Raw genomic sequence first — 72,089 nt, forward strand, 5'->3', positions numbered from 1 at the left:
TGAGTTTTATTATAATTTTTTTTTCTACCGTATCATTTCCCGTTTCTCAAACAATATTCAAGATGTCCTAGTTAGTAAAAGAATGTTAAAAATTTGTACATATATATTTTGCTATATACTAACTTAAGTCTCAACTTACGGTACTCCTTCAGTCCCACAGTAAATGTCACACTTTCCTTTTCAATTTGTCCAATAAAAAATATCATTTTTTTTTTTGAAAAAAGTTCTCTCTCACGTTAATACTTCCTCCGTCCCCCATAATTTGTCACCATTTGACCGAATACGGATTTTAAGAAATGTAATAGAAAGTGGGTTGAAAAAGTTAGTGTCATATTAGTCCTATTTTTATATAATAGTTTTATAATAAAATGTGAGTGGAAATGAGTTAGTGGAATATGAGGTCCACAACAAAAAATGATAAAAGTGAAAGGTGACAAATTTTTAGGTACGGACGAAAAAGGAAATAAGTGACAAATTTTCAGGGACGGAGGGAGTATAAAAATACTACTTTCTCTCACCACTCAACACACAAAACAACATCTCCTAAAATCTTGTGCCGTTTTCCAAGTATGCCATCTATTATGAGACGGAGGGAGTATGTTTTTTTTAAATATTAATACTAAGATGTGTTCATATCTATAGTAATAGTACTAATTATTTTTAGTAAAGTACTACCTCCATCCCCCAAATTTTGACACACTTTGATCCAGCACGGATTTGAAGAAATGTAATGGAAAGGAGTTGAAAAAGTTGGTGGGATGTGGGTCCTACTTTTAAAGTATTAGTTTTATAATAAAATGTGAGTAGGAATGAGTTAGTGGAATATGAGGTCCACTGCCAAAAATGGTAAAAGTAAAGTAGGTCAAATTTTCAGGGATGGACCGAAATGGTAAACTGTATCAAAATTTGGGGGATGGAGGTAGTACATTTTTTATCTAAATTTTGAAATAGTATCAAACAGGGTATTTAAATTTTAAAAATAGCCCTATCCATCTCTAAACTTTGACGTAATATTGCTGGAGGGAGTTTTGATAGTATAGGAACGTATGATGATGTTTTTAAATTTTAAGTTTCGCGTCTGATATAATATTAAGTTTAGACGTAATATTGCTGGAGGGAGTTTTGATAGTATAGGAACGTATGATGATGTTTTTAAATTTTAAGTTTCGCGTCTGATATAATATTAAGTTATCAAAAGTATAGTTCACTCTTATTTTTAAGGATAGTTGTCGTTTAAATCGTACTAATTTTTGTTGATTTTTAATCAATCTCATAGTTTTTAAAACCATGATATAAAATTTTTTTTAAGTAAAAGCTGAAATCATAGTACTACTAAAACAATAAAATAAATTAAATATAATATAATAATATAATCAAGTTGTTTTGGACATATTAATATATTGTAATTAACACTCAAACTATAATGACGTCATTTTACTGTCTTGATTTTATTATATTAATTTCAGTTTTTATAGAGTGGGATACTTGAAAAAAAAAAATATTATGATTTAAAGAATTACATAATTAATTTAAACAATTTTTCTTATTTTTTCACTTCACCCGTCCACCAACTTTATATGTTTATTGTATATAGCATCCATTCCACATGCATTTGCATGTATTCATTTTTAACAATAGTGTATAACATAATTACACTTTACTTTCATTATTCTATTTTCTGCTTAATTTTCTCTCCACTTAATCTTTTTCTCACTGAGACAGGATGAAGGAAGTAATTCAAACATTTCACAGTTTGTAAGTTCATTAAAATCAAAATACAAATTGAATTCAAATGTATTATATATTAATAAACATTAAAATATTCTATTTTATTCTAGCATTTTATTATTTTTATGTGTCTACGTTAATTGTAATCTATTTTGGACTATCCTACTTTACTCGAGTTAAAACAAATCATCCATAGACTTAATTTGTAGTTTACTCTATAGTAAAAAACAACATAATTATGTTATTATTATTTTTAATTACTCTATTTTATATTAGTACTTTTTATGTTGCATAGTAGTAAAGTCATTTACTTTTTTTAGTAAAAAGTATATTTTCTCACTTTTTCTTTTTCTTCTTTCTTACTTTATTCTTTCTACTTTTTTCTTTTTCCTACTTTATTATCTTCTTGTTTAATCTATTATACACCTTTTTTCTTAATCTTCATGCCGGGTGGAACGTGGGGATTGTATGTCACACCCCAACCCTTATGACGTAACTACTTATAGTAAATAAATTCAAAATTTAAAATAAATAATCCACATGTCTAAGTAAATAAACACACATATTGTATAATTTAAAAAAAAAAACAACATTTATCAATTTCATATTTCAAACCATTCTAAACTGCAGTGGGACCCTCTCACCATTCTATATACTGTACATTTATCTATATGCAAAAATGATGAGGAGGAGAAGGTTGCCAAAATGCGTCAGCCGCCGACCCTTATAATAACTGTAACTCACATCAACCCACACATCATTGATATCTTATTCCTGAAAAATATTAGTGGTTTATATTACTTTTCAGCTAAGTAATATAACAAAGAAATCCAATGTATAGGTAAGAAATGTGCTAACTTGGTCAGTTTTTCTACAATCGTCCAAATAATATCATACGGCCCAATATAACGAGGACTCATCGTACTTTTTTCTCGAATCGCATGACTCCTTTTAGAGGTGAAACTCAAAAAAAGACTTTATAAGACTGAGATAGTAAATCGCGGATTTCTGTCAATATATAAGATACTAGAATACCATGTAAGCGTTCTTGCAGATAATGATGTCAAATCTTCAAAGCAAAATAATGTCGCTAATAACAGATTTTGAACAGAATGAGAAACTTCAAGTACTTGCGATTGTTATGACGCATAAGCAATAAACCTTCCATTAAGTCAAAAGATAATCAAATCCATGTTTCTGCGCATCACTATAAATAATATAATATCTTGTTCCTGCGGAGATAACCAAAATATGTGATATATTCAGTGGATGCTTCCACTCATTAAAACTCTTTTGATATGCTTCACTCCATATAAAAGAAGAATTCTGTCGTACTAACTTCATTATCAATTGAATAATAATCGAGAAACATTTTCGGCTGAAAAACAGTTCAATCTTTTGTAGATCCACTTATATTCCATGACCTTACACCACGTGTCCCAACAATACCACATTTACTCAACCTTGCAATAATCTGTTTATCTCACAGAACTTGTAATACTGACTGCAAGTGATTAACATGCCCATCTGTACTTCGTGAATATAATAGTAAGTCAATAGAAATAATCACTAACTGATCCAGGAATAGTTGAGAGTTCATCAATGCCATAAATAATTGTAGGTGCAATAGTTAATTCGAAAGGCATAATCAAAACTCATAATGGTCGTACTGAGTTCAAAATGGCGTCTCTGCAATATTCTCTTTAGCTATCTTCAACTGATGATATCTTGATAAAAAATCAGTACTCGAAAACAGTTGCATACCTTGAAATTGATCAAATAAGTCTTTTATTCTCGGTAATAGATATTTATTCTTCATTGTCACTCGATTCGACTTCCAATAGTGTATATAATGTCGCAATGTATCATCTTTCTTCTTCAAAATAATATTGGTGCTATCCAAAGTAAAATATTGAGTCATACATATCTCTTGTCTGACAACTCTTGTAACTGTTTCTTAAACTCTTGAAACTCTAATGAAGATGGTTGATAAGTATAAATAAAAATAAATGTAGTGCTCAATAGAGAAATATGTTTCCTGATAAGGTGAAAACCCAAATAAATCTGCACTTCCAATAAACCAAAAAGCCGTTCTAGATAATATAAGAAAACCTGGAACAATATATTGATTACCTTAAAATATCACCCGATCCCGTCTCGATGATTATATTACTATTTCTTTTACTTGACAAGCTACCTTGGTTGAATGAAGTGAAAACCAATCTATACCCATAGTAATATCAAAACTTGTGTATGAACAAGAGAATCAATATCTGTTGGCAGCTCAATTGAATTAACTCGTACCACGCAGTCTAGATAAACCGTGTATACTGAAATAATGGCATCTCATAATCAACAAACATAGTTCCTTGATTAAAGACAAAACCTTCTCTGCTTCTTATCACAATACACTTCTTTGCATATATTTAGCATTGAGTTCTCTGGAAAAATAGTCTGAACTGAATACCAGAATGACAGAGGTTGTATCATAGCTTGTGGGACTGTTTCCCACCAAGAGTAAGTATTGCTTCAAAGAAGAGATACCCTATAATCAAAACGTTCTTCTAACATACAACACATCTGATTGAACACCGGTTCTATCACTTTTAACTATATCTCAGCCTCAGTCAGATTAGTCCCACAAAATCAACAACTTCTACTTTTCCGAGCTCTTTAAATTTTCTACCTCTTTACCTCATCATTGGTCCATGTACATTTTGTTCCAAAAAACCTAGGTATTTACTGGAATTCCTCATATGATGCAGCATGTATTGTTTCTACAATTAATTGATGATGCGGGCGGCTGACCCTTCTCTCCTCGGTGACACATGTTCATGATAATACAAGTGCAAATGAAACTTAAAACCAAAATGTATCCTACTATATGCTTGAATGCTATGTCCCAGCGGGATTCTATCCTCGCTCTGATACCACCTAAACTGTCACACCCCAACCCTTATGACGTAACTACTTATAGTAAATAATTCAAAATTTAAAATAAATAATCCACATGTCTAAGTAAATAAACACACATATTGTATAATTTAAAAAAAACAACATTTATCAATTTCATATTTCAAACCATTCTAAACTGCAGTGGGACCCTCTCACCACTCTATATACTGTACATTTATCTATATGCAAAAATGATGAGGAGGAGAAGGTTGCCAAAATGCGTCAGCCGCCGACCCTTATAATAACTGTAACTCACATCAACCCACACATCATTGATATCTTATTCCTGAAAAATATTAGTGGTTTATATGAGCCACAACTCAGTGTATATAAACCTTACCTTTAATTTCACATCCCAGATATCAATATATTCTTTAACCAATATATATACCAATAACCAACAAATATTAAAAACAATATCATGTACATATGCATATGCCATTCTATTCAATTTATTATTCTGTAACTGGTCAAGCCTGGTATCTACCCGGGATTTCCATTGTATACGACCCGAAGGTCCATTTTTTTTATCATTTGACCTTTCCACGAAGGTCCCTCTTTGATTTGACCTTTCCACGAAGGCCCCTCTTTGCATATTGACCTTTCCACGAAGGCCCCTCTTTGCATATTTTCTTTGACCCGTAGGTCCATTATCATGGTATATGACCCGTAAGTCTATTTCCATTATCATTGATACCAGAACTAGGGCAAGACTGTCACATATCCTCTTTAATCCAATGATTCAAGATATTCTAATGCCATATATGTAACATCCCACTTTTTTCGAACCCTAATTTTTGAGACGTGAAAATTTTTGCATTAAATGCTTTTAATGCTATGATATATGTGGATTAAATGATGAGTGATTTATTGCAATATTCTTTATGACCTAATTGCGATATGGAGTTGAGTTTGAGTTGAATAGTAAAACTTGTTGAATATATGACGTGACTATTGAATAGTCAATATTGTGGAAAATATGACGTGCCCGTAGAATGGTCAAAGTCGTTGGAAAATGTGAAGTGGAGGTGAAATTTGAATGGTGGATATGTGAATATTTTGATACGGGGCGAAATAATATTGTGGTGAATTATTTACCTAAGGGATGAGTGAGAATTAAATAGGGGCATTATTTAATCAAGTGGAATTTTCGACCCCTCCTATTTATTGGAAAGAAATCCTATTTTTCTTGGATTTAATTATTGCTTGGGATAATTATCCAAATTAAATCCAAAGTCCGATTATTCCTTATATAATTGATGAAATTTTCGGCCCTTATGTTGTTTCTAAAGGAGATTTTCGAAATCTCCTATATTATGGGAGAAGGGATTATTTTATTCTATTATTTGATCCCTTATTTATTCTCTTCCTTAAATAAATTCAAATATTCTAGCATATCTTGCCATATCCTATTTAAAATAAGATTTTAATTAAATTCCGTGTGGGAGGAATGAAAATCACGCCTATTTCCTTTTAATTGGGGAGAATTATTATTTTATTTTGCTCTGTGATATTTTATTCTACTCCGTGAAATATTCAAATTAAATCATATGCTAATTTAATAGCCTAAAATTCGAAATCCCCTATTCTCTCAACCAAATTTAACGCCACTTCTCCACCAAATCTCCTCCAAATCTTGATTTATTTAATTATTGGATTATATCTTGCACTCTATAAATAAGAGTGAGAAACCTAACCCTAGCATCACAAAATCACGCCCCCCACTCCCAAATTTCGATCTCTCTCTCTCCCCACTCTCTCAAATTTTTCTTCTACTTTTCTTCATTAATTCTTCATCTTTTGGAGAAGAATTGAAGTTGCAATTCAAGAAATCTTGAAGAACCAAGGCTACTACTTGTTTCCTACCGAGTGGAGCAAATTTATGTTGGGCTTTATTCTTAAACTCTCTATTATGTTGCAAATTTATGAAAGTGGAGCAATAAGGGTGGATTGAACTGTTATGCCATGCCTATGATTATTTTGGATATTGTGTGTGCCTGATGCCTAGTTTGCGAGTGCGCTCCATTAGGCTATAGGGCTATATAAACGAATTCGGGTCTGAGTAGGGCCGTATTTATTATACCCTAGAAATGCCGGGCTGTTATAGTTGAAGAAGACCACGTGTATAATGACAATCGAAAATGACTATGTGACATGGCAAGAAGAAGACTTTGAAGATGCGACCATAAAAAATAGTTATTAATTTTGATGATACGATGAATCTCAACTTGGAATCCACGGTATCATAGAACGATGTTGCCATGTTTAGGCTCGGGAAAAATGTGCGAGGGAGTGCGACCTTCGTAGCTGGAATGAATGATTCTTTTTAGTCAACAGTACTTACTTGGATCCTTAGAAAATTTTTCGGAACCTCTCGATTAACAGTGAGCCCTTGTTTATCTAAGACCTTGTTGGACTCACAATTTGCATATAATACCCATTATTTCTTTTCTTATATCGAGTCATGAGTCACTTGTCTCGAAAATGGTGTTTGCCTTGGTAACTTTGGATATCTTGATTGAGTAGTCTCCTTTGATTCATCATAAGGACGATATTTTGATTTTATGAGCTTCCGTCATTGAACGTTAATCCTAAAGTTGTTTGCAGTTATGACCTTCAGTATGATCACGTCTCCAGACCTGTTTTCTTCAAATGATGGAATATTCTTCTTGGAATTTTTGTTCACCTCTTCATTTCGCCAGTTCTTCCTTGCAGAAGTGAAATTCTTTTTAGCACAATGATTTTCTTTCGGAAACACCAAGTTGAGGCTATGATGTTCTCCTCTTCGTTAACGGGTTTGATCATGTTAATTTTCTGAAAAGTTTCAATCACTTTGAGTTGCCCTCAACAAACCCGTGAATCCATTGATGTGATTTCATTTTTCAATAACATGATGTCGTTGAACCATTTTTAGTGCTACTTCATAACATTTGTCTATGTTTCTAAATTCTGCCACGACTGATTGTTTTAGGCTTTGACATGTTTGAACGATATCATTCAACGCTGTCCGGAATTTTTGCACATTCTGATCGGGCAGTCTGCTATGAAATTTGAGATTTATTGCAGTTTCATCCTGTTTTCATGACCCATCCCATGTTCTTTCGAGCTCTCATCAGAAGTAAATTCTCAAGCTCTATGGGTTTTATTTGATACCTCTAAACCATTTAATTATCAGAATGGATAGGTTAAGTTCAATGGAACTTAGTCCTTGCTTTGTTTCAAACCAATTGTCAATGATGAGATTTGAAAGTGTCGAGCTAGAAGTGTTCTTCTTGTTTCCTTGATTAAGTTTGGAGCCTTTCCGATGAAAGACATTTTTGTTGTGCATCTTCAAGTTGAAATCAGTTTCTATCCAAGTAAGACTGTTTGATCAATTTTTGAATTATTGATACTAGACTCAAGGAAATGTTAGAGTTGTGCTTTTCGGATACACACGAGGAATAAGTTCCTATGGCCAATCACGCATGGAAATGATACACCAACAAGAGGTGTAGACATGACCAATAGAACGAGACGAGAAATATTTCGCATTTACGAAGTGCTTATAATGAGCTGCTAAGAAATTGAATGTCGTGTTATGTACATAGATAATAGAAATCTCTCGAACATGCTCGAACGTAGAAATTGTTATGGGAGAACTTAAGTTAGTCGCTCACGATATGCAAGTTATGACGATAGAGGATATCGATATAATCTTAGGGATGGAATGGTTGACTACAAATTTTGCGACGATTTGTTGTAAGGAGAGAGAAATATCTCTATAAGCTCCAGGAAAGGAACCCACCGTATACCATTGAATCTCGATGAACCGACGAACCGCTATAATCTTTGCTCTGCAAGCTACCGCAATGATGAAGAAAGAAAGTCCCGCATATCTCGTCTATCTCCACGAAGAGGACAAGGAGGAAAGGAGAGTGAAAGATGTCGCTGTCGTGCGAGAATTTCCAGACATTTTTTTCCGAAGTGTTACCTGGATCGCCGCCAAATCGACAATTGGAGTTCACCATCGATCTCGAACCGGGAGCCGCACCCGTATCCAAAGCACCATATCGAATGGCGCCCAAGGAGTTGGAGGAACTCAAGATACAACTTCAGGAGCTCATGGACCTAGGTTTTGTTAGGCCTAGTGTCTCGCCATGGGGCGCACTAGTACTTTTCGTGAAGAAGAAGGATGGGTCGATGAGAATGTGCATCGACTATAGGGAATTGAACAAATTGACCCTTAAGAACAAGTATCCACTGCCGAGGATCGATGACCTGTTCGATCAACTTCGAGGAGCCGGAGTGTTTTCAAAGATGGACTTGAGGTCCGGATATCACCAGCTAAGAGTTCGAAGGGAGGACATACCGAAGACCGCGTTTCGTACAAGATATGGACACTACGAGTTTGTTGTGATGCCGTTCGGATTAACGAATACCCCAGCGGTATTCATGGATTTGATGAATCGAATTTTCCACCCATACTTGGATAAATTCGTCCTAGTATTCATCGATGACGTTCTAGTCTACTCGAGGAACGAGAAGGAGCACGAGGAGCATCTACGAATCGCTTTGGAGACCGAGAAGCTATACGCCAAATTCATCAAGTGTAAATTTTGGCTGAACGAAGTAAACTTTCTTGGACACATTGTATTGGCGGAAATAATCAGAGTGGACCCTGCCAAAGTTGAAGCCGTGCAACAATGGAAGTCACCATCAACCCCAAACGAGATTCGGAGTTTCCTAGGCTTGGCAGGATACTACCGAAGGTTTAGAGAATGATTCTCCAAGATAGCGAGACCAATGACGCAACAACTTAAGAAGGGAGTCAAGGTGAATTGGACCCCAAAGTGTGAAGCAAGCTTTCACCTCTTGAAGGAGAAGTTAACCACCGCACTAGTTTTAGCTGTGACAGAGTCTGGAGTGAACTACGTAGTCTACACCGACGCTTCGAAGGTTGGACTAGGATGCGTGTTGATGCAAAACAACAAGGTGATCGCCTACGCCTCACGACAGTTGAGACCACACGAGTTGAACTATCCAACACACGATTTGGAGTTAGCAGCAGTGGTACACGCCCTAAAGATTTGGAGGCATCATCTCTACGGAGTTCGATGTGAAATCTTTACGGACCACAAGAGCTTGAAATACTTCTTCGAGCAGAAGGACTTAAACATGAGACAACGAAGATGGCTTGAACTAGTGAAGGACTACGAGGTATCAATTACCACCCCGACAAAGCAAATGTGGTGGTAGATGATTTGAGCCGAAAGGACCATTCGCAACTAGCTTTCCTGACGGAAGAGGAAAGTTTGATACGAGAGCTTAGTAAATTGAGATTGGAAGTGCTAAGGGAACCTGAAACGGTGGAAGGACGAATCACCACCTTAGTGGTGGAGCCAGATTTGAAAACAAGAATCGTTGCAGCGCAACGAATGGATGCGAAACTTGAAGAGATTCGAGTGGAAGTGAGAACTGGCAAGTCGGGAAATTTTAGTGAGGAATCCGATAATGCTCTCATCTTTGAAGGAAGACTATGCGTGCCCGACAACGAGGAACTCAAGAACGAGATAATGAGTGAAGCTCATGAGACTCCATACACTGCTCACCCTGGAAGTACAAAGATGTACCAAGATTTGAAGAAGTCATTTTGGTGGAATGGCCTGAAGAAGGATATCGCGACATATGTGGAGCGTTGCTTAGCCTGCCAATAGGTGAAGGCTTTACATCAATGACTGTATGGAAAGTTACAACCGTTGGAAATACCCGAGTGGAAATGAGAGCACATCACCATGGATTTTGTGACGGCTTTGCCAAAGACCCTCAAAGGAAACACCGCCATTTGGATGATTGTAGACCGACTCACCAAATGTGCGCATTTCATACCGATTCCTATAACTCATGGATCGGGCAGACTAGCTCGTATCTACAAAAAAGAAATCGTGCGATTGCATGGAGTCCCAGTGATGATTACGTCTGATCGAGACCCGAAGTTCACTTCAAAATTTTGGATTAGTCTACAGCGCGAGCTAGGAACACGATTGAACTTTAGCACGGAGTTTCACCCGCAGTCCGATGGGCAATCCGAGAGGACGATACAAACTCTCAAGGATATGCTAAGAGCCGTGGTGCTCGACCGAGGCGTAAGTTGGGATACCGCACTACCGCTGATTGAATTTTCTTACAACAACAGCTTTCAAGCAACGATCAGCATGGCGCCGTATGAAGCATTATATGGGTGAAAGTGTAGAGGAGATGATTGAAATTGTTCGACAAATCCGTGTGAGAATGAAGGAAGCCCAAGATAGACAAAAGTCTTACGCTAATGTCCGACGGACCGACTTGCAATTTCAAGCCGGCGACAAGGTTTTTCTCAAGGTATCCCCGTCGAAAGGGATAACGCGTTTTGGTGTTAAAGGAAAGTTGAAATCGCGTTTTATCGGTCCTTATGAAATTCTCGAAGAAGTAGGACCCGTAGCCTATCGATTAGCGCTACCGATTTAAAATAGGATTTTAATTAAATTCCTTGTGGGAGGAATGAAAATCACGCCTATTTCCTTATAATTGGGGAGAATTATTATTTTATTTAGCTCCGTGATATTTTATTCTACTCCGTGAAATATTCAAATTAAATCATATGCTAATTTAATAGCCTAAAATTCGAAATCCCCTATTCTCTCAACCAAATTTAATGCCACTTCTCCACCAAATCTCCTCCAAATCTTGATTTATTTAATTATTGGATTATATCTTGCACTCTATAAATAAGAGTGAGAAACCTAACCCTAGCATCACAAATCAAGCCCCCCACTCCCAAATTTCGATCTCTCTCTCCCCACTCTCTCAAATTTTTCTTCTACTTTTCTCCATTAATTCTTCATCTTTTGGAGAAGAATTGAAGTTGCAATTCAAGAAATCTTGAAGAACCAAGGCTACTACTTGTTTCCTACCGATTGTTCTATTGAAAAGGTATTTTTATTTTGATCTTTTCTTCCTCTACCGATTAAATCGTGTTCTTGAGTCCACATGCATTTAGAATGAGTGAAGGGGAAATTAATTGATGAATGGGATACACATGTGTGTGTGTGTGAAACCGTGTGGGGATGTGTGTTGGTCCGTGTGTTTGTGTGTGTGAGTGGGTGTGTTTTGAAACACTCATGCGTGACACGATTTGATGATAAATCTGGAGTTGTTGTGCGAATAAAAGCGTTATGATAATCATACTTTGATTTTGAATGATGATATTAAAAATAATCGATGGGAAGAAGGGAAATGCGAGAACATGCATGATTTTGATTCATGATTGAGACTTACTTGTAATACATAAATTAAAGGTGAGAACTCGCGTTCACGGAGTGATAACAAGAAGAAGAACATACTTGTGGCCTAGGAATCGAGGTGGGCTTTATTCTTAAACTCTCTATTATGTTGCAAATTTATGAAAGTGGAGCAATAAGGGTGGATTGAACTGGTATGCCATGCCTATGATTATTTTGGATATTGTGTGTGCCTGATGCCTAGTTTACGAGTGCGCTCCATTAGGCTATAGGGCTATATAAACGAATTCGGGTCTGAGTAGGGCCGCAAACCCTATCACGCTAGTGTACACGGGAGATCAGGAGCCGTCCTTGCTAGTCGGCCGGTCTCGTGGGCGAAAGTGTGGCCACACTTCGTCGCACCATGATATTGTTGATTGATGAGAAAATGGGAGGTATTGTTTGACGGGCGGTCGGTGGTGTTGAGACGGTTGAATCGAATAAAATGGATGATTGGAACTTTAAGTGTAGTCGTGTCTTCATACATGGCTCCGCTTTCTCTTGGATTGCTTCCGCTGAATTTTTGAAACTATTTATCTTTGGTTGGTTTGAACTTATTTCTTCTGATTGGAATATTGTGAAATATTGCGTTTTGTTGGAGTTACAATAAACCCTTGACTTTGGAGCTTAGCCTATGTTATCTATTAAATCTTGATTTTTCGTATTTAAGCCGTTGACTTATTGCCTTGATACTTCATTAAACACTTGGTCAAATCTCTTTAAATGATTAAGCCGTTCTTGTTGCCTTAAGTTCGCCTAAGTAGCAGTCGCCGTATTTATTATACCCTAGAAATCCGGGCTGTTACAGTTGGTATCAAATAAACCCTAGTCTACATTCTTGTTGCCTTAAGTTCGCCTAGGTAACAGTCGCCGTATTTATTATACCCTAGAAATCCGGGCTGTTACAGTTGGTATCAGAGCAATAATTGCCATTCTAGGGTATAATAAATACGGCGACTGCTACTTAGGCGAACTTAAAGGCAACAAGAACGTCTTAATCATTTAAAGAGATTTGACCAAGTGTTTAACGAACTATCAAAGCAATAAGTCAACGGCTTAATCACGAAAATCAAGATTTTATAGATAACATAGGCTAAGCTCAAAAGTCAAGGGTTTATTGTAAATCCAACAAAACGCAATATTTCAGAATATTCCAATTCAAGGAAATGAATTCAAATCAACCAAAGATAATAAGTTCTCAAATATTCAGCGGAAGCAATCCAAGAGAAAGCGAAGCCATGTATGAAGACACGACTACACTTAAAGTTCCAAACATCCATTTTATTCGATTCAACTGTCTCAACACCACCGACCGCCCGTCGCCGCTCAACCTGCACATAGGGAAAACACATGCAGGGCTGAGTATTTTAAACATACTCAGTGGACTCATGCCAAAAAGTTTTAATAGTTATGCCACCCTTACCATAGCGAACTCGAGGTTTAGCATTTAATTTAAAAGATAGCATCGAGTATCACAAAATATTTTATGGACTGGCCACTCAAACAATACCTCCCATATTCTCATCAATCAACAATATCATGGTGCGACGAAGTGTGGCCACACTTTCGCCCATGAGACCGGCTGACTAGCAAGGACGGCTCCCGATCTCCCGTGTACACTAGCCTGGTAGGGTTTGCGGCCTACTCGGACCCGAATTCGTTTATACATATCCATAGCCCTATAGCCCAATGGAGCGAACTCACAAACTAGGCATCAGGCGCACAACATCATCAAAACAATCACAGGCATGGCATAACAGTTTAAACCACCCTTATCTCTCCACATTCATAAATTTCCAACATAAAAGAGTTTAAGAATAAAGCCCACCTCGATTTTCTTTGATTTCAAGTACGTACTTCTTCTTGTTATCACACCGAGAACGCGAGCTATCACCTTTAGTTCATGTATTTCAAATAAGTCTCAATCATGGATCAAAATCATGCATGTTCTCACGTTTCCCTTTCCCATCGATTATTTTCAATATTCTCATTCAAAATCAAAGTACGATTATCATATCGTTTTTATTCATACAACAACTCCAGATTTATATTCAAAGCGTGTCACGCATGAGTGTTTCCCGCACACAACACACGCACACACACAACACACGTGTGCACGCATACCGAGGCGTGCACACCCACACACACGGTCACACACACACACGGTCACACCCACACACACACCTATGCATCCCAAATTCATCAATTAATTTCCCCTTCACTCATTATAAATGCATGTGGACTCAAGGACACCGATTGATCGGCAGAAGAAGAGAAGATCAAAATAAAATTACCTTTTCAATAGAACAATCGGTAGGAAACAAGTAGGATCTTGATTCTTCAACGAATTCTTGAATTGCAACTTCAATTCTTCTCCAAAAGATGATGAATAAATGGAGAAAAGTAGAAGAAAAATTTGAGAGAGTGGGGAGAGGGAGAGAGCGACGTGAAGAGAGGGGGGGGGGGGGAGGGGGCAATTTCTGTTGTGCTAGGGTTTAGGTCTTCTCTCTTATTTATAGAGTGCAAGATATAATATCTTTAATTAGATAAATTAAAGATTTGGAAGAGATATGGCAGAGTAGTTGGCGTTAATTTGGTTGAGAGAATAGAGGATTTTGAATTTTAGGCCTTTTAATTTAGCCTATGATTTAATTTGAGTATTTCACGGAGGAGGATAAAATATCACGTAGCAGAATAAAAATAATAATTCCTCCCTAAATAATATGAAAGTGGCGATTTTTGCCTTAGGATTTAAAGTCAAATCCTAAGTTATATAGGATATGCAAGATCTTCTTAGATTTGGCAAGATATGCTAGGATATTTGAATTTATTTATGGAAGAGAATAAATAAGGGATCAAATAATAAAATAAAATAATCCCTTCTCCCATAATATAGGAAATTTTCAAAAAATTTCCTTAGAGAAATCACAGGGGCCGAAAATTCACCAATTAAATAAGGAATATTGGACTTTAGATTTAATTCGGATAATTATCCCAAGCAATAATTAAAACCAAGAAAAATAGGATTTTTTTTTCCAATAAATAGGAGGGGTCAAAAATTCCACATAATTAAATAATGCTCCTATTAAATTCTCACTCATCCCTTAGGAAAATAATTCACCACAATTATTTCACCCCGCATCAAAATATTCACATATTCGAATTTCACCTCCACTTCACATTTTCCAACGACTTTGACCATTCCACGGCCACGTCATATTTTTCACAATATTGACTATTCAATAGCCACGTCATATATTCAACAAGTTTGACTATTCAACTCAAACTCAACTCCATATCGCAATTAGGTCACAAAGAATATTGCAATAAATCACTCGTCATTTAATCCATATCTATCATAGCATTAAAAGCATTTAATGCAAAATTTTTCACGTCTCAAAAATTAGGGTTCGAAAAAGTGGGATGTTACATCCTACCACTCTTAAAAGAAATTTCGTCCCGAAATTTAGCACTTCATTGGAAGAGTTACGAGTACAGTTCCATCATCTTATCCTCGAGCTCCCACGTGGCTTCCCCATACTCATGGTTTCTCCAAAGTACTTTCACGCTGTCAATAGATTTGTTCCTTATGATTTGAACTTTACGGTCCAAGATCATCTGAGGTCGCTCCTCGTAAGTCAAATCCGGATTCAAAGCAACTTCTTCGTAGTGAATCACGTGTTTCGGGTCGAACACGTACTTCCGCAACTGTGACACATGAAAGACATTGTGTACGTTCCCAAGGTTTGGCGGTAGCGCTAATCGATAGGCTACGGGTCCTACTCCTTCGAGAATTTCATAAGGTCCGATAAAACGCGGTTTCAACGTTCCTTTGACACCAAAACGCGCTATCCCTTTTGACGGGGATACCTTGAGAAATACTTTATCACCGACTTGAAATTGTAAGTCGGTCCGTCGGACGTCAGCGTATGACTTTTTTCTGTCCTGGGCTTCCTTCATTCTCACACGGATTTGTCGAACAATTTCAATCATCTCCTCGACTGCATCGGGTCCGAGTACCCTTCGTTCGCCAACTACATCCCAGTAGAGCGGTGATCTACACTTTCTTCCATACAAGGCTTCATACGGTGACATGTTAATCGTTGCTTGGAAACTGTTGTTGTAAGCAAATTCGATCAACGGTAGTGCGGTCTCCCAACTTCCGCCTCGGTCGAGCACTACAGCTCTTAGCATAACCTCGAGAGTTTGTATCGTCCTCTTGGATTGGCCATCGAACTGCGGATGATGCCTTGATTGCTGTAGACTACGTGTCACGATCAGACGTAATCGTCACTGGGACTACGGGCAATCGCACGATTTCTTTTATGTATATACGAGCTAGTCTGTCCGATCCATGAGTTATAGGAATCGGTATGAAATGCGCACATTTGGTGAGTCGGTCTACAATCACCCAAATGGTGATGTTTCCTTTGAGGGACTTTGGCAAGGCCGTCACGAAATCCATGGTGATGTGCTCCCACTTCCACTCTGGTATTTCCAACGGTTGTAATTTTCCATACGGTCGTTGATGTAAAGCCTTCACCTGTTGGCAGGCTAAGCAACGCTCCACAAATGTCGCGATATCCCTCTTCATGCCATTCCACCAAAATGACTTCTTCAAGTCTTGGTACATCTTTGTACTTCCAGGGTGAGCAGTGTATGGTGTCTCATGAGCTTTACTCATGATCTCGTTCTTGAGTTCTTCAAACATGAGGGCATTATCGGACTCCTCACTAAAATTTCCCGACTTGCCAGTTCTCACTTCCACTCGAATCTCTTCAAGTTTCACATCCATTCGTTGCGCTGCAACGATACTTGTTTTCAAATCTGGCTCCACCACTAAGGTGGCGATTCGTCCTTCCACCGTTTCAGGTGCCTTTATCACTTCCTATCTCAATTTACTAAACTCTCGTATCAAACTTTCCTCTTCTGTCAGGAAAGCTAGTTGCGAATGGTCTTTTCGGCTCAAAGCATCTGCCACCACATTTGCTTTGCCGGGGTGGTAATTGATACCACCATCGTAGTCCTTCACTAGTTCGAGCCATCTTCGTTGTCTCATGTTCAAGTCCTTCTGCTCGAAGAAGTATTTCAAGCTCTTGTGGTCCGTAAAGATTTCACATCGAACTCCGTAGAGATGATGCCTCCAAATCTTTAGGGCGTGTACCACTGCTACTAACTCCAAATCGTGTGTTGGGTAGTTTAACTCGTGTGGTCTCAACTGTCGTGACGCGTATGCGATCACCTTGTTGTTTTGCATCAACACGCATCCTAGTCCAACCTTCGAAGCGTCGGTGTAGACTACGTAGTTCACTCCAGACTCTGTCACAGCTAAAACTAGCGCGGTGGTCAACTTCTCCTTCAAGAGGTGAAAGCTTGCTTCACACTCTGGGGTCCAATTCACCTTGACTCCCTTTTTAAGTTGTTGCGTCATTGGTCTCGCTATCTTTGAGAACCCTTCTATAAACCTTCGGTAGTATCCTGCCAAGCCTAGTAAACTCCGAATCTCGTTTGGGGTTGATGGTGACTTTCATTGTTGCACGGCTTCAACTTTGGCGGGGTCCACTCTGATTCCTTCCGCCGATACAACGTGTCTAAGAAAGTTTACTTCTTTCAGCCAAAATTCACACTTGTTGAATTTGGCGTATAGCTTCTCGGTCCTCAATGTCTCCTAAGCGATTCGCATATGCTCCTCATGCTCCTTCTCGTTCCTCGAGTAGACTAAAACGTCATCGATAAATAATAGGATGAATTTATCCAAGTACGGATGGAATATTCGATTCATCAAGTCCATGAATACCGCATGGGCATTCGTTAATCCGAACGGCATCACAACAAACTCGCAGTGTCCACCCACTGGTGAAGACACCTTCATCTTGTCGATAACCAATTATCACATTAATAGTCGATTTCCTCTTGATTCATTTTGCGGTGCCCTCGATTGCTGATGGGATCCTTGATCGTTCTGCCTTGATCCCGATCCTACCTTGTTATTTGCACACTCCCTAGAGAAGTGGCCGTTTCCTCCGCAGGTGTAGCACTTGATGACGTTCTGATATCGGCATTCTCCAAAATGGTACTTAGAGCACACATTGCACTACGGTGCCGTGGGTCGATAGTCTCCTCTCTGGCTAGACGTATGTTGCCCTCCTCTGTGCTGGGATCAATGCTGATTCGACTGGTGCCATTTTCTGTCGTAGGAAGTCCTAGCATCCTCTCACTTCCTCTTCTCCCGGGAGTGATGTGATGGGGGCAGGGACGGTGTAGAGTTCTCCTTGGCTCTCTCTCTAGGCATCGCTGCTTCAATATCCAACGCGAGTGCCAAAGCTTTAGCGTAGGTGAGTCTCCCTCGACTGGCCAACGACATCTTTATCTCAGACCTTAGTCGCTCACAGAACTTTTCGGACAGCTTCTCGTCAGTGTCAACTTGATCAGGGGCGTATCGGGTCATGCTGTTGAGCGCTCGATCGTATTTTGTCACAGTCATGCGTCCTTGAGTCAGATTATGGAACTCGGATGCCTTTGCTTTCCGGTAGCTCTTCGGCACATACTTGTTGTACAATTCAGTCTTGAAATCTTCCCACGTCATTGCTTCTACTTGGTCTCACGTCAGGGTCTTCGTTCTAGTATCCCACCAAAATTCTGCTGCCTCGGTTAGTTGGTGAGTAACGCAACTCATCCGTTCCCTATCATTGCATCCCAAGATTGGGAAGATACGCTCTATCGCGCGGATACATGATTCGGCCTTGGCCGGTTCTCCAAGTCCATCAAACACAGGTGGTTTCTGCTCCAAGAACAGCTTCACTATTTCCCGATTAACCGGGGGTGGGGGAGGCGGCGGTGTCTGAATTCACTGCGTCACACTCTCCTCGCTCGAAGGCGGAGGTGTCGGCTGACGGTTATGGCGTCACGGCGGCATTCTGATTTATCAATACACGGATTATTCTCAATATTCTAGCAACAGTCGCATGGTATAACAAGGCGCATGGGACAGTTGTTTGGTATATATGGCCAAGCACAAGATGTCAAAAGTTTGTCACATAGATGGATTGCACAAGTAGTGTCAAAGCATTATTATCACAAAAATCAGTTGCGCCAAAGGGTATCAAAAGAATCATTGGTCCTTATCAACAAGGTAATTGTAATCAAGAGGCAATTACACCATTTAAGTAGCAAGTATAGGGCGCAATAAGGTGTCCAAGGATAGTGGTGCGATAATATGATGGCATGATAACATAGTGGTAGACAATTTTCACAATGGCATGAGAATAACAATATGGGAATCCATTGCATCATAAGGTAGTGAGTAAAAAAAAAAAAAAAATCTCCCCATAGCATATCAATCAAAACATTGCCTCAATGAGGTCTTAGTATCAACGGAAATCAAAGGGGTAAAAGTAAAAAGGTACGGCAAGAGTTTAGCAAAAATATTCAAAAATATGGGGGAAGCAAAACAATGTTTTCCACGACCAACACTCCTAGTCTATATCATTCATATCCTCCTCGGGGTCCTCATCCTCATCAACATTTCCCATGTCCAGGTCGTGTCCTTCCTCATAAGGTTCCTCGTCCTCGCTTGTTCCACCAACATCCGGGGGTGGAGGGGTTATCGCACGCATGTCCTCCACATTCCCATTTATGACCAACGGGTTAGACGTACGGGTCTTAAGTCTGGGTTTGGTAGGGACACGATCAACATGCGGCTCCTTGTCACGACGATATCTCCATCAACGAGCTTGACTCGGCGGATACTTGTGCGCTGGGGGACTAAGCGGCGGTCCGTCCAGCTGCCATGGCTGGGAGTAGCACTCCTATCAAGCCAATCATATCGCCTCGCGGCTTGTACTCGGGCGGACTGAACCACGTAAACGGTAACGCAGCTTGAGCAGTCCATTCACTCCATGGAGAAGGCAGGCTGTGGATCAGTTTCGAGATCCCCGCGTGATGGGTAGCTCCTCCATACGCGTATGCATCCATCCAGCGATCGTAGAATTCAGTGACGTAGGTTTCGACAGGGAAGACCTTGTTCTTTGCGTAACGGTCGCGCATCGGTGCGTAATACCGGTTAAGCATCTACAAAAGAGATCTCAGCATCAGAACAAGGATCGAAGAAAATATCAATAGTGTATGAGGTTTCAAATGATGCTGAGAATACGATGTATATATATATATATATATATATATATATATATATATATATATATGGGTCGAACGATGGAGGTGTGAAGATAATATCATATCAAGAATGAACGGAATTTCATTTCGAGGCAAATGGTTCGTATATATATATTTTTTTCGCATTTCGGTAGTTCGCAATTTCGTGCTCGTAAGTCTTTCGCCACACATTCGGCATTTTTATGCCTCCAAGTTCGATATCGTCATACAAATTTTCCAATCACAACACGATTTACAACTAAACATAGCATGCTCAAGTTCAACTCATAACGTTGTTCATCGAACAATCACGAAATCACAAATCATATAGAATTTCCATAGAGTTTTATTCGTTCAACTCATAACAGTCTTAACAAATAATCACTTGCATAACAATCATTCATCATTTGTTTTGCATAATCACAATCTGCAATTTCGCATGCATGCATAATCATCATTTTATACTCCAACACAAATTTCCAAATATCACAACAACTCCCATTCGCTTCAACTTCCAACATTTCATAATTCAAATCAATATTCAAAGATACATGTTACCTCATTCATCGTGGTTGAGCAGAGACGAGTCGTGGTGTTGAGCTTTCGACGATATTATCATCAAATCGTGACACGCATGAGTGTTTTCCACACACAACACGCACACACACACCACACATGTGCACGCCTACCGAGGCATGCACACACACGCACGCACGGTCACAACACATACACATGCATCCCAAATTCACCGATTAATTTCCCCTTCGCTCGTTCTAAATGCATGTGGACTCAAGAACACCGATTGATCAGTAGAAGAAGAGAAGATCAAAATAAAAGTACCTTTTCAATAGAACAATCGGTAGGAAACAAGTAGGATCTTGATTGTTCAACAAATTCTCGAATTGCAGCTTCAATCCTTCTCCAAAAGATGAAGAATTAATGGAGAAAGTACAAGAATAATTTGAGAGAGAGTGGGGAGAGAGAGATCGAAACTTTTGGGAGTGGGGGGCGTGATTTTGTGATCTAGGGTTTACGTCTTCTCTCTTATTTATAGAGTGCAAGATATAATATCTTTAATTAAATAAATTAATGATTTGGAAGAGATATGGAAGAGAAGTGGCGTTAATTTGGTTGCGAGAATAGGGGATTTCGAATTTCTAGGCTATTTAATTAGCCTATGATTTAATTTGAATATTTCACGGAGTACAATAAAATATCACGGAGCAAGAAAATAATAATAATTCTCCCCAATTAAATAGTAATAGGCATGATTTTCAATTCCTACTCCAAGGAATTAATTAAAATCTTAATTCAAATAGGATATAGCAAGATCTTCTTAGATTTGACAAGATATACTAGGCTATTTGAATTTATTTATGGAAGATAATAAACAAGAGATCAAATAATGTAATAAAAATAATCCCTTCTCCCATAATAAGAGATTTTCGAAAATCTCCATGAAACAATGATAGGGGTTTCGAAAATTTCAAGGAATAATTAGGAATATTCGGACTTTGGATTTCGAAAATCTCCTTTAGAAACAACATAAGGGCCGAAAATTTCATCAATTATATAAGGAATATTCGGACTTTGGATTTAATTCGGATAATTATCCCAAGCAATAATTAAATCCAAGAAAAATAGGATTTCTTTCCAATAAATAGGAGGGGTCGAAAATTCCACATAATTAAATAATGCTTCTATTAAATTCTCACTCATCCCTTAGGAAAATAATTCACCACGATATTATTTTCCCCGCATCAAAATATTCACATATTCGAATTTGCACCCCCACTTCACATTTTCCAACAACTTTGACCATTCCACGGCCACGTCATATTTTCCACAATATTGACTATTCAATAGCCACGTCACATATTCAACAAGTTTGACTATTCAACTCAAACTCAACTCCATATCGCAATTAGGTCACAAATAATATTGCAATAAATCACTCATCATTTAATCCACACAATCATAGCATTAAAAGCATTTAATGCAAAAATTTCCACGTCACAAAAATTAGGGTTAGAAAAGCGGGATGTTACATCCTACCACTCTTAAAAGAAATTTCATCCCGAAATTTGGTACTTCATGGAAAATGTTCTGGGTACAGTTCCATCATCTTATCCTCGAGCTCCCACGTGGCTTCCTCGTATTCGTGGTTTCTCCAAAGTACTTTTACACTGACAATAGATTTGTTCCTCAAGATTTGAACTTTACGGTCCAAGATCATCTGAGGTCGCTCCTCGTAAGTCAAATCCGGATTCAAAGCAACTTCTTCGTAGTGAATCACGTGTTTCAGGTCGAACACGTACTTCCGCAACTGTGACACATGAAAGATGTTGTGTACGTTCCCAAGGTTTGGCGGTAGCACTAATCGATAGGCTACGAGTCCTACGGGTCCTAATCGATAGGCTACGGTAGCACTAAGAAGATCTTGCCATATCCTATTTAAATTAGGATTTTAATTAATTCCTTGGAGTAGGAATTGAAAATCACGCCTATTCCTATTTAATTGGGGAGAATTATTATTATTTTCTTGCTCCGTGTTATTTTATTCTACTCCGTGAAATATTCAAATTAAATCATAGGCTAATTAAATAGCCTAGAAATTCGAAATCCCCTATTCTCTCAACCAAATTAACGCCACTTCTCTTCCATATCTCTTCTAAATCTTCAATTTATTTAATTAAAGATATTATATCTTGCACTCTATAAATAAGAGAGAAGACCTAAACCCTAGATCACAAAATCATGCCCCCCACTCCCAAAAGTTTCGATCTCTCTCTCCCCACTCTCTCTCAAATTATTCTTCTACTTTCTCCATTAATTCTTCATCTTTTGGAGAAGGATTGAAGCTGTAATTTGAGAATTTGTTGAAGAATCAAGATCCTACTTGTTTCCTACCGATTGTTCTATTGAAAAGGTACTTTTATTTTGATATTCTCTTCTTCTACCGATCAATCGGTGTTCTTGAGTCCACATACATTTAGATCGAGGGAAGGGGAATTAATCGATGAATTTGGATGCATGTGTGGGTGTGTGATCGTGTGTGTGTGCGTGTGACCATGTGTGTGTGTGTGCACGCCTCAGTATGTGTGCACACGTGTGTTGTGTGTGTGTGCGTGTGTTGTGTGTGGGAAACACTCATGCGTGACACGATTTGATGTAAAATCTAGAGTTGTTGTGTGAATAAAAACGATATGATAATCGTACTTTGATTATTGAATGGGAATATTGAAAATAATCAATGGGAAAGGGAAACAGAACATGCATGATTTTGATCCATGATTGAGACTTATTTGAAATACATTAACTAAAGGTGATAGCTCGCGTTCTCGGTGTGATAACAAGAAGAATTACGCATTTGCGAGTGCGCTCCATTGGGCTATAGGGCTATATAAACGAATTCGGGTCTGAGTAGGGCCGCAAACCCTATCAGGCTAGTGTACACTGGAGATCGGGAGCCGTCCTTGCTAGTTGGCCGGTCTCGTGGGCGAAAGTGTGGCCACACTTCGTCGCACCATATGAATTGTATTGATGTGAAAATGGGAGGTATTATTTGACTGGCCAGTCCATGAAATATTTTGTGATACTCGATGCTATCTTTTAAATTAAATGCTAAACCTCGAGGTCACTATGGTAAGGGTGGCATAACTATAAAATGTTTTGGCATGAGTCCACTGAGTATGCTTAAAATACCTAGCCCTGCATGTGTTTTCTCTATGTGCAGGTTGAGCCGCGATGGGCGGTCGGTGGTGTTGAGACAGTTGAATCGAATAATATGGATGGTTGAGATTTTGAGTGTAGTCGTGTCCTCATACATGGCTTCGCTTTCTCTCGGAATGCTTCCGCTGATTATTTTGAAACTTATTTTTGGTTAGTTTGAACTTATATCTTCGAATTAGAATATGGTGAATTATTGCGTTTTGTTGGAGCTACAATAAACCTTTGACTTTTGAGCTTAGCCTATGTTAGCTATTAAATCTTGTTTTTCGTATTTATAGCCGTTGACTTATTGCCTTGATCTTCATTAAACACTTGGTCAAATCTCTTCAAATGAAACCCTAGTCTACATTCTTGTCGCCTTAAGTTCGCCTAGTTAACAGTCGCCGTATTTATTATACCCTAGAAATGCCGGGCTGTTACAATTGAAGAAGACCACGTGTATAATGGCAATCGAAAATGACTATGTGACATGGCAAGAAGAAGACTTTGAAGATGCGACCATCAAAAATAGTTATTAATTTCGATGATACGATGAATCTCAACTTAGAATCCACGGTATCATAGAACGATGTTGTCATGTTTAGGGTCGGGAAAAATGTGCGAGGGAGTGCGACCTTCGTAGCTGGATCCTTAGAAAATTTTTCGGAACCTCTCGATTAACAGTGAGCCCTTGTTTATCTAAGACCTTGTTGGACTCACAATTTGCATGTAATACCTATTATTTCTTTTCTTATATCGAGTCATGAGTCACTTGTCTTGAAAATGGTGTTTGCCTTGGTAACTTTGGATATCTTGATTGAGTAGTCTCCTTTGATTCATCATAAGGACGATATTTTGATTTTATGAGCTTCCGTCATTGAACGTTAATCCTAAAGTTGTTTGCAGTTATGACCTTCAGTATGATCACATCTCCAGACCTGTTTTCTTCAAATGATGGAATATTTTTCTTGGAATTTTTGTTCATCTCTTCATTTCGCCAGTTCTTTCTTGCAAAGTCCGATTATTCCTTATATAACTGATGAAATTTTCGGCCCTTATGTTGTTTCTAAAGGAGATTTTCGAAATCTCCTATATTATGGGAGAAGGGAATATTTTATTCTATTATTTGATCCCTTATTTATTCTCTTCCTTATATAAATTCAAATATTCTAGCATATCTTGCCATATCTAAGAAGATCTTGCCATATCCTATTTAAAATAAGATTTTAATTAAATTCCGTGTGGGAGGAATGAAAATCACGCCTATTTCCTTTTAATTGGGGAGAATTATTATTTTATTTTGCTCCGTTATATTTTATTCTACTTCGTGAAATATTCAAATTAAATCATAGGCTAATTTAATAGCCTAAAATTCGAAATCCCCTATTCTCTCAACCAAATTTAACGCCACTTCTCCACCAAATCTCCTCCAAATCTTGATTTATTTAATTATTGGATTATATCTTGCACTCTATAAATAAGAGTGAGAAACCTAACCCTAGCATCAAAAAATCACGCCCCCCACTCCCAAATTTCGATCTCTCTCTCTCCCCACTCTCTCAAATTTTTCTTCTACTTTTCTCCATTAATTCTTCATCTTTTGGAGAAGAATTAAAGTTGCAATTCAAGAAATCTTGAAGAACCAAGGCTACTAATTGTTTCCTACCGATTGTTCTATTGAAAAGGTATTTTTACTTTGATCTTTTCTTCCTCTACCGATCAATCGGTGTTCTTGAATCCACATGCATTTAGAATGAGTGAAGGGGAAATTAATTGATGAATGGGATACACATGTGTGTGTGTGTGTGTGTGAAGCCGTGTGGGGGTGTGTGTTGGTGCGTGTGTTTGTGTGTGTCTGGGTGTGTTTTGAAACATTCATGCGTGACACGATTGATGATAAATCTGGAGTTGTTGTGCGAATAAAAGCGTTATGATAATCGTACTTTGATTTTGAATGATGATATTAAAAATAATCGATGGGAAGAAGGGAAACGCGAGAACATGCATGATTTTGATTCATGATTGAGACTTACTTGTAATACATAAATTAAAGGTGAGAACACGCGTTCACGGAGTGATAACAAGAAGAAGAACATACTTGTGGCCTAGGAATCGAGGTGGGCTTTATTCTTAAACTCTCTATTATGTTGCAAATTTATGAAAGTGGAGAAATAAGGGTGGATTGAACTGTTATGCCATGCCTATGATTATTTTGGATATTGTGTGTACCTGATGCCTAGTTTGCGAGTGAGCTCCGTTAGGCTATAGGTCTATATAAACGAATTCGGGTCTGAATAGAGCCGCAAACCCTATCAGGCTAGTGTACACGGGAGATCAGGAGCCGTCCTTGCTATTCGGCCGGTCTCGTGGGGGAAAGTGTGGACACACTTCGTCGCACCATGATATTGTTGATTGATGAGAAAATGGGAGGTATTGTTTGACTGGCCAGTCCATGAAATATTTTGTGATACTCGATGCTATCTTTTCATTTAAATGCTAAACCTCGAGTTCACTATGGTAAGGGTGGCATAACTATAAAATGTTTTGGCATGAGTCCACTGGGTATGTTAAAATACTCAGCCCTGTATGTGTTTTCCCTATGTGCAGGTTGAGCGGCGACGGGCGGTCGGTGGTGTTGAGACGGTTGAATCGAATAAAATGGATGATTGGAACTTTAAGTGTAGTCGTGTCTTCATACATGGCTCCGCTTTCTCTTGGATTGCTTCCGCTGAATTTTTTAAACTATTTATCTTTGGTTGGTTTGAACTTATTTCTTCTGATTGAAATATTGTGAAATATTGCTTTTTGTTGGAGTTACAATAAATCCTTGACTTTGGAGCTTAGCCTATGTTATCTATCAAATCTCGTATTTATTATACCCTAGAAATCCAGGCTGTTTCAATATAAAACATATCAAATGCACTTTTATTTACCCATTGCACCAATCACATATCCATATCACATTCCACAAAATAATTCTAAATAACACAACTATATCAAATTCATATCATATAATCCAAATATTCACTCCACTCTAACACATAGCAATTAACCACATAAAGCATGTAAAATTAAAAGTGTGATTTATACACACCCTGATTATTGTAAGTGTTAACCGAACTCCTAAATCCTCTTCCTGTTCAACCTTGATCCTATATAATATACCAATATTAAAAATGCTAAATATCATAACTATACTATAATATGCCTATAAAGAAAATAATTTAAACTATACTATAATATGCCTATAAAGAAAACAATTTAAGAATAATAATTATCCCCACAACTTTTCTACTTTCGGACTCCAAGGTAGAAAAGTTGTGGGGATAATTATTATTCTTAAACTATACTATAATATGCCTATAAAGAAAATAATTTAAGAATAATAATTATCCCCACAACTTTTCTACCTTCGGACTCCAAGTTCTCGCTTCCCTTTGGTTTCTTTAAATAAAAAAAATACACTTCAGAGGCCTATATAAGGTAAGTTATAGTCAGTTATGGGAATAGGATTCACACCTATTCATTTTTGCTTACTCAAAAATTCACACACGTATCAAACAAGATAAAAATTATAATTAATCTTATTAGATAAAATTCTAAGTAACTAGTATAATATAAAAAATTGCACTTTAGTTGATTGGAACTGCCCGCCTTACGTATACATAAATAGAGTAAATAAATATTATGTGTATGGCTTAGTAATTGGAAAAGTACTCCCCAGCCTAACACGTACATACGCATAAACACTTAACACATAATTCAATTATTAGCAATTATAAAAAAACTCAATTACATCTAATTATGTATATATAATTGCTAATATCATGAATGTATATTTCTATTATAAAAATATTTATAGCTAACTTAACCTCACATAATTTACTAAATACCATATAATATAACAACTCATTCAAAACTCTATAGTTATAAAAATATATATATATATATCATCATGTAATTATAATAAAATATGTAATTATGCAATATAATATATGATTTGGGTCACGGATGTCACAATTCTTCCCCTCTTTAAGAATTTTGTTCTCAAAATTCATTTCCTTCTAACATCTGTATAATTTTCTCTGACTTACCATCTTTCTGATGGTAAAAAACATTACTAAAATATAATCATGTCTCCATAGATAGTATGCGGACCTCTGTTAGACATAAAAGATAGAATACCATATAATCGTGCAGCATCTTTCGCTTACTTTTCAGCTAAGTAATATAACAAAGAAATCCAACGTATAGGTAAGAAATGTGCTAACTTGGTCAGTTTTTCTACAATCGTCCAAATAATATCATACAGCCCAATATAACGAGGACTCATCGTACTTTTTTGCTCGAATCGCATGACTCCTTTCAGAGGTGAAACTCAAAAAAAGACTTTATAAGACTGAGATAGTAAATCGCGGATTTCTGTCAATATATAAGATACTAGAATACCATGTAAGCGTTCTTGCAGATAATGATGTCAAATCTTCAAAGCAAAATAATGTCGCTAATAACCGATTTTGAACAGAATGAGAAACTTCAAGTACTTGCGATTGTTATGACGCATAAGCAATAAACCTGCCATTAAGTCAAAAGATAATCAAATCCATGTTTCTGCGCATCACTATAAATAATATAATATCTTGTTCCTGCGGAGATAACCAAAATAGGTGACATATTCAACCGATGCTTCCACTCATTAAAACTCTTTTGATATGCTTCACTCCATATAAAAGAAGAATTTTGTCGTACTAACTTCATTATCAATTGAATAATAATCGAGAAACATTTCCGGCTGAAAAACAGTTCAATCTTTTGTAGATCCACTTATATTCCATGACCTTACACCACGTGTCCCAACAATACCACATTTACTCAACCTTGCAATAATCTGTTTATCTCGCAAAACTTGTAATACTGACTGCAAGTGATTAACATGCCCATCTGTACTTCATGAATATAATAGTAAGTCAATAGAAATAATCACTAACTGATCCAGGAATAGTTGAGAGTTCATCAATGCCATAAATAATTGTAGGTGCAATAGTTAATTCGAAAGGCATAATCAAAACTCATAATGGTCGTACTAAGTTCAAAATGGCGTCTCTGCAATATTCTCTTTAGCTATCTTCAACTGATGATATCTTGATAAAAAATCAGTACTCGAACACAGTTGCATACCTTGAAATTGATCAAATAAGTCTTTTATTCTCGGTAATAGATATTTATTCTTCATTGTCACTCGATTCGACTTCCAATAGTGTATATAATGTCGCAATGTATCATCTTTCTTCTTCAAAATAATATTGGTGCTATCCAAAGTAAAACATTGAGTCATACATATCTCTTGTCTGACAACTCTTGTAACTGTTTCTTAAACTCTTGAAACTCTAATGAAGATGGTTGATAAGTATAAATAAAAATAAATGCAGTGCTCAATAGAGAAATATGTCTCCTGATAAGGTGAAAACCCAAATAAATCTGCACTTCCAATAAACCAAAAAGTCAATCTAAATAATATAAGAAAACCTGGAACAATATATTGAATACCGTAAAATATCACCCGATCCCGTCTCGATGATTATATTACTATTTCTTTTACTTGACAAGCTACCTTGGTTCGATGAAGTGAAAACCAATCTATACCCATAGTAATATCAAAACTTGTGTATGAACAAGAGAATCAATATCTGTTGGCAGCTCAATTGAATTAACTCACACCACGCAGTCTAGATAAACCATGTATACTGAAATAATGTCATCTCATAATCAACAAACATAGTTCCTTGATTAAAGACAAAACCTTCTCTGCTTCTTATCACAATACACTTCTTTGCATATATTTAGCATTGAGTTCTCTGGAAAAATAGTCTGAACTGAATACCAGAATGACAGAGGTTGTATCATAGCTTGTGGGACTGTTTCCCACCAAGAGTAAGTATTGCTTCAAAGAAGAGATACCCTATAATCAAAACGTTCTTCTGACATACAACACATCTATTTGAAAACCGGTTCTATCACTTTTAACTATATCTCAGCCTCAGTCAGATTAGTCCCACAAAATCAACAACTTCTACTTTTCCGAGCTCTTTAAATTTTCTACCTCTTTACCTCATCATTGGTCCATGTACATTTTGTTCCAAAAAACCTAGGTATTTACTGGAATTCCTCATATGATGCAGCATGTATTGTTTCTACAATTAATTGATGATGCGGGGCGGCTGACCCTTCTCTCCTCGGTGACACATATTCATGATAATACAAATGCAAATGAAACTTATAACCAAAATGTATCCTACTATATGCTTGAATGCTATGTCCCAGCGGGATTCTATCCCCGCTCTGATACCACCTAAACTGTCACACCCCAACCCTTATGACGTAACTACTTATAGTAAATAATTCAAAATTTAAAATAAATAATCCACATGTCTAAGTAAATAAACACACATATTGTATAATTTAAAAAAAAAACAACATTTATCAATTTCATATTTCAAACCATTCTAAACTTCAGTGGGACCCTCTCACCACTCTATATACTGTACATTTATCTATATGCAAAAATGATGAGGAGGAGAAGGTTGCCAAAATGCGTCAGCCGCCGACCCTTATAATAACTGTAACTCACATCAACCCACACATCATTGATATCTTATTCCTGAAAAATATTAGTGGTTTATATGAGCCACAACTCAGTGTATATAAACCTTACCTTTAATTTCACATCTCAGATATCAATATATTCTTTAACCAATATATATACCAATAACCAACAAATATTAAAAACAATATCATGTACATATGCATATGCCATTCTATTCAATTTATTATTCTGTGACTGGTCAAGCCTGGTATCTGCCTGGGATTTTCATTGTATACGACCCGAAGGTCCATTTTTTTTATCATTTGACCTTTCCACGAAGGTCTCTCTTTGATTTGACCTTTCCACGAAGGCCCTTATTTGCATTTTGACCTTTCCACGAAGGCCCCTCTTTGCATATTGACATTTCCACGAAGGCCCCTCTTTGCATATTTTCTTTGACCCGTAGGTCCATTATCATTATATATGACCCGTAAGTCTATTTCCATTATCATTGATACCAGAACCGGGCAACACTGTCACATATCCTCTTTAATCCAATGATTCAAGATATTCTAATGCCATATATGTAACATCCCACTTTTTTCGAACCCTAATTTTTGAGACGTGAAAATTTTTGCATTAAATGCTTTTAATGCTATGATATATGTGGATTAAATGATGAGTGATTTATTGCAATATTCTTTGTGACCTAATTGCGATATGGAGTTGAGTTTGAGTTGAATAGTCAAACTTGTTGAATATATGACGTGACTATTGAATAGTCAATATTGTGGAAAATATGACGTGGCCGTGGAATGGTCAAAGTCGTTGGAAAATGTGAAGTGGAGGTGAAATTTGAATGGTGGATATGTGAATATTTTGATACGGGGCGAAATAATATTGTGGTGAATTATTTACCTAAGGGATGAGTGAGAATTAAATAGGAGCATTATTTAATTAAGTGGAATTTTTGACCCCTCCTATTTATTGGAAAGAAAACCTATTTTTCTTGGATTTAATTATTGCTTGGGATAATTATCCAAATTAAATCCAAAGTCCGATTATTCCTTATATAATTGATGAAATTTTCGGCCCTTATGTTGTTTCTAAAGGAGATTTTCGAAATCTCCTATGTTATGGGAGAAGGGATTATTTTATTCTATTATTTGATCCCTTATTTATTCCCTTCCTTAAATAAATTCAAATATTCTAGCATATCTTGCCATATCCTATTTAAAATAAGATTTTAATTAAATTCCGTGTGGGAGGAATGAAAATCACGCCTATTTCCTTTTAATTGGGGAGAATTATAATTTTATTTTGCTCTGTGATATTTTATTCTACTCCGTGAAATATTCAAATTAAATCATAGGCTAATTTAATAGCCTAAAATTCGAAATCCCCTATTCTCTCAACCAAATTTAACGCCACTTCTCCACCAAATCTCCTCCAAATCTTGATTTATTTAATTATTGGATTATATCTTGCACTCTATAAATAAGAGTGAGAAACCTAACCCTAGCTTCACAAAATCACGCCCCCCACTCCCAAATTTCGATCTCTCTCTCTCCCCACTCTCTCAAATTTTTCTTCTACTTTTCTCCATTAATTCTTCATCTTTTGGAGAAGAATTGAAGTTGCAATTCAAGAAATCTTGAAGAACCAAGGCTACTACTTGTTTCCTACCGATTGTTCTATTGAAAAGGTATTTTTACTTTGATCTTTTCTTCCTCTACCGATCAATCGGTGTTCTTGAATCCACATGCATTTAGAATGAGTGAAGGGGAAATTAATTGATGAATGGGATACACATGTGTGTGTGTGTGTGTGAAACCGTGTGGGGGTGTGTGTTGGTGCGTGTGTTTGTGTGTGTGTGGGTGTGTTTTGAAACACTCATGCGTGACACGATTTGATGATAAATCTGGAGTTGTTGTGCGAATAAAAGCGTTATGATAATCGTACATGGATTTTGAATTCATGATTGAGACTTACTTGTAATACATAAATTAAAGGTGAGAACTCGCGTTCACGGAGTGATAACAAGAAGAAGAACGTACTTGTGGCCTAGGAATCGAGGTGGGCTTTAGTCTTAAACTCTCTATTATGTTGCAAATTTATGAAAGTGGAGCAATAAGGGTGGATTGAACTGTTATGCCATGCCTATGATTATTTTGGATATTGTGTGTGCCTGATGCCTAGTTTGCGAGTGCGCTCTATTAGGCTATAGGGCTATATAAACGAATTCGGGTCTGAGTAGGGCCGCAAACCCTATCAGGCTAGTGTACAAGGGAGATCGGGAGCCGTCCTTGCTAGTCAACCGGTCTCGTGGGCGAAAGTGTGGCCACACTTCGTCGCACCATGATATTGTTGATTGATGAGAAAATGGGAGGTATTGTTTGACTGGCCAGTCCATGAAATATTTTGTGATACTCGATGCTATCTTTTCAATTAAATGCTAAACCTCGAGTTCACTATGGTAAGGGTGGCATAACTATAAAATGTTTTGGCATGAGTCCACTGGGTATGTTAAAATACTCAGCCCTGCATGTGTTTTCCCTATGTGCAGGTTGAGCGGCGACGGGCGGTCGGTGGTGTTGAGACGGTTGAATCGAATAAAATGGATGATTGGAACTTTAAGTGTAGTCGTGTCTTCATTCATGGCTCTGTTTTCTCTTCGATTGCTTCCGCTGAATTTTTGAAACTATTTATCTTTGGTTGGTTTGAACTTATTTCTTCTGATTGAAATATTGTGAAATATTGCGTTTTGTTGGAGTTACAATAAACCCTTGACTTTGGAGCTTAGCCTATGTTATCTATTAAATCTTGATTTTTCGTATTTAAGCCGTTGACTTATTGATTTGATACTTCATTAAACACTTGGTCAAATCTCTTTAAACGAAACCCTAGTCTACATTCTTGTTGCCTTAAGTTCGCGTAGGTAACAGTCGCCGTATTTATTATACCCTAGAAATCCGGGTGGTTACAATATAAAACATATCAAATGCACTTTTATTTACCCATTGCAACAATCACATATCCATATCACATTCCACAAAATAATTCCAAATAACACAACTATATCAAATTCATATCATATAATCCAAATATTCACTCCACTCTAACACATAACAATTAACCACATAAAGCATGTAAAATTAAAAGTGTGATTTATACACACCTGTAAGTGTTAACCGAACTCCTAAATCCTCTTCCTGTTCAACCTTGATCCTATATAATATACCAAAATTAAAAATGCTAAATATCATAACTATACTATAATATGCCTATAAAGAAAATAATTTAAGAATAATAATTATCTCCACAACTTTTCTACCTTCGGACTCCAAGTTCTCGCTTCCCTTTTGTTTCTTTAAATAAAAAAAATACACTTCAGAGGCCTATATATGGTAAGTTATAGTCAGTTATGGGAATAGGATTCACACCTATTCATTTTTGCTTACTCTAAAATTCACATACGTATCAAACAAGATAAACATTATAATTAATCTTATTAGATAAAATTCTAAGTAACTAGTATAATATAAAAAATTGCACTTTAGTTGATTGGAACTGCCCGCCTTACGTATACATAAATAGATATATGTATGTGATTTAAATAAATATTATGTGTATGGCTTAGTAATTGGAAAAGTACTCCCCAGCCTAACACGTACATACACATAAACACTTAACACATAATTCAATTATTAGCAATTATAAAAAAAACTCAATTACATCCAATTATGTATATATAATTGCTAATATCATCAATGTATATTTCTATATAAAAAAGTTATAGCTAACTTAGCCTCACATAATTTACTAAATACCAGATAATATAACAACTCATTCAAAACTCTATAGTTCTAAAATATATATAATATATATATATATATCATCATGTAATTATAATAAAATATGTAATTATGCAATATGATATATGATTTGGGTCACGGATGTCACATTATATGTTATTCTATTTTCTTTCTATTTAAAATATTACACATTCATTACTTAATTTCAATCCCCAATAGAAATAAAACATTTGAGGCAAGGAAGAGTAACAAAAAGAAAGAGGAATTAGGCATAAATTTTAAATCTAAGAGAAATAAAATTATCAAATTCAACTAAATTATAAAAATATTTTTAAAAAGTTAATACAACATCTGTCCCTAGAGCTAGATTTTATTCTTTTTGGACTGTGTCATTATAGTTGAGTAATTTTATTGTTTTTTTAACTTGATGTATCTTATTTTATCTTTTAATCTCTCTTATTTCATCTTTTACCTTCTGTATTTTATTCTCACTTTTTACTATATTTCCATACTACTCCCTCCGTCCCACATAATTTTACACACTTTGACCCGGCACGGGTTTTAAGAAATGTAATGAAAAGTGAGTTGAAATAGTTGGTGGGATATGAGTCCTACTTTTAAAGTATTAGTTTTATAATAAAATGTGAGTAGAAATGAGTTAGTGGAATATGGGGGTAAAATTATGTGGGACGGCCCAAAATGAAATACTGGGTAAAATTATGTGGGACAGAGGGAGTATTTATTTATTTTATTCTCACTTTACTTAATTTATTAAATATTCTTTTCTTAATTGCCCTGCTATTATTAAATATCTCAAACCAAATGAAGGGAATATTGTATAAAAACTTTTCATAGGGAATATTTTTTATTAAAGTATTTTTGTACTAATTTTAGTTAGTTCATTCTCGGGTAGTTGATAACTACCGCACACACACCACATTCTCTATATAATAGCATTGGTTTACCAATCTCAACAAACCCAAAATCTTTAAAAAAAAAAAATGGTGGAGAAGGTGATTCTGCTGAATATGTTCGCTAGCATGTTCGGAATGAGGGCTCGAGTGGCACTAGCCGCAAAAGGCGTGCAATACGAGTACAGAGAGGAGGACCTTCGCAGCAAAAGCCAACTCCTCCTTCAATCAAACCCCATTCACAAGAAAATCCCGGTTTTAATTCATAATGATAAACCCGTTTGTGAGTCGCTCGTCATTGTTGAGTACATCGACGAGGTTTGGAACCGAAAATACCCTCTTTTGCCCTGCCATCCTTACCAAAGAGCCCAAGCTAGGTTTTGGGCTGATTACATTGACAAAAAGGTACTACTACTATTCTCTTCTACACTTATCATTTTATTTTATGGTTTGTTTATTTGTTTAATGGTGCAGCTGTATGATCCGGGAAGGAAGATCTAGACTAAGAGTGGGGAAGAGCTGGAAGCGGCGAAGAAGGAATTCGTTGAGATTCTGAAGCAGTTGGAATTGGAGCTGGGAGACAAGGCCTTCTTCGGCGGCGAGAGGTTCGGGTTTTTGGATGTGGCTTTGGTCACGTATACGACTTGGTTCCACACCTATGAAAAGTGTGGTGGTTTTAGCATTGGAGAGCACTGCCCCAAGCTCATTGAGTGGGTGAAGAGGTGTTTGGAGATTGACTTTGTGTCGGAAACCTTGGCCGATCAGGCCAAGATTTACGACTTTGCTTTAGGGCTAAGGAAGGTGTTCGGCATCGACACCTCCTAATTTTAGTACAATCTCTCTTTGTGCTCTCGATAATAAAATCAATTCTACTTATATTGGTAGTTGTGAAATTGAAAGTTGATTATATGTCATCACAATATATAAATATGTAACTGAAATCTACATTTTCGAAATTTCATTTTTTTCAACTATAGTTGGTTGGAGAGTTTTGTCATGGCTTGAGTGGTGAATACAAATATATTCTACAATTAATCCACTATGTTCATTCATATCCATTAAAATTTTTTGATGTGAAAATAATATGAATTGAAATAGATACGGAGTGAAGGAATTATGAATAGGTGAAAATATTGAATAAAAATTGGAGTAATAAAATAAAAACTACTACTACTATATTAATAACTTTACATGATACATGTATAGCGCGAATTTTGAACTAATTATGCTTTTATATTTAAAGTAAGTAAAACTTTCCATCAAATAAAAAGTTATCCTACTCAAACAAACACATGGTCTATATCACACAATAATATGAGTCTGGGATACTTGAAGAATACTCACAAGGTATGCAACCTCTAATTAAGGGAAATGACACATGACTTAAGCATGCTTATCGGAAAAGCACGATGGTGCAACAACTGCTCAAGCCTGGGATCAGTGGCGGACGCAGAAATATTTCGTGGTAGGGGCTGGTTGTACATTAAATTTTTTGTAGTTAACATACAACTGCCTTCGTCTTTTAAAATATAGATTTCTGCAGCGTCACGAGTTCTAAAGTGAAATTGGTACAGTGTGACGTATAAAATTTAAGTATAAATAACATAAAAAAATATTGTAGAACTCTCTCCGTGCACGACTAATTGGCATGTTTTACTCTACTCAGATTTTAAGTAATATAGTGAAAAATAGGTGGATAAAGTTATTGAAATGTGAGTCCTATTATAATAAAGTTTTAATGGAATGGACTAGTGGAACATGAAAATCATTATCAACAGTAATAAAAAGTACTTCTTTCGTCCCACAAAAAATATGCATTTTTAGTTGGGCAGGAGTTTTAATATATAATTGGTAAAAAATTAAGAGAGAGATATAAAGAAAAATTAAGTAAAGTATTGTTATAGAAGAATGAGTCACACCTCATTAGAGAGAAAAAAGTTTTCAAAATTAGAAAGTGAATATTCTTGTATGACTGACTAAAAAAATGTAAATTTTTATGAGACGGAGGGAGTAAATTAGACAATTAATCATGGAAGTGTGAAAAAGAAAATTTATGCCAATTAATTGTAGACGAAAGGAGTACTACTTTATTGAAAAATTTCCACCCAATAATAATATTACTATAATTTTGTGATCAACTCTTTTCAAATATACCAAGAAAGAATATTACTAATAAAGCTGAATGCATAAGGCATCGTGAAGCTGAATAACCTTTCCAATATAAACATTTGAACTTACTTTATACAATAAGTCTTAAATTGAATTAAAATAATTAAACTATGTTTAATAAACTAAAATTACTTTATATAGAAGTAGAACACGTGATATAGGCATAGCCTATCGGTACGTGACTTGACATTTGCCAATTTGAGTATTATATTAATTTAATTAGTCTTTTTTTATCTCATCTTCTTCCTTAAAGTTACAACGACGGCCATTTTTTTCTAAACTTTCTTCTGCAGTTTCAAAATTTCAGCCCCTCCTTCCTATTCAGTTTTTTGCATTTTAGACTTCACGTATAGTAGTTTGGTGAGGGCTGTAGGCATTTTTCAGAAATTTCAAAAAAAATTAAAGTACAAAATATTAAAAAAAAATAAATTGGGGGAGGGCTTAAGCCCTTCCTCCCTTGGCTGTGTGTCCGCCACTGCCTGGGATCCACTCCTTGGTATGCTTGAGCACGCACACGTGTAAGCCGACCGGGGACTGCTACATGGCTTATCTAATTTATTTTAATTTTAATATATGAATATATTAAATAATTTTTTAAATGTATTTTCAGTTTTCCGGCGCATGCAACACCTAGTGGGAACCTGTTTATTTTTTAATTTTTAAATTGATTTATCCCAATAAATATATATTAACTGCACTTCATATTTTTTTTCTTCATCTTCATTATTCAATTTTTCTCTTCCAGCGGGATATAAAAACAACTCGAAGATTGCATGGCTCGCACCTTCTCCACGTGTTGTGTCTGTACTCGACCACGAATCTTCTAACCTATTTCCAGAGCTCTAGATCTAATTTTTTGTGGATGAAGCTTGTTAAATATTGAGGACTGATCTTGAATGGGAAGAATAAAATCTGAACACAATGAGTAAAATAATTCTGATCCCTATTATGGAGGAGTGAGGTACTTGAGTTGTATTGCTTCGTTCGTCCTAAGGTACTTGAGTCGTATTACTTTTTAGTTTATCCCAAGGTAGTAGAGTCATTTGTTTTTTTGTTAAAAATTTCATTCACTCTCTTAATTTATTCTCTATTTATCTCTCTTACTTTATTATCTCTAACTACTTTGGGACGGATGAAGTATGAATTTAATTTTAGTATTATGGTACGCCAAAAAATTAAAGTGATAATTTATAATTGAAGTTAAATAGTGGAGTAATTATATTAATAATCAGAAGTTAACTAAAAAAGTTTTAAATGACAACTATTTTATATTTTTATTAAAGCAAAAGTCCATGTAACTGAATTCCACAAAAGCGACCAAGTGATGTGAAATATTCTTTGAGGATGTGAAGAGTATATTATAAATGGGGTGGAGTAAAATGTTGAATTATCAAGAAAATATATTTTACTATATCTAGTATACTAAAAAAGTAGCACAAGGATTCATGCACAAGAGTCCCACCATAAATGAAAAGGCAAACAATGGATATATATGTTATCGGAATAAGTATCGTCATCGCTGAGGTAATATCACCCTACTCACAAAATTTTATAATTCCGGTTCTGTAAAAATAGATTAATTTTTCAACAATATAAAGATTTAATACATATTTGATAAAATAATTAAATAATAAAGTTTAAAAGAAGTTATTGAATATTAGTAATAAACAATGGAGCACACCTTATGAAATTAAAAAATTTATAAAATAAAAATTGTTATGTTTATGAAATACAATCTAAAATAATCTATTTTTATTGAACAAAAGAAATTGATTATAATATATTTTGGGCATTTCACAATTTCTTAGTTTTCATTAAAATAAGAATCCAAATTCAATTGAAAATATATTAGAAATTAAATAAGCATAAAAAAATATGTATTATTATATAATCACTCCATTGTATTAGAGCTTAATTTGTATCCTATATTACTTAAGTGGGGCATGATCATATGCTAACTAATTTCCAATCACAAATTAAGACTTCATCATAACCATTCATTCTTCTAATCGAAGGGCTTGATTTAGCCTAGATTTGAAATATATTTTTCTTTTTATTAATTTAAATAATATGAAAAGGGTATTTTAGTCTATTCCAATTGTTTGCCAATACTCTCTAATTCACGATCAAAGCCCAGATTTATATTCCTAAAATTTCTCCTCCCTAAATTTCTCTTCTCCTCTTCGTATCATCAAAATCGATCTTCAAATCTCAGAGATTTCTTCCCAAATTTATATTTTCTGAATCACGCTATTATATATTGGAGGAAGTGATTTTCGCTGTTCAAAATCTGGCGATCTCATCAAATTGAGTCTTCACGCGATTTTCTTCTTTTTGAAGCTATTTTGCTTGTCAATTTCTGCCGATCTCATCAACCTATCGCGATTGTCTCCTTTTTAAAAATTTTTTGCTCGTCTTTGTTCAGTAATGGCAGGTATGTGTTAATCATTCGATATGCATCTTCTCAATTTTTGTATTTGAAGTTTCTGTTTATATTCGAGTGTTGTTTCATACATTCATTAGTAATTTTTGTAATTTTTTATTCTGATGTTCATGTTTCAATACATGTTTATGCTTTTAGTAGTTTTTTCATTGATTAGTACTAGTTTTAGTGTTATTTGTCACAGTTTATTTGATAATTATTCTATCAGTTTTATTCATATGTTGTTTTCTCTGTTTTTTGTTCTTATTCTCTGTTTCTTAGTTTTAATTTGTATGTATTATGTTGTGTGTTGATAATGTAATTTATTGATGTATCTGTACTTTATTATTGATTTTTGTAACCTGATATGTTGAAGTTGTTTTCTAAAATGTTGAATTTATGTTTAAGTTAAAGTTACACCTCTGTGCAAAGAAGAATTAAGGCCTTTTGTTGGAAAAAGTTTCAAGTCACTTGATGCTGCTATCTCCTTCTATGAAGATTATGCTAAAGAGGTTGGATTTGATCCTCGAAAATCTGGTAGGAAAACAACAGGTGACATTATTACTTGGCAGTATATGGTATGTAGTAGGGAGGGTGTGAAGCAGTTACGTCATATAGATTCTTTGAATTCAAAGGAAGGTGCTTCCAGTAGTAAACGTAGGCGTGTATCCAAGAGGTGTGAATGTGAAGCCAAGATATCTTTTAAGTTTGTATCCGACTTTGGTGTGATTAGATATGTTGTGCAACACATTGTTGAGGAACATAACCACTCAATGGTTGAGCCCAAGTATAAGCAGTTTATGAAAGTAAATAGGAATCTGGATTTTGTGCATCTTAAGTTTGCTGAGGACTATGTTAAAGCTAATATTGGTCCTACAATGACCTTTAATCTCCTGAAAGAGGTTATGGGGGGTTACGACGCTGTTGGCTGCACGGTAACTGACATAAGAAATATTTCTCGTGATATGAAGTCAAGCATGGAAGGATATGACGTTGAGATTATTTTAACTCAGATGCGTACAAAAAAGGAGCTTTGTGATGGTTTTTATTACGCTTATGAGCTAGACGCTGATGATAAGCTGACACGGCTGTTCTGGTCTGATGCCGTGTCTAGAAGAAACTATCATATGTTCGGTGATGTTGTGTCTTTTGACACTACTTATTCAACTAATAGGTTAGTTTCTATTGAGGTTCTTACTTATGTTTATTGAGGTTCTTACTTATGTTTATTGAGGTTTACATGTTACTGTATTGAGATTATTAACCTCATCTTCTCTTCTTTTTTTGATGTAGGTACTGTATGATTTTTACACCCTTTACTGGTAAGGACAACCATGGATGTCCTGTTACCTTTGCAGCAGGTTTTCTTTCAAATGAAAATATCGAATCTTTCTCATGGTTGTTTATTCATTTTCTAGCATGTATGGGTGCACATCCTAGGCTAATAATTACAGACCAGGACCCAGCAATGAAACCCGCAATTGAAAATGTTTTGAGGGGAACTCGTCATCGTTGGTGTATGTGGCATATCATGATGAAGGTATCTGAGAAGGTTTCAAAAAATCTTTTTGCAAATGAATTTTTTAAAAAGGATTTGATTTCCTGTGTTTGGTCAGATTTATTAGAGCCTGAGGAATTTGAAGAGTCGTGGAATTCTGTTATGGAACGATATGGTTTAGAGGAGGAAGGGTGGTTCAAGACCATGTATGGTCATAGGCAGTTTTGGGTCCCCGCTTATTTTAGAGATCTACCGATGGGTTGTTTGTTGAAGACAACTTCTATATCTGAATCAGAGAATAGTTTCTTCAAACGTTTTTCCAGGCCTCACTTTAATCTGGTGGAATTTATGTTGCAGTATGGTAATGCGTTGGATGCACAACGTATCCAAACAACCAGGCTTGACTATATTGATTCTACTAATGTTCCAAGTCCCCTCACAGAGTTACCATTTGAGATGCATGCTGCCACGATCTACACGGATAGTATTTTTAAAAAGGTACATGTAGAAATTGTTGAAGCATCTAAAAATTGCATGATGACCCACATGTCTGTTGAAACAAACATTCGCGTTTATAAAGTAACTGACCGGGGCCATAGGACTTGGACTGTTACGAACAATGCTGAGGATGATTTGTACGAGTGTCAATGCAAGCTCTACCAGAGGTGTGGGATTCTGTGTCGTCACATATTTTTTGTTTTCAAGAACAATGATGTGCAGTTGATACCTGAAATTTATATTGGAAAGAGGTGGCTGAAGAAACCTCTTTTAATATCTGTGCATAGTTCTTCTACCTCAACTTTTCGGGATCAGACAGGTATTATACATAGCCTACTATGATTGTTAATATTTTGATGTTGTGAGGTCTGATATTATGCTTCTACTATGTTGATATTATTTACAGATTCCGTTTACGATGATAAGCATAATGCCACCAACAAACTGCACACATCATATTACAGATTAGTACAGAGAGTTGAGGGTAGCATTGCTGATATTAATGCAGTTATAGCTGCGATTGAGGATGTTGAAAATCAGCTTTTTGGTGATGGTTCTTATGTGATGTCCGTGTTGGAGAAAAAGAAGAGGTTTGAGGAATTGTATGGTGTTGTGAGGCCTGATATTATACATGCTCATCCGCCAAATGTGGTGAAGTGTAAAGGATCTGGATCGAGGTTGCCTTCTAAGATGGAGGCGGCGAAGAAGGCAGCAGCTAAACCTCCTAGACGATGTGGGAAATGCCATAAAATGGTTAATCATAATTCAAGGAACTGCGGCAAAGAGAAGAGTAAAAAATAAAAATAAATTAGTTGTTCCTATTACTGTGGTTTCGGTTTATTAGCATTCTTGATTCCGTGTTTGTATGGAAGAATAATAATCTCAAACATATGTTCTGAACGTTATCTCATTTTATTTTCCATATAGTTTGTTCAAAACATTTCGTGTTGCTTAAATTTTCAATTACATGTAAACGAATGGACATCAATACAACTTTATAAATTCTCAACATTACTATTTGGAATTCTCAATAATTCGTGTATACTTTCTCAACATTTCTCAATAATTCGTGTATACTTTCTCAACATTACTATTTGGAATTCTCAATAATTCGTGTATACTTTCTCAACATTACTATTTGGAATTCTCAATAATTAGCCTATACACATTCTCATATAGCTGTGAATAACTGATAAGTCGTATTCTAAGCCTTGGTTACTGGTCAGTATGTCGTGAAATACATGTATTATCTGCAAAACAGTTGCTTAAGTGTGCAGGATTGAAGGATCCAAGTCAGTAGGTGACGATTCGTGCGACGCAAGTGAAAAGGGCACTAGAAGGGTGCGAGAGAAAAGGCTCGAGATGGAGAAGGAGGATAGCTGGGATGATTATTTTACAAGGGCAAAAAGGTCAAAGTGCGGGAGAAGTCTACCCTAAAAGCAAGGGCAAGCCTCCCTATAAAAGAAGCCATTTTGGAGAGAGAGAAAGAGTTCGGTTCGGAGTTTGACAATCACACTTAGTAGAATTCTCTCTAGAAGATCCATCCTTCAGCATTATCTTACCTCTCGTTCCTCGCCACAGCTATGGTCACTTGACGTCCAAGAGTCTGCCGGAGAAGTCATCAGTTCGCCTTTCCAGCCAGTTATCGCAGTAGTATAGTAGTATCATCGCCCGGAGTGGCACAAACAATCTTAATCGCTTTCTTAGTTTAAAGTTTACTTTTGTTCATTGCTAGTTATTTGCAAACACTCATCGTTGTTGCTCTTTTGAAGTACCTTGTTAATTTCCAGCTTTTACATTATGAAGTTTCTATTTCGCATGTCACTCTGGTTTGAGTTTGCTTCATTCTGCCTAGGGAAGTTAGATTTAGTTATTGCTTTCAATTTCTAAGTGTTTTCTATTCGGGAGTTGTTGATTTAAAGTTGTAGATATGTTTAGTCAAGTTTTCGTGCATGAGTTCCTCTTCTGCGCCGTGATTACCACCTTGCATGTCAGTCAGTAGAAGTAAAGTTGCAGTTTTACCGTTTAATTTAAGTTTAAGCATTTTAATCGATGGATCTTGAGTTTGAATTTATGAATCTGAAGTTTTAGTTATGGTGTCTGTGTTCATATGATTTTTGTCAATACTTGGTGAAGAAGAAAACGTCGAAATCAACTTTAATTTGAACCACTTTTACTTTTAAGTTACTTTTTACTTTTGTTCCCTACTTTTCAGAGGTACTATCCAGACTTGTCAGAAAGCCCCCAGCCATCAGATACACCTTGTTTTCCAACTTTCCTCTTTTAGTAACTGTCTACTTTCCATATGTCTCTGATACACCTTGTCCCCTACTTTTACGAACACTCCCATATGTCTGTTATTTTTCCGCCTACTAGTTAGTAGAGTACTACCTTATTTCCTGTCTAGGTAAAATCTCAACCCAAGCGTGGTAGCTAACCAAACACCCAGGAAAGTCACCACAGTTATCTAAACGTGTCCATCCTCGTGGGATTCGACCCTTACCTCCGCTATACTAATCAGTAGAAGTGGGTTGAGGAAATTTGTTTGAAGTCAGGTCTCGGTCGTCGTATCAACGACTCAGCTGGGTCGGGAATCTCTTCCTGATCAGTTGGATACACTCCAATTTCACATGCGAAACCATCGAGGACAGAGAACTGGCCACTTCAAAATGGCGCCGTTGCCGGGGATGGATGGCGTTCATACCTGTTATTGTGTGTGACCTTTTTGGTGTACATACTGTTTATAATTTTTCTTTTCTTTTTATTTTCAGTTTATGAGAAGTGGCTCGGCTCCTGGCCAGTGGAGACCAAAGATACTTCCCAGAGGAACAATACTCGTTACCACTCGTTCTGGCCTGTCGACAGCACTGTCCGACCTGGGCATGAGTAGCGACGAAGAAAAAGAGGAGCTAGAGTACCAGCTCCCGGAGCTTCCACCCCAACTAGGTAGGACACTAGTGAGGATGGCTGACCATGGTGAGGACGATCCCGAGCTCGCAACACTTACCGCACATGCCGACGGAGATCCCCCACAAGCCATAGTGGTCACCCCAGGCCAGACCATACGAATTCTTAAATGAGTTCTGCAAAATCTGTAAGGCACAGAGGCGGCCAGCAGGAGCGAGCGAGGACGATTACCGACTGAAGGCCCTGCCTTTTGTCCTAAAGGGAGAGGCCAAAACTTGGTTTATGCGCCTGCCAGCCGACTCCATCAATACATGGGCCGACTTCAAGTCAGTATTCCTAGCCGAATTTTTCCCATCTTCGAAGTCAAGTGCATTGAAGAGGAAAATATCGTGCATAAGGCAAGAATATGATGAAACCCTGAGCGAGTACTGGGAGAAGTACATGAGCCTTCTGGAGTCATGCCCCAACCATCGCATGAAGGAGATAAAGGTGCACCACACCTTCTATGAGGGGATGAACAAGGAAACCAAGGATCTGGCAAATTCATCGTCTGGAGGTGATTTCACCCAGTTGAGAGTGAGTGAAGCCAAAAAGGTGTTACGCATGCTGTTGAATGCGAAGAAGACGTACGACAACGCGAGAGATGGGTACAGCAGAGAAAGGGTAGCGAGTGCTTCGGCTACTGACCAGGAGGAACGGATGGACTTGAAGATGGAGGAATTGAAGATGGAACTGCTGACTGCAATCAAGCAGAACACTCCACCACCTTCTCCAACTGGAGGCCAAGAAGCCCCAGCACTACCGTATGATCAACCGGACAACTCGCCGGATGTGGAGCAAGCGAATGCCGCAGGTTACTACAATTCCAACGTTAATTGGATTCCGGGGAAACAAAGAGATGCACCGTGGAGGGACCACCAAAATTTCCGATGGGGAGATGGAAATCAGAATCAGAACCAAAATCAGGCTCCAAATCAACCCAACCCCCAACCGAATCAATATCCCAACCGTGGCCCAACAAACCCTGACTACCAGTCTAACTGGGTAGGAAGGAACCAGCATCCTCAGAACCAAAGCTCTCAAAACCAGAACTCGAACCCTACCTATGTGCCACCCCATCAGCGAAACTCTCAAAACCAAAACCAGAACCAATTTGACCCAGGGCCTCAACATAACACCCACCACCAAAACCAAAGTCAGTACCAGCACAACAACGACCAGTATAACCCTCCTGCCCAGTATAACCAGTACCCACCGAACCAAAACCAACAGAATTTCACCAGTCAAACCCACCACCTCAGTATAACCAGCATCAGAGCTCGAACCAATTCCATCACCCAAACAGGTCGAGGAGGTCCATGGAGGACATGATGGGAGAGATGCTTGCCTCGCAGCAAAGCATTAAAAGTGACTTGCAGTCCAGTAATGAAACAATGTAAGGAATGCAAAGTGCCCAGAAGGAGCATAGGGCAAATATGGATATGATGAACAGGCAGTTGGCCCAGCTCGCTAACTCAGTGGGTGAAATGAAGGGAAAATCAGGGAAACTCCCATCTACAGTCCATGTACCGGAAAAGGCAAATGTGAGCAAGATTACACTACGGTCCGGAACAGCTTACAACGAACCTCAGCTCAAGAACCCTGTCGGGGAGTCAAGTAGAGAAGGGGTGCTGAGCGACGTCATCCCAGCGGAAGAGCTCAAGAGGCCTCTGCCTCAGATGGAGGATCCGTTTTTTCTAAACAAGGAGCCTACCGTGGAAGAAAAGGAGGGAGAAACACAACCTGGGAATGAGCAACCGGGATGGGTAATACCCACATCAGACCCGCGAACCCGGGAGGCACAAACGGGAAATCCACAAGGATTGACTGGAGAGGCTAAGGGAGAAAAACCATTTCCATACCGGTTTGTGACAAAAATGAAGAAGGAAAACCCTGTGGATTTCATGTCCATCTTTGGGAAGCTGGATGTCACCATACCATTTCTCCAAGCCGTGAGACTGCCCCCCCTGGGGAAGTTTATAAAAGAGTTCATAGCTGGGAAAGCCCAGGAGGATGGAAAGATCATGGTAGAAGGAATAGCCTCAGCCATTGTACAGGATAAGCTACCACCCAAGAGAGCCGACCCAAGTATGTTCACCCTACCCATAACGATTGGAGATGTGAAAATCGAGCATGCAATGTGTGATTTAGGAGCATCTATCAATGTTATGTCGTTATCCATTTATAATCGGTTAAAAGGGGTAAAATTGTCAAATACTAGGGTGTTAATCCAACTGGCTGATAGGTCGTGTATCAATCCTGAGGGTGTGTTAGAAAATGTGTTGGTTAGGATATAGAACTTTACTTATCCCGCGGATTTTTATGTCATTAAAATGAGTGAACCAGAAGCTAGGGAGTCTAGCGGGATATTGTTAGGAAGACCATTTTTAAGAACGGCTAAGACAATTGTGGATATGGCCGAAGGGACAATATGCATTGACTTTAATGGTGAGAAATTTGTCTTTGACATCAACGAAGCCATGAAGAGACCCATAGATTCTGAAAATCTATGTTATGTTGATGTAATTGACCCCCTAGTCCAAGAATTTCTTGAGACCGAATTATTGCAGGAAAAGCTCCAAGACTTGGATGTGTATGCCCAGGCTGATGTGGAAGCAGCCGCATGGTGTGATCTGATCAGTAGCAGAGGGTTGACTGACGAAGAGATTGAGGAAGCAATTATGGAATTCTGTCAGAAGTCAGAACTAGCAGGATCCGTAGGGGCCGTGGTACCGGCCAGTATGGAGGAAAAATCAGATGCTGAACAGGAACAAGAGGAGGATTCAAAGAAGAACCCTTTACCTACAGACACAGTACCCCCGCAAGTGGAGTTGAAAAAATTGCCAGCAAACCTTAAGTATGCCTACCTAGGGGAGGAAGACTCATTCCCCGTAATCATCAACAGCGGGTTGACTGAAGAACAATAGGCAAGACTACTGACCGTGCTGAGCAAAAACAAGAGGGCTATTGGATGGAGCCTTACGGACCTGGTAGTTATAAGCCAGGACGTCTGCATGCACTTAGAAACACGCATGCTTAGGGACACATTAGACCGAGTTGCCAATGATATTATATTCCATCTATGTTTAAGTGTGGGAAAAGGACCCATGAAGTCCATACCCCAGATGTCAAACACCTCACAAACTATTACTGGAACTTGCGGCATTTCATCTCTTGCGGAGATTCCACCGGTCAGTTGGCAACGGTCACAACCCTTGCAGAACTCGTATGCATCTCTATTCAGGGTTGGCCAGTAGAATCCGCTATCTAGCACTTTTCTAGCAGTCTTCCTAGGTCCGAAATGCCCTCCACATGCCAAGGAGTGGCAATGCGTCAGTACATCCCGTTGCTCCCAGTCGGGAACACATCTTCTAATGACCTGGTCTGCTCCTGCCTTCCACAAGTATGGATCGTCCCAGAAATAATACCTTGCTTCGCTCTTGATCTTCATCCTCTGAGCCTTCGTTACGTTTGGCACCATTGGCAGTTCTCCCGTTACTAAGTAGTTTGCCAAGTCCGCATACCAGGGTTCCTGTCCCACTTTCTCCTTACCCTTGGTTGTTGCGTCCTGACCAGTAAGTCTCATCACTTCTTCCCAATTGATCTTCCTTGCGGAGAAAATTACTTCACATAAATGCTCTTCCGGGAATCGATCCTTCACATCTTCACTGTTCCCTTCTTGTATTATTCTGCTCAAGTGGTCCGCTACCTTGTTCTCGACCCCCTTCTTGTCTTCTACCTCCCAGTCGAATTCTTGTAAAAGCAGCACCCATCTGATTAGTCGGGGTTTTGACTCTTTTTTCGCAATGAGATACTTGATCGCCGCATGATCAGTATAGACGATGACTCTGGATCCCAGTAGGTACTGCCTGAACTTCTCGAATGAATAGACAACCGCCAACATCTCTTTCTCGGTGGTGTCATAATTTCGTTGGGCTTGATTCAGGGTTTTTGATGCATAGAATATCACGTACCTTTTTCCGTCTATCTTCTGACCCAGCACGGCTCCCACTGCATAGTCACTAGCATCGCACATCACCTCGAAGGGGTGATCCCAGTCAGGAGCCTGAATGATCGGTGCAGAAATCATTTTTTCCTTAAGGAGGTTGAAAGCAGCCTTGCAATGCTCATCGAAGACGAATTCCACCTCGTTCTGGAGAAGCCTGGTGAGTGGTTGGGCAATCTTGGCGAAATCCTTGATAAATCTTCGATAAAATCCCGCATGGCCAAGGAAACCTCTTATTCCTTTCTGATCAGTAGGGAAGGGTAGTTTGGATATGATATCCACTTTAGCTTGATCCACCTGGATTCCTTTTTCCGACACCACGTGTCCAAGGACAATTCCTTCTGTAACCATAAAGTGGCATTTCTCAAAGTTCAAAACCAGACTCTTTGCTTGACACCTTCCTAGCACCATATCCAAATGTTGCAAGCACGAGTCGAAAGAGTCTCCATAGACAGTGAAATCATCCATAAAGATCTCTATACAATCTTCAATCAAGTCCGAGAATATGCTCATCATGCACCGTTGGAAAGTACCGGGGGCGTTGCATAGGCCAAATGGCATACGCCTATACGCATAGGTTCCAAACGGGCATGTGAACGTGGTCTTATCCTGGTCCTCCGGGTTCACATAAATTTGAAAGTATCCACTGTACCCATCCAAAAAGTAGAAGTACTTCCTCCCAGCCAGTCGCTCCAGCATTTGATCGATGAATGGCAGGGGGAAGTGGTCCTTCCTGGTTGCAGCGTTCAGCTTTCGGTAATCTATGCACATTCACTAACCAGTAACTAGTCTGGTGGGCACTAGTTCATTCCCCTCATTCTTAATTACCTGGATCCCTGACTTCTTGGGGACCATATGGATTGGGCTAACCCATTCACTGTCTGGCACCGAGTATATAATGCCCAGTGAGAGCAACTTCAAGATTTCCTTCAGTATCTCTTCTCGCATGTTTGGGTTCACCTTTCTTTGAGAGTCCCTACGCACCTTGGCTCCATCCTCTAGCCTAATGTGCCGTACAACTTCGCGGCGGTCGCTGGTCGCCGTCTGACTCCAGATTTCCAGACTATGCGTTTTTACTCCCCTTTTCGGCTCAAATATGCACATTTCTCACAAAACACGTCAAAATACCAAAATGTATAGAATATGCAAATAGTGGACATGTAGAGTGATTTTGATGACAAAAACGGACCAAATAATGGCCTTAAAACAGTGCAAAATCCGGGCGTATCAACTCCCCAAACTTACATTTTTGTTTGTCCTCGAACAAAACACTAAAGACACAAAAATAGACGCACGGAATGCACAAGGACTAGACGTCATAATTGCCTCAAAAGATGAAAGAATAGATTAAGCATGGATTAACACAATAAAATCAAGCAAGGCTTAATAGTGCACTTTCATTACTAACTCGTGGAACACCTTGAATTCAAGCACTCACATGTGGCAAACTTCCAAAGATGGGAAGTGTTCTTTCTCTCACTCTCAAAGTGTATAAAGGTAAAGTGTAAATCACTCAAATCATGCATCATGCAAAGTTTACCATAGGCTTGCTCAAAGTCTAATCCCTCCTCTACTCAATGTGATTAAGCATCAAAAGTCCGAAAGGTCTTTCTTTTCGGTTGTAACGTAGGCTCTTTGGTAGGTGAGGAATATTTGGCTAAAAAGTGACTCAAATATAAAAATATCCCAAGTAGAGTTAGGATGACTCCACTTTTCTAAAACTTAAGGCACTTCTAACACTTTATTTTTCTCCTTCAACTTACTTTCAATCCTTCGTTTTTTTTTTCACAACCTTTCACACATTTTTTTTTTCTTTTTTTTCTTTTCTTTCTTTGTCTTTCTCTTTCTTTTTTCTTTCTTACACATCCTTTCTCTTTTTTTCTAAGATCAAGCACATATTTGGACTTTTTCTCAATTTCGCAACTTGTACTTTCTTAATATTAAGCACGCTACTTTTTATACTTTCCTCCTTATCTCTCCAATTCCTTTACAAAAGAAGATAACAAAAACTATACTAACCCAAGGAATTGTCCCCCCATTTATTTTGGCTTCCAAAGAAAAGGCTTAAAGGCTCAAAATTGGCTCCAAAGGAAAAAATTGAGAGGGTCGAAAATTTTGGATATAAAAGTAGCTAAGAAAAGACGGCCTAACATCCTCCTAAATCAGCTTAAACACTATGTAAACTTAGGCAGACTAAGAGCAAGTTCTAGAAACATATACATGCATACAGATAAATCACACAAGAAAGAATTTAAGGCTCAAATCTCACAAGGTAGAAGCACGATTCAAGGCGAACAAGCAATTCACTAATTATGCACCTTTTCACCCAACCATCATATCAAAACGTTAAGCCACACTTAAACATAGATGGAATATAATATCATTGGCAACTCGGTCTAATGTGTCCCTAAGCATGCGTGTTTCTAAGTTCTGTTCATGACATGGATTCAAGAAAACATTTTCAGAACACAAGAATCTCCTATGGGTTTTTGGAAAATTAAAGCAAAAACAAACAAAAAACAAAAAGAAAACCCTAAACTCACGGTCCACCACTTCATCCCCCCAAACTTATTTACAACAAAGTGTAAAATAAGTTTGTAGAGTCGGTAGGGACGTGAGTAAACTACTGAAAACAAAAACGTACCCTGAAAAATTTCGCGTAGAGGTTGAGCGGGGCGAAATTTCGAAGAATTTCGAAAAATCGCGCTGGAAAAATGTGCCCAGGTGGCGGTCCGCCGCAGCTGTTCGGCGGTCGCCGCACGTCAAAGAAGCTTTCCAGCGTTCAGGTGGCGGACAGCCGCAGAGCTTGCGGCGGTCGCCACGGAGAGGTCAGAACCTGCGAAAATTTTTGCAAAGCACAAAATTAAACCAAAACCAAAAATACTTAAAAATATTGCAAAAATTGTTGGGTTGCCTCCCAACAAGCGCTCCTTTAGAGTCATTAGCTTGACTTTTACCCCCCTTTTTCACTCCTTGGGTGGCTCTTCGAGACCAACCTCTTCATCTAACACTTTGTCTGCGCTGTAATACTTCTTAACACGGTGACCATTTGCTTGAAACAACTGTCCATCCGGGGCTAGTAACTCAACTGTTCCACTATCATAGATTTTCTTGATTATGTATGGACCAGTCCATTTGGACTTCAATTTCCCGGGAAACAAAGATAGTCTCGAGTTATGCAACAAAACCACATCCCCCAAGGTGAGCTCTCTTGGACTGATCATCCTATCATGATAAGCCTTCATTCGCTCCTTATAGATGGATGAACTATCATAAGCCTCCATTCGAAATTCGTCCATCTCATTAAGAAAAAGACGTCTTTCCTCACCGGCCTTTTGAAAATCTTGATTCAACTTCTTGATTGCCCAATACGACCTGTATTCCAACTCAAGAGGCAAATGGCATGACTTTCCAAACACAAGTTGATAAGGAGACATACCTATGGGACCCTTGTAGGCAGTGCGGTAAGCCCATAACGCATCTTCCAACCGAAGTGCCCAATCTTTTCTGCACTCACCGTCTTTTGAAGAACCGACTTGATCTCTCTGTTTGCTAATTCCGTTTGTCCATTTGCCTACGGATGGTATGGAGAAGTGACCCTATGCTTGACTCCATATTTGTCCAACACGTTGTCTAACCATCTATTGTTGAAGTGAGATCCTCCATCACTAATGAGGGCACGAGGAGTACCAAACCTGCAAAAAATATTCTTTCTAACAAAAGCAGTAACCACTTTAGAATCGTTAGTTCTGGTTGGAATTGCTTCCACCCATCTAGAAACATATTCTACTGCAAGTAAGATATATTGGTACTCTCCTGATTTTGGGAATGGTCCCATAAAATCTATCCCCCACACATCAAACAATTCCACCTCAATAATGGTATTCATAGGCATCTCCTTCTTCTTAGTGATCTCCCCCGTGCGCTGACATTCATTACATTGAAGAACAAAACTAGCAGAGTCGCGGAATATGGTGGGCCAATAGAAACCGCTTTGCAAAATCTTTATTGCGGTCCTTTGCACACTAAAATGTCCTCCAGTAGGGGATGAATGACACTTCTCAACAATGGCTGCCCAATCCTCTTGAGGTACACACCTCCTAAGTATATTATCTGCACATCTTTTAAACAAGTAGGGCTCATCCCAAAAATAAGATCGTACATCTCTATAAAATTTCTTCTTCTGATAAGGAGTGAGATCAGGAGGATGTACCTTGGCTGCCAAATAATTGACAATATCAGCGTACCATGGGAAAGTGGCTTGAGTGAAAAACAAATGTTCATCGGGAAAATCCTCGTTGATTTCAAGTGATAAGTCTTCTCCTTCCACCGGATGTTCCAACCGCGACAGATGATCGGCCACAACATTTTCACACCCTTTTCTGTCTCTTATCTCAACATCGAATTCCTGAAGTAACAAAATCCATCGAATGAGCCTGGGTTTTGCTTCTTTCTTTGCGAACAGATGCCTTATAGCTGCATGGTCAGTGTAAACAATGGTTTTAGTCCCCACAAGATAAGCTCTAAATTTATCAAAAGAATATACGATAGCGAGCATCTCCCTTTCGGTAGTCGTATAATTAGCTTGAGCAGAATCTAAAGTTCTACTAGCATAATAAATGACTCTAAAAATCTTGTTCCTCTTTTGTCCCAAAGCTGAGCCAACTGCAACATCACTTGCATCACACATAATCTCGAATGGTTGACTCCAATCTGGGGTAATGAGAATGGGAGCGCTCACTAGAGCTTTCTTCAAGGTCTCAAAAGCCTGCAAGCAATCAGAAGTAAAATCAAATTTCACATCTTTCTCAAGCAATTTACAAAGAGGTTTAGAGATTTTTGAAAAATCCTTGATGAATCTCCGGTAGAAGCCAGCATGTCCCAGAAAACTTCTTACTCCCTTCTCATTGCACGGAGGCGGGAGCTTTTCAATGGCTGCAATTTTTGCCCTGTCGACTTCTATACCTGCAGAAGACACTTTATGTCCTAGAACTATACCTTCTTTCACCATAAAGTGACATTTTTCCCAATTGAGAACTAGGTTAGTTTCCACACATCTCTGCAAAACCTTAGCCAAATTTTCAAGACAGTGATCATAGGATTTTCCAAATACCGAAAAATCATCCATAAAAACCTCCATTACTTTCTCAATTAAATCATGAAATATAGCCATCATACATCGCTGAAAAGTAGCGGGAGCATTACATAGCCCAAAAGACATTTTTCTATACGCAAAAATACCATAAGGACATGTAAAGGCAGACTTATGTTGATCCTCGGGAGCAATAGCAATTTGATTATAACCAGAATAACCATCAAGAAAACAGTAATAATCATATCCCCCTAATCTATCAAGCATTTGATCAATAAAAGGTAAAGGGAAGTGATCTTTCCTAGTAGCTGCATTTAACATCCTATAATCAATGCATACTCTCCATCCTGTAGCTACTCTAGTGGCTATGATCTCTCCATTCTGGCCAGGCACTACAGTCATCCCCCCTTTCTTAGCTACTACTTGCGTAGGACTTACCCATTCACTATCAGATATTGCATAGATAATCCCTGCATCTAGTAACTTTATTACCTCTTTTCGTACTACATCTTGCATGATAGGATTAAGTCTACGTTGGCTCTGCACACGAGGTTTATGCCCTTCCTCAAGTAAAATTCTATGCATGCATGTGGTCGGGCTAATCCCCCTTAAATCACTAAAAGACCATCCTATGGCAGACCTATACTTATTTAACACACACAAAAGCTTTTCACACTCCTCTTCATTCAATGCAGCGGACACCACAACTGGAAAAATGTTACCTGGCCCTAAGAATGCATACCTGAGATGTTCGGGGAGCGGCTTTAGCTCCACCTTTGGTGGTCCCCATGGTTTTCCCACTGCCTGCCTTCTTTCTTCCTCTTCTTCGGGTGTACGCAATGGCAAAAATGCATTTCCCTTTTGAGGAATTCTCTCCGGTAGCGCTTCCAATTCTGTCACCACTGCACAAACACTTGCATCACAAGATGATAAATCAGCATTAGGAGTTAATGAGTTTATGAGACAAGATTCAAGAGGATCCTGGGTTTGATGATAAGTGACTTCTACTTCTCCCACACAGTCGGTTACGATTTGTATGACACTGCATTCTTGATAGCCTTCTGCCCCCTCCTTTCCATGGAATTTCAGTGCACCGTAGATGTTAAATGTGATGCTTTCATCGTTCAACTTCAATGTCAGCTCTCCCTTTTGTACATCTATCATGGCTCCGCCAGTGGCTAAGAATGGTCTTCCAAGGATCAAAGGCACCTTCTTGTCTTCCTGCATATCCAAAACAACGAAGTCAGCAGGAAAAATAAACTCTCCCACTCTTACCAAGACATCTTCCACTATCCCCATTGGCGTTGTTGTGCTACGATCTGCCATTTGCAATGTGATTGAGGTGGGACGGATACTATCAACGTCGAGTTTCCTGTAAAAAGATAAAGGCATCAAATTAATACTGGATCCCAAATCACATAACGCCTTACCTCTCACATCATTCCCTAAAACACAAGATAATGTAAAACTCCCTGGATCTTTGTGCTTGGTGGGTAACCCTTTTTGAATGATAGCGCTGCAGCTCTCCGTTAGGCCCACTGTCTCGTACTTCCCCCACTTTCTCTTCTTTGCCACAACATCTTTCAAAAATTTGGCGTAATTGGGCATTTGTTGAAGGGCTTCTACCAGTGGAATGCTGATGTGGACTTTGCTCATTGCTTCCAAGAACATGGTAAACTGAGCGTCAAGCTTCTTGCTCTTTAATCGTTGAGGATATGGAATGGTGACACTGCTTTGTGGTAAAGCATCTGCTTGCTGTTTATCGGCCGGCGGACCGCCGCGATGGGGCGTGGCGACCGCCGGGTCTTCAGCCATGCCAATTCCAGAATCTTCCTCGTCCTGTTGGTGAGTACGCGGCGGGTCGCCGTGTTGGAATGCGGCGGGCCGCCGCACATCATCGACAGACAAGGTACCAGGTGGTTTTTCTATTTCTCTTCCTCTCCTGCCCAGGTCTCCTGCCTCCGGAGGTTGATATGTAGTCCCGCTGCGTAGCTGCACCGCGTGACATTTTCCTTTCGGGTTTATTTCTGGCAGGCTAGGAAGCGACCCTGGAGTGTGCCTGTTTCCTATGGTTGTGGCTAAGATCCCAAGGTTGAATTCCAGCATCCCGACTTGAGTAGCGAGGTTTGCCAACCCTCTTTCCAAGGCGCTGGTATTTCTTTCCAAATTCTCGAACCTTTTGTTCGTCACCTGTCTATGGTTAAGAACCTCAGTAATGCAAACTTCTAACAGAACCTCCCAACTGGAGCGGGGTTGATCCTCCATACCTGCACATGTTTCATAATCGTTAGAACAGTACTCTTGTGCATCATAGGAGTAATCAGAACAGTCTGGGACGTAGTGCGATCCCCTATGCTGCTCATCAAAATAACCACATGGATTTCCTACGCCTGCAGGAAAATCCATTAAAACAAAAAGAAAAATAAAATAAAATAAAAAAGAAAAAAAAATAAAATAATATGAAAGCGATTAAAATCCAAAGTAGTAAAATTATCCGTTTGAAGATATCACTCCAAAGTGAATTGTCTTCCCCGGCAACGGCGCCAAAAACTTGATGCACTTTTTATTTGCACTATAAATACCTGCAAGTATACAGAGTAGGTATAGTATAGCAAAAGGTTAGTACCGGGTATTGAACACGGGGAAGATGTACACAAAGTGTCTATCTTCTACTAGAACTCAATTACTATCTGGAGAAGCAAGAATTTTTTGTAACTTTTTGAAAACAGTAAATATTAAAAACAGTAAACAACTAAGAGCAAGCAAATCACAGAGAGAAAAGTATAGAGATAAGGAGAATTCCAGGGATGTGCTTTCGCTTTAATGGTTATACAAATTCCAAACTACAATACCCTAGCACAGCTAATACTTTGAAAGGACGAGTCACCTAGCTTATGCTCATGCGATACAAACGTTGATTACTAACATTAGGGTTGTCAATCCTAACACGTAACTCCAAAAAGCTCCTAAGACCCTTGAAAAGTCCTCACTCTCAATTAACAGTGCCGTTTTAAAGGAAGCTAATTGTAGTGTCTACTAAGTGGATCTAACTCGCTAGAACTCTGTCACAGTTATGAAGCAAGTTGTATTGAATCATACATAATTGTGTCACTCAATTATGAAGCATCATGATTAACTTAGGGAAGAAACAAAGTAAAAACAAAACGGATATTAAATAGAAAACGGAATTGTATAACCAAAGTTGCTACTAACACATCCCTAAAATCCTATGAGTTTAGTTACACATGACTGAATAAACTAAAAACATAGATTGAAGGGAAAGCAATCTGAACATAAAACTAAAGCAAATAAAACCCGTAGGTTGAATCCTTGTCGTTCTTGATGTTCTTGAAATCCTTCTTCAACTCCTTGCACAATTGAAGTACTCTAGCTTTTGATCTCTATGAATGTGTTCTTGTTGTGTGTCGGAAAAAAACTCTCTTTTGATGAAGCTTGAGGTCCTATTTATAGGGGAAGATTATTCCTCATCATAGAAGGAAAAGATCTTCAAAATTTGGTAAATCTTGGAGCAAATCTAGGGCTGGTCGGATTCGCCGCCTTTCTCCGGCGGGCCGCCGCACCTTGGCCGGCGGTCGCCGCGTTGGAGTCCAGAGATTCTGACCCTTCGGTGGTGGACCGCCACATGTCCTCCGGCGGTCGCCGGGCGAGACTCTTCTCCTAGCGTAAATTTCCGAGGCGGGCCGCCACATAGCTTTGACCGCCGGGCGCCGGCGGTCGCCGTACAACTTCGCGGCGGTCGCTGGTCGCCGTCTGACTCCAGATTTCCAGACTATGCGTTTTTACTCCCCTTTTCGGCTCAAATATGCACATTTCTCACAAAACACGTCAAAATACCAAAATGTATAGAATATGCAAATAATGGACATGTAGAGTGATTTTGATGACAAAAACGGACCAAATAATGGCCTTAGAACAGTGCAAAATCCGGGCGTATCAGCATACTGGGCAGTTCCATAGGTTAATGTGGATGCTAAGGCCAAATAATGGCTGCAACTGCAAGAGCTAGAAGAGCTCAGATTGGAGTCATTCGACTCAGCCATGTGGTACAAGGAGAAAACAAAGATGTGGCACGACAAAAATCTGAGAACCAAGGATCTCCAAGTTGGTCAGAAAGTACTACTCTTCCAGTCAAGATTAAAACTAATGCCTGGGATGCTCAAGTCCAAATGGGCAGGACCCTACATTATCACTGCACTACGTGCTAATGGAGCGGTCGAGATTTCAGGGAGTATCCCTAACTCTGAACCTTTTGTTGTTAATGGACATAGATTAAAAATATATAGGGAAAATGAAGAAGTATGTGTAGTGGAAGAAATTCCACTACACTTTAAGAGCATCTAAATGACCAGTAGGAAAGGGATTTGAAGTTCCACCTGGTCAACGTCATATGTAATGTACTTACTGACCAGGTTAAGCTTCAAATACCCTTAGTAATGATGTAAATATTGTAAATATTTGATAAGTTAATTTAAGTTAAGAAGGAGAAACAACAAAAAGATTTTTCTGATCTTAGATATTAATTCGGAGTTCGTACTAACCACGAGGATACCACTTGGGTGAAACTCTGAATTATATTAAAGAGCCATTTATTTACTTTTTCTATTTCTAGCTAATTGAGAAGAGGGAGTTTAGTAAAGTTTGAATTTTGGGTGTGTTGCAGCTTTGCAGGCGAGTGCAGAGGCTGGGAGGCGCGTGAGGCAAGAACGTGACAAGAAACGTCCAATCGGCTGCCAGCAAGCACAACCGCCTCTCACACGAAGCGTCTCAACCGAGCGACCGCCTACAACCGGTCAAAACCCTCAACTGCCCACCACTCTATAAAACACCCCACCGCCTACTCCCCTTCACTTTACAAACCCTTACCTGCACTCTCTCACCCACAACCACCACCCCACTTCGAAAACCACCGCAAACCACCACCGGTACAGTCATGGCCAAGAGAAAGGCAACCAACAACCTGGCATCTACCACCGGCGAAGCCTCGTCAGAACTCCAGCCAGCAGCACCGCCAAGCCCACAACGATCACAACCACCGCCGACGGCACAAATCCCTGCGATGATTCCTCTAGACGCACTGGCGGCGTTTCTAAGCCAACAGGACCCCAATAGAGACTGGACAGCAACCCTACCCCAACCACAACCACAGAAAATCCACCCACCACCACCCCAAAAACCTCAATTCCAACGTCCGAAAATATTTCCCCGACGATTGCCGCACAAGCAGAACCCTCCCACCCTTCTCTCTTACACCAAACAGAGCCGCTAGACGTCAGCCCTCTTTCCGCCTATCAAGATCCCAACTGGGGAGAAACAGAAGATAAGGAAGGTGGAGGGAAAGCAAGCGAGAGCGAGAAAGGTGAAGCAGAGGAGATTAGGGCCACTGAAGCAGAAATCGATGAAGCGGAGGAGGAGATAGATCTGAACGAGACGGCCAGGAAGCAAGGGGTAATGACGGGTGAAGAATTTCAAGCGGTTTTGGGAAAAGGGGATCGAATCGTGGTAAACCCTGAAGGGGTGGCAGAGGTACTGGACCTCGCATCCCAGGCAGTAGGGGAAGAGGAAGTAACAAAGGAAGCGGAAAAGTCGGAAGGGACAGTCCACAAATCAGTGGAGGAGAGGACAGACGAACAACGGGAAAAGGCAGAACAACCTAAGGAGGAAGGCCAAGAGCCAGAAACACATCAAGAGGAAGCCTCAGTGGTGGCTAAACCCAAGCCAGTAAAGAAGAGGCTAGTGTTGAAAAACGACCCCAAGGCGGAAAGGCAGAAACCCCAAAGAGTGTCACAGAGATGTTTAGGGAAGTGGACGTCCAACAAGGCAGGAGCAAACACCGCAGCAGATGCAGTGGAGGTTTCGAGTGATGACGAGAAGACTAATCCTACAAAACCTGGGGAGGAGCCCTCGAATGCTAGCCACGAGGACACCCAATTGGCAACAGGGACAGTATCAGCAACGCCGACTGACCAGGAGGAGAATATTGACAAGGTGGCTGAGGGTCTGGACCTCGCATCAGAGTCAGTAGGTCGGGAGGAGGCAGCAAGAAGTAATACTAGTGCCCGCATGGTGGCCGAGCCTACCGCCCAGGAGGACACCTCAACACAAGCCGACGAGGAAGCAGAGGCAATGGATATCGAAAGAACCAAGAGCATTCATGAAAGGAAGAGGAAGGGGAAGGCCCCTGTCAAGAAGAAACAAGTAAAGAAGAAGCAGCGCACTGCCAATGCAAGCATAGTGATCAGAGAACCAGAAGACAAAGAGAGATCGAGTGACACAGACTACACTTCCAGCGAGGATTCTGACTCAGAGAGTGATATCTCTCTGGAAGGAGAAGACTGTCACGAGCAGCAGCTCCCAGACAACCACTTTGAACTAGTCCACCCTCCGGTAGAAAGGATCGTGTACCGGCGGTGGAGGGTAACGCTCACTGATGAGCTTATGGAGGACATGAAGCACTTCGACACCCAAAAGCTTCAGGACGCATTTGACGACAAGGATGACAGTAGCAAACAAGTCAAATGCGGAAAGGTACTCCATATACCCTCTTTGGATGAGTTGTCTGTACGTGATTCTTTCCTGGCCAGTATAGAGGCATTGGGCTTTGAATGGCTGTTAGATAATAGGGATCCAGAGATATCTGTGAGATTAGCGAAGGAGTTTTTCACCACGTTTAGGTTCCAAGTAACCACAGACCTAGACGAGGTGTCAATCTCCTTTAGGATATTCGGTGGTGAACTGTCGATGAGTTTGATAGAGTGGACTGTCAGATTGGGAATGTGTAGCCTGGAGGAGGCTATAGGTCCGGACTGGAGAAGCCGTGAGAGGGGGGTACCGAGGCGACATGTAGAATTTGAGCCCCAGGAAGCCTGGGAGGAGCTAACCCACCCCAACGCTGGCCAGTTCGCCTCCACAAAATCCAGATCCACCCACTTCAACAACTCCATGCTAAGATTGGTGCAGCTTTACTTAGGCTACAACCTGCTGGGGCAGAGTAACTCAGCCGCCAGAACGTCCATGACAGAATTATACCTAGTGTGGTGTGCTAAGCGTGGAAGAAAACTACATTTGGGATTTTGGACAGCCTACCAATGCCATATAATAGCCACCTACCCAGCCAGAAACTTGTCCCTCTGCAACATCCTAGGAGCTTTCGTGCGCAACAACATAATCATAACAGAGGCAGAGGACCTGTCTCCAATGTACATGGTCGACGCTCCTGGCCTATTTGATGTACCCTTCTTTGTCCGCACCAACTTGGTATACTACAGAGAAGGAGTACCCCAGTTCTACCCAATGGGAGAAGCCCCTGGGGGAAGGGCACAACAAGGCCAGGAGGTGCAAGCTGCCCCGATCGACCAAGCGCAGAGGCTGAGGCAAGAGAATCTGGAGCGGGCAGTGACTGAGCTGGCTGAGGAGAATAGACAATCGCGGGCAGAGATGGCGAAATTGACAGCCCTAATGGAGAGCGTACTAAAGGAGTTGGCAAGAGGAAAAGCAAGCAATGAAGCTGGACCAAGCGGACATGGAGGACAAGAAGATGGAACCACCGGACCTGAGGAAGAAGAAGGTGATGAGCAAGAGGAGGACGATGACAACCAACCCGGACCTGCGGAGGAAGAACCAACGGACCAACCTGCACAGACCCCTGCACCACGAAGGAGCAGGAGGAACATCTGATCGAACCACCACAACTGACCAGTTAGTTTTTCTTTTTAATTTTTTTTTAGTGTTTCTTTTATTATGTTATTATGTTTTTCTTTGGTGCATATGTTATTATGTTTTTCTTTATGTTTAGTCGTGAGCATGTTACCTCACACTTAGCCTACTGCGTAGTCTAAGTGTGAGGAGTTTATATGTTTATATATCATGTTTGTAAATATTTTGTTCTGTTTTGTACATCTATGTTTATATCTGAAACTCTCCCACTTAGCCTATTGCATAGTCTAAGTGTGAGAAGTTTTTAGATATAATATGTGTTTGTTATAAGTGTGTGTCTGTCATACTAGCCATTCCCACTTTTTACTTCACAGCCCGTATCTGGGACAGACACTTGTGAAGTGAGAGAGGGGAGCAAATGGCCAGTATGACATGTATATATGTGTTATTTGAGTCAGTACATGTTAGTTTTTTTTAGGGTTTGTTGGGTCTAGGAATTATGTGTTATGTTTTATGAATGGGCTTAAAACTCAACTGCCTCGAACTGACGGTGAGGGGAATTGAGGGAGATAAGACATGCCGGAAAACGGAAATCACCCCCTCCAGTAAACCACCCCTAGTCAGTATAGATGATGCGAGTATGAAGGAAAAACCCAACCCTTAGGTCAGACACGAAAGTCCACTTAAAAGGTGAGTTAAAGGCCTAGGGTGGAACCACTTTCCACTAAATACTGAAAAAAAGAAGAGAGGCTACTACATGATGTCTAGGGCAAGGTGACCGCGTGTAGCAAACCCCGAAGGCAGTAGGAAACCCCCTCGCAAAAAAAAAAAAAAAAAAAAACAAAAAAAAAAAAAAAAAAAACCTCATTTTCTAGCCTGATTTATACCCCGAAATAACCCATCAGCCACTGGAACTGTGTGCGTGCAAGGCATAAGGCAAGGAGGCAACTGCCCAGGAGGACATACAAAAGGAACCAGCTGAAGAAAAGAAAAGCAAAGAAAGAAGGAGAAAATCGATCTGGAATTTCCAGGTCCAAAAAAATAAAGAAGGAATAAGGGTGGCAAAGCCACAAAGAAGAAAATTGAAGAAAATGGTCGCAGATACTTGACCACAAAAAGACGAAGGAGGAAGAAGGAATAAGGGTGGCGAAGCCACAAGGAAGCTACTGACCAGTTGGAGGCCAATGTGAGAAATTGTCCGGCCGAAGAAGAAGCCCTAGCCAGAAGCCCGAATGCACACAGTTCTCCCTCATCAAAATAAATAGTTAGTTTTTGAACTTAGAGCCTTAGGGACAACTACCCCAAACGCTACAAACCACTAGCCCCATTACAAGCCTTAAAGACCTTCGGGAGCTGCATGTGAGATCTGAGTCCGAAACATCTGTGGTTTAGCATTGAGAGTAAACAGTCCTAACATCCCCTGTGAGGAATGAGTGACTGAGTGAACCCCGTGTCTGGCCTAGGATTGGGTGATCTTGACAAGCAGATATACTGACTAGGGAAGAAAAGGGGGGCGGCGGAAGTTCAAGGCTGCCTAAGGCCGGATTGCACCTGATCTCGAGGGGAAGGGTGGTTGAAAATATAGCCTGTTCTATGTGTTAAAGTTAACTATATGTGTATGTGTTTGTGTCGTTAGTGTTTTCTTTTCTTTTGCGTCAGAGTCTTGAGTCTAACTAGGTAGAGTCAGTCGGGGGGAGTAACCAGGCTCGAATTCGACTTATTTCTTTTTTGTTTGTCTTCACGCTTGAGGACAAGCATGTGGTAAGTGTGAGCAGTTTGATAAGTCGTATTCTAAGCCTTGGTTACTGGTCAGTATGTCGTGAAATACATGTATTATCTGCAAAACAGTTGCTTAAGTGTGCAGGATTGAAGGATCCAAGTCAGTAGGTGACGATTCGTGCGACGCAAGTGAAAAGGGCACTAGAAGGGTGCGATACTGACCAGAATGCATACCAGAGAAAAGGCTCGAGATGGAGAAGGAGGATAGCTGGGATGATTATTTTACAAGGGCAAAAAGGTCAAAGTGCGGGAGAAGTCTACCCTAAAAGCAAGGGCAAGCCTCCCTATAAAAGAAGCCATTTTGGAGAGAGAGAAAGAGTTCGGTTCGGAGTTTGAAAATCACACTTAGAAGAATTCTCTCTAGAAGATCCATCCTTCAGCATTATCTTACCTCTCGTTCCTCGCCACAGCTATGGTCACTTGACGTCCAAGAGTCTGCCGGAGAAGTCATCAGTTCGCCTTTCCAGCCAGTTATCGCAGTAGTATAGTAGTATCATCGCCCGGAGTGGCACAAACAATCTTAATCGCTTTCTTAGTTTAAAGTTTACTTTTGTTCATTGCTAGTTATTTGCAAACACTCATCGTTGTTGCTCTTTTGAAGTACCTTGTTAATTTCCAGCTTTTACATTATGAAGTTTCTATTTCACATGTCACTCTGGTTTGAGTTTGCTTCATTCTGCCTAGGGAAGTTAGATTTAGTTATTGCTTTCAATTTCTAAGTGTTTTCTATTCGGGAGTTGATGATTTAAAGTTGTAGTTATGTTTAGTCAAGTTTTCGTGCATGAGTTCCTATTCTGCGCCGTGATTACCACCTTGCATGTCAGTCAGTAGAAGTAAAGTTGTAGTTTTACCGTTTAATTTAAGTTTAAGCATTTTAATCGATGGATCTTGAGTTTGAATTTATGAATCTGAAGTTTAGTTATGGTGTCTGTGTTCATATGATTTTTGTCAATACTTGGTGAAGAAGAAAACGTCGAAATCAACTTTAGTTTGAACCACTTTTACTTTTAAGTTACTTTTTACTTTTGTTCCCTACTTTTCAGAGGTACTATCCAGACTTGTCAGAAAGCCCCCAGCCATCAGATACACCTTGTTTTCTAACTTTCCTCTTTTAGTAACTGTCTACTTTCCATATGTCTCTGATACACCTTGTCCCCTACTTTTACGAACACTCCCATATGTCTGTTATTTTTCCGCCTACTAGTCAGTAGAGAACTACCTTATTTCCTGTCTTGGTAAAATCTCAACCCAAGTGTGGTAGCTAACCAAACACCCAGGAAAGTCACCACAGTTATCTAAACGTGTCCATCCTCGTGGGATTCGACCCTTACCTCCGCTATACTAATCAGTAGAAGTGGGTTGAGGAAATTTGTTTGAAGTCAGGTCTCGGTCGTCGTATCAAAGACTCAGCTGGGTCGGGAATCTCTTCCTGATCAGTTGGATACACTCCAATTTCACATGCGAAACCATCGAGGACAGAGAACTGGCCACTTCAAGAACAAAATTATATCAACACAACATTGAAACAATACCAAATCATGTACTTTTTAATATTTTGTAGATGAGTTACGATATTTCTCAATACTGAAAAAAGGAACACTAATATAACATGTCCTGGTAATGCCATTAGTATTTCTACATTCAAAAATATCACAAAAGAAGTTTATTTAAAATCCCTACAAAGCTCCTACTGTTTTCCCCAATTTGCAATAAGATCTTCCACATCAACCTTGGCAAATTTGTTGCATTCAGTCAGATGGTGTTTTGCCTTCTCCTTCACCATCTCAGAGTTGCAATTAAACGTAGATGTCACTAGAGCTATGCAATATTTGGCACGCAAGATTCTTAGAGTCTTCAATCCTCTAATTGGCAGTCCTGTTTGCCAATCTTTGATCTTTTGTCCCTTGTACGTCTCCATGTGTCTCATTAAATATATTGCACTATCAGTCTTGTTGGTAGCTAATTTACCTGGTATCCTTTTAACTTTGAACTGGAGTAATGCCCCAAATCCCATTTCCTTCACAGCAACTTTTTGCCTATCATTTAAACGTCCCAACATATCAACAAAATCTTTTGTTGTCTTCTTTATGTTCAATGTTTTTGTCTCCTTCTCATCTTTTTCTTTCACCGCCTTCATAGTTTCTTTCTTCATCTTCTGTTTCCCCACCTTTTCCTTCTTTTTTTCTGACTTCTCTCCATGTTCTACCTTTTCCGTTTCTTTTGAAGAATTGCCATCAACTTCCTTTTTATCCCCCTGTTTCTGTTTTGCTGCTTTTGCCTTTTTAACTTTTTCAACAAAAGACATTAAGTTCTCATTGTTTTCAAAATCGCCATCTTCCTCTGGTCTAGATCGTTTCCCTGTAGCTGTAATTTTGGTAAACATAAACCATGATTAATTTAGAAACAAACTCATGACAAGTACTACTATCATTCTAACAGGCTATTGAATTCACAAATATCAACATAACATACATTTATCTAAGACATCATCAACACATATCTAACCCAATATCAACATATAGCTTACCCAATATCAACATAGGGCTTACCCATTATCAACATTTAGCTAAGACATCATCACCATATACTTTACCCAATATCAACATATAGCTTACCCAATATCAACATATATCTTACCCAATATCAATATTTAGCTAAGACATCATCAGCATATACCTTAACCAATATCAACATATAGCTTACCCAATATCAACATAGGGCTTACCCATTATCAATATTTGGCTAAGACATCATCTGCATATAGCTTACCCAATATCAACATATATCTTACACATCTTCAACATATAGCTTACCCAATATCAACATTTAGCTACCTCAATATACATATTTGTACTAGATACAAAAGCTTTCTAATATTAACAGAACTTCTAAATAATTCATTATAGCTTCAATCTTTCAGAAAATGAAGATTCACATTTCTCATATGCTATCAAATCAGAAATCAATCTACCAACAATACAACTACAGAAGCTTATAAACATATTTCACTAAAATTTGAACCCTAATTCTTTATTGAAATCAGAAATCGGTAAATCAAATTCAAAAATACCTTTCAATTCAGCAGGAGCATTTTCGATGGAAACCATTGCACCTTTTTTGAAGTCGTTCACTGCAAAATAAATCTATAAGTTTCATTTCTATTGAAAATTTAGCAAGTTTAAAGCAAATTTCAGAGTTTAAATTTCATATTTACCGTCGGTTTTCTTCAAATCTGTGAATCTGCCCTAGGTTGAGCTTTTCTTCGTAGGAGAAGGTGAGTTTTCGAGCTGTTCTTCTGTATTTGAGTGAGAGATATGTGTTTTGGAGTAGTGAATCTGGTTTTGGACGGCGAAAGAGATTGAGATGGGAAATGACTTGAACGGCGAAGAGATTGGGAGATTGAGAGAGAAAATACAGTGAACGGCGACGAGATTGATAGATTCAGAGAGAAAATGCAATGAATGGGGATGAGATTGAGAGTTTCAGAGAGAAAAATCTGAGAGATTCAGAGAGAAAACGAGGCGACATATTGAGAGAGAAAATGGAGTGAATGGTGTGGTTGTTGAAGGTGGAGTGAATGGTTTGAGAAATAAAATTGAATGTGCGCGCTGAATTTTTGTAAAATGTCCATTTTACCCTTTCATTGAGATTGTTAATTCAATGTATTGATATTTTTTTAATTCAATCTCAGCCTTTGATTTTTAGATCCAAGGGTCCATATTTAGTCTCAATTTGTGATTAAGGGGCTAAACTCATTAGAAGATGACCCTTACTTAAGTTAAAAAGAATATCGTCGAGTCTCACTTTATTATTGGGAAAACATTTTTTAAAATGGAAAGATCTGTGTAAAGAATCAAAATAAAATTAATTTATATTTTTAAAAAATGGATGGAGTAATAATTTAGTTATTAATTTTGTAATAATTTATTGTTCCCTCGATTCTCTGGTATTTTATTCATTTTTCATTTTTTTTCTCTTATTTTTTTATCTATTTATTTAATATATTAAATAATTATTTCTTAAACATGACCAACGGAATATTAGTTAATGGATTAGGTGGCACTTGAAACGATAAGGGACAAAAAAAAGTTACTGTGGATTAAATAAAGTCTTAAAAACTTTTGTGTTGTACAATTTGTTGTCACAAGGTAGCTATCAATCCTTATTAAAATACTTTTTCTTAATTGTTGGAGCCTACGTTACACATCCAACAATGCCCTCACTTGGTAACTACTACACTCTCTATATAATAGTAATGGTTCACCACTCTCAACACACTGAAAATCTTAGAGGGAAAAAAATGGCGGAGAAGGTGATTCTGCTGGATTTGTTCGCAAGCATGTTCGGAATGAGAGTTCGGGCCGCGAAAGGCGTGGAATACGAGTAGAGAGAGGAGGACCTTCGCAACAAAAGCCGGCTTCTCCTTCAATCCAACCCCATTCAAAAGAAAATCCCCGTTTTGATTCATAATGATAAACCCGTTTGCGAGTCACTTTTCATTGTTGAGTACATCGATGAGGTTTGGAACCGAAAATACCCTCTTTTGCCCTCCCATCCCTATGAGAGAGCTCAATCTAGGTTTTGGGCTGATTACATCGACAAAAAGGTACTATTCTCTCTGTTTCATTAGTGTTGGAACATATTTCTTTTGAGATCTTCCATTAGAGTTAACACATTTCTCTCTATCTTACATTGGACTTGGATCACAGCAGAGGTGTTGTGTACTCACATACCATTTTTATTCTCTTCTACTTTACTTTCTCTTCTCTACTTTAATCTCAATCTCACTCCACTTAACTTTATAAATATGTATACCTTAATATCTGAGCCCATAAGAAATGCTTCAACTCTAATAAAACGGAGGGAGTACTATTCTCTTCTGTTCTACCCTATTTTCTTTATAGCATGTTTATTTGTTTAATGTTGCAGCTGTATGATGCTGGAAGGAAGATGTGGACTAAGAGTGGGGAAGAGTTAGAAGCGGGGAAGAAGGAATTCGTAGAGATTCTGAAGCAGTTGGAATCGGAGCTGGGAGACAAAGCCTTCTTCGGTGGCGAGAGGTTTGGGTTTTTGGACGTGGCGTTGGTCACGTATTCGACGTGGTTCCACACCTACGAGAAGTGCGGTGGTTTCAGCATTGGAGAGCACTGCCCCACACTCAGTGCATGGGTGAGGAGGTGTTTGGATATAGACTTTGTGTCGGAATCCTTGCCCGATCCGGCCAAAGTTTACGACTTTGCTTTAATGCTAAGGAAGGTGTTCGGCATCGACCCCTCCTAAGTTTAGTACCATCTCTATTGGGGTTATCGATAATAAAACCCACGCTCTTTATATTGGTAGTTGTGACATTTAAAGTTGATTATATCTATGTTATCACAATAGCAAAGTGAGTAATTGAAATTTGCACTTTCGAGATTTTCATATTTTTCAACTACAGTTGTTGGCGAGTATTGTCATGGCACGAGTGGTGAATACAAATACCTTCCACAATCCACTAACCTTGTTCATATCCGTTGCATTCTTTGGTGTGAAAATAATATAAATTGAAATAGATATGGAGTGAAGGAATAATGATTAAGTTAAAATATGGGGTATTTCAGAGTATATATATTCGCAACTCTCCCACCCAATACCCGTTGTGAATGCTTTTAGAAACTACAAATTGGATTAATAAAATAAAGAGTGAACTACATAAAATGTCTCTAACGTTTCCGTTTGTGTCACTGCAGGCCCATAGGGAAAAAAAATACCTCCACACAACCCTAACCTTAAACATAATCACATATCTTGTTTTTTCTGACTAAAATGTCCTTAATCCCTAAAAGAGCATTTTTGTCATTCCATTATATTGTTGACATATAATTTCTGGGACATTTTTGTCAGAAACTTTTTATGTAATTTTCTAATAAGTTATGGTACTTCATACGTAATTAAAATTTTATCATTATTTACATTTTCTAATTTTTTTTATAATGTACATATTTATCATTAACCGAATTAATTAATATGAAAATAATAAAATGAGTACCTTTCTTTCTTATAAGACTTATTTTCTAATATTTTATCAATGATTTCTATTTTTCCTAATTTTTATTTGCTTTTACCTTGATTTATCGATCTATTTAGACGGCGGCGGTGGCGTCGTATAAATTATTACTATCATATAAATAACTTTATATGATAAACGTATAGCGTGAATATTGAACTAATTTTCAATAAAGTCCGTTACATAAAGTTTACATGATACACGCATAGCGTGAAATTTGAACTAACATTAAGTTTACATGATACACGCATAGCTTGAAATTTGAACTAATTTTGACTGAAGTCCTTTACATTAAGTTTATGTTGGATATTTAGGGATTACAAGAAGGAATACAAGAGCTAAGTAACTGAAACGAAATTACAAAGAAGATTCGAAATAAATAAACTGGAAAAGCCGAGTCGAGGAGTCCTCTTTCCGCAAGACGAGATACGCCCCGGTAGTGCTCTTCGGATTGACGTTTCGTCCCCAAAGATAAAACGGCTACGTCTCTGGTGAAGCAGCACCGCTATCAGCAGAGCTCCGGCGAACTGGATGGAGGAGAGGGCAGAGCTTCGACAGAAGAACAATGCAGAGAGAGAGAGAGCTTATGATGCAGAATGCTTTGTAGTGTTTGATGTGTGTAGAATGCATGGAATGGCTAGCCTATTTATAGGCTCGGTCCACTGCAGGGGGTCAACGGCCATAATGGCCGTCATTAAAGCTGGACCGTAACGGTCGTCGGTTACGAAGCGTTACAAACGTTACAGAGCTGAGAGTCTGAGTCTAGAAGCTTCTAGATTCGTTCATGACGTGGACTATCACGTGTCAGCCACGTTGGCTTACCGCGTCATACTGACGAGGTGGCATCCCGCTTGGCTCGCTGACGTGCAAACGGTGGTGGTCTGAAAAGAACTAGACCCACTAGACTTGGGCCAAGCCCACGACCAGGCCCAAAGAACAGCCCAAAGACCAATTGCCAAGATCCAAGTCCAAGTCCAAGTCCAAGTCCAAGTCCAAGGACAAGGGAAAGGGCAAGGGCAAGGGCACGGGCACGGGCCCGAGCACGAGCACGGGCGCGGGCTCGGGCTCGGGCTCGAGGCTCGTGGCTCGCGGCACGCGGCGCGCGCGTGTGCGCGCGTGTGGGCTCTTCAGCCCATCTTAGTCCACTATAATTATTACATGTAATAATCCTTCTTATTAAATACTAGTTTAATAAGGTTGAAACTTTCAATGTGGGATAATTAACTCTCTTAATTATTCCCTAATCTCCTCCCATAGCTCATTAAGTTTGCAATTTTTGCACAACTTTAAATAATTATTTCTCACTCACCGGGAATCGGATTTGAGAAAATAAATATACCACGGTCATCTACTCCGAACGTAGATCGACGCTATATCATTTAATTTTACAAAATTAAATGTCTCGTTGAAATTATAATTGGTCAAAGTCCATTGACCGGGCATAGATTCCAACAATCCCCCATATGAGTGGAAATAGCCAAATGCAAATGCATGCAGACACAAGCTCAACCCTCGAGAGGTATATAAGCATAAGGATAGGTAGCTTTTAGCTTTGAACCTTCCATAGTCAACGCCATCGGATACACAGGCGGCCTAGTAGCGCGATTCTTTGAACTAGTCCCCCACGGCGTGCACCGAGACAATGGTGTTAACACTTAAACACCTCAACCTCATCCGTTCTCATGTTTTGTGTCCTTTGCGGCCTTGGACACCACTTTGGATTCATAAGTGTGTAATTTGAAGCGGCCACACTTCACACTTACATAGGTAATTCCTACTCAAGTATCTTGCCCTACTTGGTCTCTTTGAGAACTCAATCTCCTTGAGATCCTTAGAAATCATTAAAAGTCATAGACTTATCCTCACCACAAGGCAAGTTTTCAAACACTCTATTGCTCTCTTGGGAATAGATATCGATGAGTGTTTCTCACGAACTCTCATAGCTTAGTTTTCCCATTGAACCAAGTTCTTGGGATCTCCAGTCATCATGGTTGGGTTACCACTATGACAATTCTTTAGTTTGTGGATTTCAAACCCATTCCCTCTAGCAACTTATTCATCTGATCACGGTTTAACCCTTTGGTTAGCGGATCCGCTAGATTATCTATTGACTTCACATAGTCAATGGTAATCACGCCTGTTGTGATCAAATGTCTTACGGTATTATGTCGTCGACGAATGTGTCGAGACTTACCGTTATAGAAGCCATTATTTGCCCTCCCGATAGCGGCTTGGCTATCACAGTGAATCAACACTGGAGGCACTGGCTTGCACCAACCTGGAATATCCTCAAGGAAGTTCTTAAGCCATTCGGCTTCTTCCCCAGCTTTATCTAAAGCTATGAATTCTGATTCCATAGTTGAACGGGCTATACATGTCTGTTTCGTGGATTTCCACGAGACAGCACCATCCCCAATAGTAAAGACGTATCCACTTGTTGAAAGTGAGTCCTTATTGTCGGATATCCAATTCGCATCACAGTACCCTTCAAGTACCGGGGGGTATCTCGAAAAGTGTAGCCCATGATTTTGAGTATGTTTTAGATATCTCAAAACCCTTACCAGAGCTCTCCAATGCTCTTTGCTTGGATTACTCGTGTAGCGACTCAACTTGTTCACGGCACAAGCAATGTCCGGTCGAGTGCAATTAGTTAAGTACATAATGCACCCAATGACCCGTGCATATTCTTCTTGTGCAACGGGTTCGCCCTTGTTTTTGCTCAAGTGAACATTGAGTTCAATTGGAGTCTTAACCGGCGCGCCATCATAGGCATTGAATTTCTTCAATATCTTCTCAACATAATGAGATTG

The 72,089-nt window shown here is 38.8% G+C and overlaps 5 protein-coding genes and 2 pseudogenes across 9 annotated transcripts; 5 read left to right on the forward strand and 2 right to left on the reverse strand.

Annotated features, from left to right (window-relative positions):
- The first annotated feature begins 35,239 nt into the window (after positions 1–35,239).
- Positions 35,240–36,146, forward strand: LOC125196882 (putative glutathione S-transferase; annotated as a pseudogene). The gene is made up of 2 exons (XR_016129025.1): positions 35,240–35,554; positions 35,624–36,146. The product of XR_016129025.1 is annotated as a putative glutathione S-transferase (transcript).
- Positions 36,147–39,745: 3,599 nt separating this feature from the next.
- LOC148928460 (protein FAR1-RELATED SEQUENCE 5-like) lies at positions 39,746–40,951 on the forward strand. Its single transcript, XM_089056682.1, has 2 exons — positions 39,746–39,752; positions 40,149–40,951. The coding sequence occupies exons 1-2, from the start codon at positions 39,746–39,748 to the stop codon at positions 40,949–40,951; spliced, it is 810 nt and encodes a 269-aa protein (XP_088912808.1).
- Positions 40,153–42,652, forward strand: LOC125197025 (protein FAR1-RELATED SEQUENCE 9-like). 3 transcript variants are annotated; one of them, XM_089069536.1, is made up of 6 exons: positions 40,153–40,914; positions 41,034–41,062; positions 41,159–41,280; positions 41,357–41,736; positions 41,838–42,055; positions 42,143–42,652. In XM_089069536.1, exons 4-6 carry the CDS (start codon positions 41,597–41,599, stop codon positions 42,535–42,537), a joined length of 753 nt encoding a protein of 250 aa, XP_088925662.1. In that variant the 5' UTR covers positions 40,153–40,914; positions 41,034–41,062; positions 41,159–41,280; positions 41,357–41,596; the 3' UTR covers positions 42,538–42,652. The 3 variants fall into 3 exon arrangements, with proteins under 3 accessions (XP_088925662.1, XP_088925660.1, XP_088925661.1); XM_089069534.1 differs by having other exon boundaries at positions 41,357–42,055; XM_089069535.1 differs by lacking the exons at positions 40,153–40,914; positions 41,034–41,062 and having other exon boundaries at positions 41,088–41,280; positions 41,357–42,055.
- Positions 42,653–51,654: 9,002 nt separating this feature from the next.
- Positions 51,655–52,125, reverse strand: LOC148928461 (uncharacterized). Its single transcript, XM_089056683.1, has one exon. The coding sequence runs from the start codon at positions 52,123–52,125 to the stop codon at positions 51,655–51,657; it is 471 nt and encodes a 156-aa protein (XP_088912809.1).
- Positions 52,126–52,262: 137 nt separating this feature from the next.
- Positions 52,263–56,186, reverse strand: LOC148928462 (uncharacterized). Its single transcript, XM_089056684.1, has 4 exons — positions 53,930–56,186; positions 53,586–53,653; positions 53,366–53,456; positions 52,263–53,284 (listed from the first exon to the last, which is right to left on the reverse strand). Exons 1-4 carry the CDS (start codon positions 56,184–56,186, stop codon positions 52,263–52,265), a joined length of 3,438 nt encoding a protein of 1,145 aa, XP_088912810.1.
- A 4,050-nt stretch (positions 56,187–60,236) lies between these two features.
- Positions 60,237–64,821, forward strand: LOC148928463 (uncharacterized). Its single transcript, XM_089056685.1, has 2 exons — positions 60,237–61,133; positions 64,795–64,821. The coding sequence occupies exons 1-2, from the start codon at positions 60,237–60,239 to the stop codon at positions 64,819–64,821; spliced, it is 924 nt and encodes a 307-aa protein (XP_088912811.1).
- Positions 64,822–67,533: 2,712 nt separating this feature from the next.
- LOC125199754 (glutathione S-transferase U19-like) lies at positions 67,534–68,534 on the forward strand (annotated as a pseudogene). The gene is made up of 2 exons (XR_016129044.1): positions 67,534–67,839; positions 68,163–68,534. The product of XR_016129044.1 is annotated as a glutathione S-transferase U19-like (transcript).
- The last annotated feature ends 3,555 nt before the right edge of the window (positions 68,535–72,089 follow it).

Source organism: Salvia hispanica, chromosome 4 (genome assembly GCF_029641045.1).
Source record: "Salvia hispanica isolate PSC_SH4W2 chromosome 4, Shi_PSC_v1, whole genome shotgun sequence".
In the NCBI taxonomy this organism is placed as follows: domain Eukaryota; kingdom Viridiplantae; phylum Streptophyta; class Magnoliopsida; order Lamiales; family Lamiaceae; genus Salvia; species Salvia hispanica.

Coding starts and splice junctions, on each gene's coding strand:
- LOC125197025 (XM_089069534.1), top strand. CDS start 41,401: ATGGAACGATATGGTTTAGAGGAGGAAGGGTGGTTCAAGACCATGTAT. Junction 42,056..42,142: donor AACTTTTCGGGATCAGACAG/GTATTATACATA, acceptor TATTATTTACAG/ATTCCGTTTACGATGATAAG.
- LOC148928461 (XM_089056683.1), bottom strand. CDS start 52,125: ATGTCTCCTTATCAACTTGTGTTTGGAAAGTCATGCCATTTGCCTCTT.
- LOC148928462 (XM_089056684.1), bottom strand. CDS start 56,186: ATGGATTTTCCTGCAGGCGTAGGAAATCCATGTGGTTATTTTGATGAG. Junction 53,654..53,929: donor TGCCTTTACATGTCCTTATG/GTATTTTTGCGT, acceptor TGTCTTCTGCAG/GTATAGAAGTCGACAGGGCA. Junction 53,457..53,585: donor CTCCGTGCAATGAGAAGGGA/GTAAGAAGTTTT, acceptor GATTGCTTGCAG/GCTTTTGAGACCTTGAAGAA.
- LOC148928463 (XM_089056685.1), top strand. CDS start 60,237: ATGGAGGACATGAAGCACTTCGACACCCAAAAGCTTCAGGACGCATTT. Junction 61,134..64,794: donor GGGCACAACAAGGCCAGGAG/GTGCAAGCTGCC, acceptor AATATTTTGTAG/ATGAGTTACGATATTTCTCA.